At 37.9% G+C, this 72,089-nt stretch overlaps 1 long non-coding RNA gene across 1 annotated transcript; it reads left to right on the top strand.

Annotated features, from left to right (window-relative positions):
* The first annotated feature begins 21,748 nt into the window (after positions 1-21,748).
* Positions 21,749-52,906, top strand: LOC141512405 (uncharacterized). The gene is made up of 3 exons (XR_012475475.1): positions 21,749-22,800; positions 32,227-32,355; positions 51,862-52,906. It is a non-coding gene; the product is annotated as an uncharacterized LOC141512405 (long non-coding RNA).
* The last annotated feature ends 19,183 nt before the right edge of the window (positions 52,907-72,089 follow it).

Below are 72,089 nucleotides of genomic sequence, written 5' to 3'. Positions count from 1 at the left end.
TAATTGAATTTTTTATTTCTTATTTTATTTATTTTCAATTACATGTAATTTTTAAGACATTCTTATTTTAAACTTATGAGTTACAAATTCTCTCTCTTTCACCCTCCTTCCCTTTCCCTGTCCTTGAAGAGGCAAATGAATCGATATGTGAAGCAAGTTACCTAACCCTGTGGATAGAGTGCTTGAACTGAAATCAAAAAGATTCATCTTCCTGAGTTCAAATCCGACCTCGGACACTTGCTAGCTGTTTGACCCCGGGAAAATCACTTATCCATGTTTCTCAACTGTAAAATGATCTGGAGAAGAAAATGGCAAACTAGTCCAGTATTTCTGGCAAAAAAGCCAAATGTGGTCATGAAAAGTCAGATATGACTAAAATGATGTAAGAATAGCAGTAATACATGTGAAGTCACATAAAACATATTTCTATATTAGCCATATTGCAAAAGAAAACACAGTCCAAAAAACAAGCCTCATGAAAAATAAAAAGTTAAAAAAAGGTATACTTTGATACGCATTCAGACTCCATCAGTTCTTTCTCTAGAAGTGTGAAGCATTTTCAATCGTAAATCCTTTGGAATAATCTTGGATCATTGAACTGTTCAGAATAGCCAAGTCATTCATAGTTGATATTTTTCAGTATTGCTATGGTTATGCACTTTGTTCTCCTGGTTCTGCTTATTTAACTTTGCATCATTTTATATACATCTTCTTGGGTTTTTCCAGAAATCATCCTCCTTGTTATTTCTCATAGCACAAAAATATTCCATCACAATTATATGTAACTTGTTCAGCAATTCCCCAATTGATGGTTATTCCCTCAACATCCAAGTCTTTGTCACCCCCACAAGACTTGCTATAAAAAATTTTTGTGCAGATAGGTTTTTTCTTTTTCTCTGATTTCTTTGGGATACAGACTTGGGTATTATTTCTGGATTAAAGGACTTTTTTGTTCTTTGGGCATTATTCCAAATTGCTCTACAGAATGATTAGATCAGTTCGATATTCCACCAACAATGCATTAGTGTTTGAATTTTTCCACATCTCTTCTATTTGTCATTTTCCTTTTCTTCCATATTATCAATCTATAAAGTATAAGGTGAGATGTTAGAGTTGCTTTAATTTGCATTTCTCTAATCAATACTGATTACATTCTTTCCATGTTACTATAGATAACTTTGCTTTCTTCCTCTGAAAACTGCCTGTTTATATCCTTTGGATATTTATCATTTGGGGAAAGACTTCTATTCACATAAATCTGAGTCATTTCTTTCTATATTTGAGGAAACCTTTATATGAAACATGACTTTAAAATAATTTCCCCCATTTTCTGCTCTTCTTTTAATCTTATCTACATTAATTTTGCTTGTACAAGTTTCCTTGCGCAGGCAATTTTCAACAACAGTTGAGTCTTTGATAATGTTCTACCTCCAGGAAAACATATTGTCCAAATTCTCTAGGACATTTTTAAATATGATTTTGTTCCTTGGGGATTTGTTCTATTTCATTTATGAAAGATGGCAAACTTTGGGCATATCATTCTCGTCAAAAGACCATATCTTGCTTGATAATTTCTGACTGCATTACCTCCCCCCCACCACAAATAAATGCACCTGAATCAACCATTTGTTTGTCTCTTGGCATGTTGTAGTCTGAGTTCATGTGAATAATGCTAACTCAGTGCCTTTGATTCTTTCTGTTTTATAGACTCTACCTGAAGGCAAATGACTTAAAAAAAAATTAGACAAACCCCATTGGTGCATGTCATTAATTAGCTTAGAATGTTGCTCAGTGAAGTCATCAACTTGTTCCCAAAATATTTTTGTAAGGTTTTAAGCTTTCTACTATGAACTCTATGTCTATTATTCTTCTTACTTTTGTCAAGAGAATATTCATTTTTCAATTACTGCCTTTTGATGAAGGACCCAGTCTTTTGTTAAAAAACAAATAATCAAAGTAGTGATGAATGCTGATGTTATGGTTATTATTATTGCATTGCTTTGCCTGGCTTGGAATTCTTCAGTGGGAGACAGAAGGGAATGGAGGGAGGGTTACAATACATTCAGTGGAGGTTAAATAATGCCATTTACTAAGTGTTTAGGGAATAACTATAAAGTATAAAGTATATCGCTACAAAGCTCTGTGAATTATCTCGCATAAACTAAATGATCTTATAGTAGAATGTCTGCAAATGTGGTAATTCAGCATCAACAGGCATTTTGGAAGTTTTTTTCACTAGAACCTGGAGTTAGAGAATGCCACTCCCTTTCTCCCTCCATTCATTTGTTTATTTGGTTGATGCTCAAATATTGCAGATATTTATCTCCATCTTAGCATTCACTTGGTGATTATAGATACAACCTAAGTCAAGATCAAATGACCTCAAATAAGAATGACTTATGGCCAACCATGCCCCATTATTATTTAGGTGCTCTGTTTTTCCTTCAGAGCCTGGGAAATGTGACGTTCTGCCTACTTTAAATTGGCCCATCAATTATTTTCCCTCTTAGTAAGCCAAGCTCATTAGGACCCTATTTAAGAAATGAATGCACCTGGGCAGAGAGAAAAGTAAACCCGTTCCTCCACAGTGGGACCACAGGCTCAGATCAGCTCTACACTAACCCTCCCAGTTATGTTTCTCCCCAATTAAACAGCCAGTCATAAATCCTGACTTGTGCCAAATCACCAGTTTTTGTTGGAATAGTATTTCATATAGGGAATTAATGTACTTGGTGTTTTTCAGGGCAAAGAAAGAGTACCCACAATTACTGTGCTTGGTTTTGAAAGAGTGTGGTTCATACTGGTGATGACTTCTCTCTCAGTGAAGGTAGATGGCCACTAGTCAGTTGGTTGGTAATGAGGATTCATCTTATTTATAGATGTATCTAGATTTCCACTAATCTACCTCTATCTATGATTCTGCAGTCATTGCATTGGGAATCTAGGCTACCCAGATTCTAATCCTGTGACTAGCATGCCCTATAACTTTGGATAAGTCTCTCTCAATTTTAGACCTTACCTGTTTCAGTTTTCTCATCTACAAAAATATTGATGAAAATACCCAGAAGACCTATTTCTCAAAGTTGTTGTGAAATCTAAATGGAAAAAAATATTTAAAACACTTTACAAATCTTAAAACCTACGTAAAAGTCAGTTAGTATTCCTAAAGATATCTTAAATGATAATCTGTAGGTAATGGTCTTCAGCTAAAAATAGTTTTTGTATATAAAGAATGATAGTTATAAAATTTTTTCACATCCATTATTTTACTTGATTCTTATAACCCAGTGAAAGCATAGGCTTATCAGTATAAAAATAGAAGGGACTTCAGAGTTCATCAATCCAAAGTAGGCATAGTTTATTATTATACATATAATAATATATAGTTGGGTAACAGGAAAATTAGGGGACTGATATGACTTGCCCAAGGTCATGCAAGTTAGTAAGTGGAAAATCCATAGTTTTAACCCACAGTTTTTGATACCAAAACCATTGTTCTTTCTCAACTATGCAAAAGTTTAATTATTCTCTCTTTTTATTTAAAAAAGGAAGTCACAGAAGCTGAGAAAAAGTAAGAATCTGACCCAGAACTTGAATCTAATTCTCCTGGCTTCAATACAGTTTCTTTTCACTGTAATCTGCTAATTATTTTTTATCCATTTTTTCCATCCATCTATTCACCCATCCATATCTATCAAAATATCCATCTATCCTTCCAGCTCTATTTAGCAATATAGCCATCACTTTATATCTATCCATTCATTCATATATACATCTATTTAACCACCAATTTGTATCTATCAACCCATGTATTCATCTATCTAACCATCCATCCATCCATCCATCCACCCATCCATCCATCCATCCATCCATCCATCTTTATCTCTCTCTTATTTATACATCTCTTTTTTGCATTTTTTCATCATATAGGGAGTGATGTTACTGGAAAAGGTGGTGAATGACTTCCTTTCACCAGGGACCTTTTATTTAATAAGAAATAGAGAACTCTAGGACAATTGAATGAGTGAGTGCTGGCTATGAAATCAAGAGATGTGGGTTTAAATGCTGATCTGTGTGAACCCAGGCAAAGGCATAACCTCTATGAACTTTTGATGTTCCTATATGCAAAATGCTGATAAATACTTCTGCTCCTTCCCAGGGTAACTTTCAGGGCTTTTATGATCATTAATACACTATATAAAATTAAAATACTATGGAAGCATGAGTCATATTGCAGCTATTGGGGGAAAGTTACTTTGTTTACTGAAATCAAACCTATATTCACAAACCAGCATGATTGAAGAAATTCTGTTTCAGCATAGTTGAATTCCCAACATCCTTTGGGGGCGACCACAAGGACACTGATGATGCTAATAGAAGCTCACATGTTTGGTCTTTATTTCAGTTTGGCAACCACTTAGTCATGCTCCAATGGGACTTTACAGCAGTTCTGTATCTGGGTAGAATATGTCTGTACTTTTCATCCATTTGTATTGTAGTAATGTAGGCCCAGTTTGGTTGTCAAAAGAACACAGTACAAACAAATGTCTTGGACATCTTTATTCGGCTGAGCTTTCACCTCATTTTCCCCTCAGTTAATGACTGGAATACAGCAAGTGGGAAAATAGCTTTTTTTTCTTGGTTCTATAATATCGTTCTTTATTTATTGAATTGAGGTATTGAGTATTGTCTCTTCTGAGAAATTTTCTTCATCCTTTTAAAAAAGATAAAGGTTAAAACAGTTCCCTAAAGGAAAAAAAAAGTCTACCTCATTCCCTTTCTCTGTACCACACTCCTTTTCACTCCATTCATTTTAGGAAAAACATTCTATGGTTCCTTATACTGTATCAATTCAACTGCATCTATAGAATGTTAATTTAAAATTAATTTAAATGTTAATTCATGTTAATTCATTAATGTTAATTAATTAAATGTTAATTTAAAATTCTAGCTTCTCATAAAGATGCAGAAACAGTATTGGTCTTTTCTGGAGAAGACTTTATTGAAACTAGTATTACATTTTGTTTTGTCTTCATATATATAAAAAGGCTTTAATGAGGAATTTTTTCAAATGACATAATTTTCAAATAACAACCCTTCCCCCTACTCTATTCCAGAACCCTTCCTTCTAACAAAGCAAAACTAATGAATTTATTCATCATACTTGACAGAGTATATTTTAATTCACACCCAGTGGCCATTGTTTCTCTTTTAACAAGAGAGAGATATCATGTGTTATTTCTCTGAATTAAATGAATACTTGAATTATTGTGTATCATAATGTTTGTCCTTCATTCTCAAAGAAGACCATGACACCAGGGAGTTGAGGCCATGATAAGTAAGTGAACTGGATTTGATTTGGGGGGGAGCAGCTGTGTTAAGTCAACAGCCTACCTGTCTTCTCCAGAGCTATCTGGGTCCAGTGGCCAGATATGAATCAGGATGGAGATGGTCCTGGATGGGAGGCAATCCCAACCCAAGGGCACACAGCTAGTGAGTGTCAAATTGTCTGAGGCTGGATCTGAACTCCCATCTTCCTGACTCCAAGGCTAGTGCTCTACCACTGCACCACATAACTGTCCCTAAAATATATCATAATGCCTTTCAGTGTTCTCCTTTTATGTTACATGACATTTGTGTATTCTGTTCTCTTGACTATTTGTATTCTCTGCATTTGTTTGGAGCAGCCTTCCCAGACTTCTCTGAATTTCTCATATGTGCTACCCTCCCATATTCATACACCATGATTTGCTTAGCATTTATCCAATTATGGCCACATTTTTTGTTTCATTTTGTTTCGTCTTCAATTCTTGCTCCCTACAAAAAAAGTAATGTTATGATAATTCGGTCTGTTTGCCATCTCCTCCTTTCTTTGACTTCCTTGGGATGTTTGGTCAGCATTGGTAATTTGGGACAATAGAGCATGAACATTTTGGTCAGTTTATGTACATAATTCAAAATCATTATTCAGAACATTTCCATCAGGCCTCAGCTCCATTAATAATGGATTGGTGTACCTAAATGTCTGACTTTTTGTTTTGTCTTCATATTTTAAAGTGTTTTATGGAGGAATTTTTTTCAAATTACACTCATTTTCAAATAACTTTGCCAATTTCTATTTTACAAAATAGAAAATGGAAATTCAGAGAATAGCAGTGATTTATCCAAGCTTTAGGAAGAGTTGGAGTGTTCAGACTTGGACCCAGGTGAAATGTTCTTTCCATTGTATATCACATAAGAGAGTTTTTTAAAAAGTGTTATGAGGTTGAAATAGGAACCTTATTTCTCTGAAATAGTAAGTTCCCACACTAATAGGTATGAGGGGTGTTGGCTGATAGGCTCACTTAAAAAAAAAAGAAAGAAAAACTACGCCTAACATGCTGTAGCAGCCGGGGGCATCCCCCAGCTGAGATGGAGGACAATAGCAGCTCTGTTGAAGTGTAAGTATGACATACGGTGTCACTGCAGGTTCAGGCTTGCTGGCTTCTAGCCAGGGGTCATGTTGGCTTTCAAATTCTCCTACTGACATTGAAAACCCCTTAGAAGTGCTTGGATGGGGTGGTGATGGGCACGAGAGAAGTGTGTGGATATGGCAAATGTGGCTTCAATTTCATCCTGCTCCTTTAGTTTCAGTAGCCTACAATGACTCCCCATTCGGGAGGAGTGGGTGCACTGGTCTCAGATGTCCCCCGAGACAGGGGATCCCCAGGGACTGAAATAAATACAGATATGTCAACTAAGGAGATTCTTGCCTGCCCTCTCACCCTGAATCTAACTCACTTCTGCCTTCTTGGAATCCACTAAAGGGGGGCAAGGAGCCCCCATGTTGCATCTGAAACAACTCAGACCATGCCAGAAAATTCTTTAATTGGTATTAGGAATCAGGAGGGGGTTCCTTTTGGAACCTTCCAATGTCATAAACCTCCTGGAGGCAGTCTTCTATGGGGCATGTATAAATTCCAGTAAGCCACTTAAAGCTTGTTCGGCCTCATTTTCTACATATATACATTCAACATGCTCTTCCCTTGTCCCTGCTGTGCAGCCCTCAGAATCCTTCACTTCTCTCACATTTAGGAATTCCTTCTCTTCCAGAAAACCCTCCCTTATCTACCCAGATGTTAGTGCTTTCACCATCTCTAGTGTTCCTGGGATTATACCCATCTGTGTATAAGTTGATCTTCCTCTCCCATGGCATCACCAAGTAGAATGTAAGCCTCTTGAGGGAAGGGTCTGGCCTCTGTGTTAGTCAATTTATTTTCTTTTTATCTCTAATGCTTTATTCATTTACTTAGACAGAACTTCTTTCTTAACCATCTTCTACATTTACAATACATGCCAGACACTGTAGAGTCTTGCTTGAACTAAATTGAATTGATCTGATTCCTCCTGTTCATCAATCTCTATAATCCAAATGAATCAAAACTCAGTAATTCATCTCCTTTTTGTGGCCTTTGACAGCCTGTGCCAAATGATTGGAACACATCCCTTCTTATTTCCAATTCTTAACGTTTTTTTCCATCACAATTGAGATATTACATTTTTTTATGGAAAATTCTACTAATCTATACTAGATTCAGAGGATAGAAGATGAGTCAGAAAGCAAAACCCACCCTCAAGTTCTCATTTAACTGATTGGTCAATAGATGCATGATAGTTGGAGAAGGAGGGAGAAAGCGTTATTAATGAGGAGTCGAATTTTAGAATTAAATTTTTAGATGAGAACAATTCCAGCTCTCAATTTCTTCCCCAGGCTAGTGGGGAAGTCAACATATTCTACATGTTGTTTTTACATGATGAGATCCATACAGACTACATAGAGAGTAGATAGAAGGCGACCTTAAAAGGGAAGATTTTAGACTCAGGAGGTAACAGGAAAGATTTCCTGAAGAAGGTGATTTTGGAGATGAACCTTGAGGAAAACCAGGACTGTAAGATGTTCCTGTAAAGAGGGAGGTATGGGAGACATCTAATGCCAAGGCCAAGAGATGAAAGAAGGGGTAGCAGGCTCAAGACTTGAGCTTAAATATTTCCATTGTCAAAAACTCTGGAATTCCTTATCTTGTGATAACCTTTGATCCTTCTATCCCTCCTTCTGCCTTACCAGTTCTTCGTCTTCTCTAATCGTGTGTCCATCAATCTTTGGTACTTTGCTAGACTATTCCCTCGTCCTGTCAATACTTTCCTTTTCTCCAAAGCACACCCCTTGGTAAACCAGTTAAACTAGACATCATCCTCTACTCTCAAATGCCTTGCTCCCTTGACCCATCACTATTCATGCCTTGCCAAAACCCAACCCTGGATTACTTCTACTACCTACCTTCTCCCCTCTTCCATACATAATGTGAACAGTATTAAGAGAATTTTGTAATTGTAAAGACTAAGTCCTCTAAAAATAATATTGTTTAATCTTAATTGAACCTTCACTACACTCCTCCTCAGTATTTGGATCTCTTTTCTACCAACCATTGTGATCATTGCCAACAATTTCTTCACTCTTCAAGCTTTCTAAAACTACTTCATCTTCCTACCCATTTAGCTGAGGACCCCACCTCATATTTCAAGGGGAAAACTCTTTCTCTTCACATCTCAAATATTCCATCATCTCTCACTATCTCCTCCTTTGCTATGACTTCTGACAAAGAGATCATTCAATCTTAGTTGCTGGGTCTGAATTCAGGAAGTCTTGGGTCATATCTGGCTCCAGACACTAACTGGTCGAGTCACTTAACCTCAGTTTCCTCAGTTTTCTTATCTATAAAATGTAGACAACCCCTCTCAGGGTTATTGTGAAAGTCAAATGATATGCTAATTGTAAAGTGCTTCATTCTGTACAGAGTAAGCACCATATAAATGTTAAGTTTTGTTATGTTTCTGTTTATAATCATTCTGTTTATCAAGGTCAACAACAGCACCTTTGTCTTTGGTCCTCTTCCCTTCTTTTTCTTCAGGAGATTGCTCCTACTATGATCATTAACTGCCTCTCTGTCTGCCTCCCTTTCAATTTGTCACCTCTCTTTCTCTCTCTCTACCTCTTTTTTCAATCTGTCTCTGTCTCTCTCTGTCTCTTTCTCTGTCTCACTATCTCTGTCTTCATCTTTCTGCCTTTTTCTTCAGTCTGTCTCTGTCTCTGTGGATCTCTCTCTAACACATATTTTAATCTCATTTTATTTTTCAGTCTATTATCCCATTCCCCCCTGTCTTCAAATACATCCAAATTTCCCCATCCTTAAAAAAAATCCCTCACCAGATCTTACTATACCTTCTAACTTTTAAAGGAATTTTTCCCTTCCCCTTCTTAACTAAATCCCTTAAAAAATTATACAAGCATATGTGTATAGATTATATACTTTTATTGGTTTACTTTCTTCTAAACACTCTACAATCTGACTTCCAATTCTAACTTCCAACTGAAATCTCCCTCATTAAAGTTACCAATAATGTTAAAATTGCCAAATCTAATGACTTTTGATTCATTCTCAGACAACTTTTGGAAGTATCAACCACCTTTTGTTTTCCTGGCTACCCTCTCCTCTCTGAGTTTTGGTGGTGCTTCCTCAATCTTGCTTCTCCTTCTATATGTCCCAGAGTCCCTTCGGATCTTCAGCCATATTATGGCCATTAACTATAGGCTAATGGCTCTGTCCTGGGTCTTCCTCTCTTCCCTTTTTTCACTGTCTTACTTAGTGAATTCATTTGAGCTCTCATATTTAGCAACTCTATGTAAATGACTTACAGATCTATATATCTACCCCTAATCTCTCTCTTTAAATCTAGGCCCAAATCAACAGTTACTTAATGATCATTTCAAAACAAATATCCCTAAAGGAATTTAAAACTCCTTATAAGCAAAGGAGAATTCATCATCTTATCTCTTCCCATAGAACAAACCCAAAACAAATCCATCCCACTTCCCTACTAAGTCCAAGACTCCATCATTTTCCTAGTCACCCAGATTCACCACTTTATGTCACCCTCCAGTCTTTACTCCACCTCACTCATTTAGCCAATATACTGCTATATCTTGTTGCTTTTCTCTTTACAATATTTCTCATATGTACCTCCCTCTGCATTCAAAATAGCTATTTCTGTAGTTCTGGCCCTCATCCATTCACACCCTGACCATTACAATAGCTTCCTCATTGACTGCCATATCTAAAATCTCTGCCTATTCCGTACATTCTCCCTATATTTGTCAGGGATTTTCTGAAAATGAAATTCCACTGTTCTATTCAACTAATTCTAGTGGTTCCTTATTAATAAAATCCTTGGGTCTTTGAGGATTTATACCAATAGATTTTTCTGTATCATTGACTTCTTTTATGGTCCTCTACATTTTCTTTTAATCACTGAAAAGTACAGTTCTGGGAAGGGTTCTCTAGGCTACATTACACTGCCAAAGGGGTCCATTAAATACACACACACACACACACACACAAATATATATATATATATATATATATATATGTATATATATATATGTGTATATATATATATATATATATATGTATATATTCCTATGACATTTCCCCTTGTGAAAAGAATAAGGTGCTAGGTTCTAGGAGAAAAGTCATAAGATATAATGGTTGTGCCAGGAATGTGGAACATCCACAGCCATTTTATTAATGGATCTGACCTGCTAACTATATGGCAAATGATATCCTTTTGTAGGACTGTGTATCCTGAATTGAGGGTGCCTTCAAAAAACAATAGACTAATAGCACATCAGGGAGTCTCTTCAATCTTCTTAGTGTGACATCCTTATTGATAGTGTTTAATGTAAGAGCATTATGACAAATTAAAAATTCCAAGTGACATAGTTTCTGGGTAATTAATAATTAATTTATTAAATTATTATTTAGCTATAATAATCAAAGAATTCATGATCAGTGATGTCTCTCTTTTTTTGGAGGGAGGGGTTTGCAAGGCAATGGGGTTAAGTGACTTGCCACAGCTAGGTAGTTATTAAGTGTCTGAGGCTGGATTTGAACTTGTACTCCTGACTCCAGGGCCAGTGCTCTATCCACTGTGCCACCTAGCTGCCCCCACTGATATCTCTTGGAAAATGAGACAAAATTAGGGAGAGTCTGAAAGTTTTAATATACTTTTGAAAGAGAGAATGTCCCCGACAAGTGGAAATCAACTCTTATTTTAATGAGGTAGATTAGAAGTCTTCATCTCCTACTGCTGAGAATGTGGTTGGAGCATGAGACTCAGGCATCCCCAGTCATCTGGACAGGGGAACATATCTTCATCTAGACCTTTCTGGGGACTTTTCTCCATGAGTTGGATCAGCCTGAATGTTAACAGAGGGATACAAGGACAGAATGTCATTTCCTCAGGGCAAGAACTCACCTAGATTGAATTCTATTTAGACTTGAAACAGAAATAATGTCTCCTAATTGAATTGGGTCCAGTCCAAGATGGAGGTGAATGTTTACTGAGGCAATCTCATCAGTCATATATTTCAGACAGACTGATGTTCTATAATTGGGGCTAAACCCTAAATGAAAGAAAAAGAAAAGTCTGAAATCCAAATTGATAATTAATTATTAACACAATAGTGAAATGATAATTTCTCTAACTATATAGGAAATGAATCGTCTTCCCTTCTAGGTTGACATTCATCCTCATGTACTCAGTGGTACATTGCCTTAGATATCTATCATTTTGTTTTGAGTGAATGTGATTTATTTAGAGGTTCCAAACTTGTGAACTCCAAAGGATCAGAAGAACAGGTCTCAAGAATTATGAGAATTAGAAGGTCCAAGAATAAAAAGACATGCTTAGTTTTATAAACAGATCAGCCAAGTCAGAAGTAAAGAGCAAAGACTGGCCTTTTGTGATCCAACTGAGAGACAGATAAGACAAGGATTCACTGAAACATCATGACTTGAATTTAGTGGGACTAATACTTTGTGGAAATGGTGCTATTTTATTCCTTTTTTCCCCCCAGACACCAAGATGATATATTGGAGTGTCTCAAGGTGTTGGGGTGAGGAGGGATGTTAATGCTTGTATTTTGGTTATTCCCACAAACATCACTTTGTAAAAGTTAATCAATATTAAGTGGCTTAAGTAGACCTGGAATACTGTTTCTTGGTATCTAAAAGCTGAGATCTGATGGTAATAGAAAACAAAATAAACACCCAACCCTTCTTAGAACCCTGATGATCTAGGTTCTTGGCTCTGGGAAAGTTGATGAAAGGCTACTACTTCCTACACCTTGCTCCTCTTTCTATCCTCTACAATCCAACCATACAGACCCACTAGATATTCTTTATACATGATTCTCCATGTACAATCTCCTTGCCTCTGTCTGTACTGGTCATCCTTCATAGCTCAAATTCTCTTCCTGTCTTATCTCTGCCTCTTAAAACCTCTGGTTTCCTTCAGGTGAAGCTCAAGACTTTCTATTGAGAGTGTCTTGTGGTTTAAATATCCTGTATTTTCTCTGTATCTCGTAAATACCCCCCAATCGTTCAATAAATCATACCATCTGCTAGGCACTGGGCCAAATGCTGTCGATACAGAAAGAGTCAAAAGACAGCCCCTGTCCTCAAGGAGTTCCCAATCTAATGGGTGAGACAACATGGAAACCAACATCTGCACACAAGCTATATGCTGGATAAATAGAATAATAGAGGGAGGGCACTGGAAATAAGAGGGTTTGGGGAAGGCTTCCTGTAGGAGATGGGAATTTAAAGGAAGATAGGGAAGTTAGGAGTGGAAGAGGGAGAACCTTTCAAACATGGCAGTCAGCCAGAGAAAATTCCCAGAGCTGGAGGATCTTGTTCATGGAACATTACTGTCACTGGATTAATGAATAGGTAAAACAGAGTAGGGTATAAGAAGCTTGGAAATGGAGGAGGGGTTTGGGGGTGATTGAAGTCTTTAAATGACAGGATTTTAGAATGTAACTTCCTTTTCTTTGGATCCACAATCCTTAGCACAGTGTCTAACACAGAATAAATACTTACAAATTCTTATGAATTGATTGATCTGGAAAATAAGGAGTTTGGACTTGAAAGTCTCTTTGTTGTCTTGTGTTCTGATTCCAAGGGTCTAAGAACTTGTTTTCTTAAAACATCTTAATAACCCTCTTTCTGTACCGTTGACTTCTTTTCTGGTTCTCTACATTTTCTTTTAATCACTGAAAAGTACAATTCTGGAAAGGGTTCTCTAGGCTACACTACACTGCCAAAGGGGTCCATTAAGTGCACACACACACACACACACACACACACACACACACACACACACATGTTAACAACCTCTGGGCTAAATCTATGACCCTGTGATTGTATTTGCTATGTAGAGAAGATTGAAGTGGAGGCATCTAGGTGACACTTAACATCCCCTTCTCTCTAAATTCTGTGTTTTATGAGTATCTGAACAGACAAATTGACCATCCAGTTTTCTTTTAGGTCAAAAGAAAGAATGGAATGAAAGTGTGGGGCGGGGGGCAAAGTGCCATATGAGCAGAGCCCTTTCACACTCATTTGACTAGCGTAATAACCACCTCTCCTGAGGGACACATATGATCTATGTCAAGAACTATAAAATTCTCATGAGGGCGTTATAAGCTGAAAAAATTATTAGAACAAAAGAGACAGAAACTGTGGGAGATGGGAAAAAGGAGCAGCTGGCTGGAACAGTCCGATTGACAAGGCTCTGGCTGAGCACCAAGCTCATCCTTCCCACCCAGAAACCACTTGGATGGGGAGAGAACATTCTCCCAAACATCCACTGCTGACCTTCCTTGCAGCCATACAGATGCTCAGATGTTCACATCTGCCTCAGACTGAAGCACCAGGCAGGGGCAAAGAAAGAGTCCTTCTCCTTGAGGGCAGACCAGAGGAGGTGCAACTGCTGAAATGCCCTTACCATCTCCAGCATAGACAACTTCATGGGAAAAGGATTTTCTTTCAGTGCTTATGAAGAGATTTTTTTTCTCTTCCCACTTAAAATAATAAATGAAAGAAGAATAAAAATCATTTCTTTCTTTATTGAAGAGACACAGAGACAGAGACAAGAGAGAGCCAGAAGCCCACTGAGACTAAGACAGAGACAGACAGATATACAAAGACATAGAGAAAGATGATATACACAGAATAGACAAAGTTAGAGAGAGCAGAGATGAGACAAAGAGAGAGAAAAAAGAAGAGACAGAGAGAGAAAGGGAAAGAGAGAGAAGAGAAAAACAGACAGAAAGAGAGGAAAGGGAGGGGGAAGGAGAGATAGGAAGATAGGAGAGAGAGACAGAGAGAGGAGAGAGAGAGAGAGAGAGAGAGAGAGAGAGAGAGAGAGAGAGAGAGAGAGAGAGAAGCATTTTCAATACTTTTCTCATCCCCACAAAATAAATCATTAGTGTATATAGAGAATGATGGAATGTGAGACCTCTCCCACTGCCCAGGACCAGTATCATACAAAAAACTAGTTCTCTCACTTCACTCTCTGCTTCCTTCTTCTTCCATCCTCTTCTTAGTACCTGCTGAATGACCAGTGATGCCCAGTCCAGTTTTGCTCAACTGAGGTCCCAACCATGTGCTCAAGGCTACCAATTGCATTCTCAACATTCACTTTTTCATGTGTTCATTCTCCCAGCAGACAATCTATAAATGTGGCAGTAAAACTGATATAAACTCCATATAAGAAGTATTTTTCCTAAGAACTAGGACTTTCCAAAAGTGGAATAGACTCTTCCACAAGAGCATATGAATAGATGATGACAATGATGATAATGACAACTACAATGATAATGGTGATGGTGATGAAGTTCATGATGTTTAGAACCTGATAAGATCTTGAATAAAGTTATGTGGTCCAGTGGGTAGTGTTGTATTTGGAATGGGGGACCCATGCTCAAAACCTGGAACTGCCATTCACTACTTCAGTGAAATTGGACAAGTGACTTAACCTTGTTGGGGCTCAGTTTCATCAAATATAAAATGAGGGAGTTGAACTCAATAGCCTTGAAAGCTCCTTTTGTCTCTAAAGCTAAGTTGCAATGACCTCTCAGTGAGATTCATAAAATTCAGTCATTTGTCGGAGAGTACTCAGACTTTAGGTAACACTGAAGAACCTTCCCTCTGATTGTAGCATTCTTTCCACAAAACCTTGTGCTTTTTTGATTATGAATGGTTGAATTCATTTGAATTCATTCATTCTCTGGGAGTGGAGGTGGGAGAAGCATCTTTGTGGACAATGGGGAGAGGATTCCTTCATGTTACTCCTCTTCAGGAGGATCATGATCCAGAGACACTGGCTTCCAGATTGTTTCTCAGTGGAGACCCTCCATCTCTAGGCTCCAACCATTCTCTCTAACTGTCCCCATTCTTGAAATGGTATCTCTCTTCATCTCTTCCTGTGCTTCTTTGGATTCCTTTAAGTCCCAACCAAAATCTCACCTTCCACATGGAGTCTTTCTCAGTCCTTAATGCTAGTGATTATTTTTTATTATTATTTGGAATAATTCCTTCATAGGAAGGAATTATTTATTTTTATTATTAGTAATAAAATTATTAATGCTAGTAAATAATCTTAATTATTTCCTATTTATTCTTTCATGGAATTTGTACTTGTTTGTCTGTTTGTTTATTGGTTGTCTCCCCCATTAGAGCGTGACCTCCTTGAAGACCTGGAATGTGTTTTGCCTCATTTTGTAAGCCTGGAGCTTAGCAGGGGACACATACTTCACAAAATATATTTTGACTGATTGTAGACCAGGTGAGACTGTACAATTCTTGAAGTTTCTTGTGCTTCAAGGATTCTTGGATCTCATATAACTATTGGCTGAAGGGCAACAAGGTTGCACCATTTTCCACAAAGCTATAAATCATTGCTGGTTGGACTGGATGTGTTGGCTATCTCACCTGTATTTGGTCAGGCTGGATAGATGGATCTCTCATGGTAGGATCCCAGTTATTTGTGGACAAATGTAGCCTTCTTGAAGCCTGTCACAGGGTGGCAGGTGCAAACCACCCCCACCCACTGTGTCTATAAAAACATCTTGGCTTTTAAAAATGGGGAAATTTCATCCCTGGTTTTTGATTGAGAGACATTCCTTGACTGGAAGCAATGGTATCTCTCAGGCAGAGAATGTTTTGAATGAAATATGGGGCTCTATTGCTGCTATCACCTTACCCATGCCCAGCCTCTGCCAGAGAGACCATACTAACCATCAAAATGAAAGGCTGGGCATCTCAAAAGCTGGTTTGCATTTGAAAGTTTAAAAAAATTACTGATTTGTTTTTTTTTTTTTAAAGGGAGAGAATGCCTTCTTTCTTTTCTTTCAAACAAGGCCAGGCAGCATATTTGTTTGGCAAGCTAGGAGCTGCTCAGGTCCCTGACTCTCTCACTGGTCAGGCTGAGCCAGGAGGGAGAGAGAACCCGGGTAAACATGTTTCGCAAGAACAGGGCTGGTCAGAGCTAAAGGAATTCTAAATAAGGGCAGCAGAACCTCAGAGTAGCCTTGCCTGGGCCAACTGCTTTGAGCCGTGAACCCCTGCTGGGAAAAATCAAAAATATAGCTAGCTCAAGGATGGAGACAGAGCAGGGAGAAGAGGTGACTGAGGTGGGACCAGCCTAAGTGAAGAGGACAAGACATATAGTCATCTGAGATATTTCCAGGCATCAGAATCTATAGAGTACCACTAGGCATGGTACCAAAGTGAGCCCTAATCTGAGGAGCTAAGATCGTAATTTAAGTCTAAGATTGTAATTTAACTCTCACAGGTCCCATGCAGTGTATGTTCAATTTAAGATTAATTTAATTCTGGTTTCAGATTTTAGGCATCTGAATCTATTCATTTCAATTAAATTTGACAAAAATCAAGTGTTCATTCTAAATCAACAATCACTCAAAAACAAAGGTTTTTGGATAGTTCGAGGATAGAGTTGACCTTGGGATTAGAAAGATCTGGGTTCAAGGTTGACCTCTGACAAATATTCATTGTAGACCCTTGAGTAGACAACTTAACCTATCAGTGTCCCAGGCAATTTGGAAATTTAAGTTGCAGAAAAATACTGAACTGAAGTGGTAGTTGGAGTTTCTATATCTGGAAGTTCCCTATATAGATGAAATCTCAAATCCAGGCCCTGTCTTATTCAACCCATCTTTAAAGCATATTTAAAAGTTTAATTTGCTATAAAAGAGAAATAGTGTCTGTTTCTGTATATTTGTTTGTTATATATTTCCATATTCATGTATGAAGTCTTCTGAGGGGTTGAGAGTATCTTTTTCTAATGCCATTGACTCAGGTCCCCACCAGTGTGCTTCTTTTTCATTCCCCTCCATATTATCTCTTGAGAATCATTTAGTTGTCCATTCTTAAGTAGTTTCAGAAGGGATATTTATTAAGATGGTATAGTAAGAACGGTTGATTCAAAACATCCTTGCAAAAGTCTACGATAGACTTTTGCAGGAGTATATAGTCAAAGGAAAGTGATAAAAGGGAATCTCAGAACCCTTGATTGCTAGAAATCCTCTTCTCTTATTTGAGGGGGGTACTCAAGAAGTTTCCCTTGTTGGATTTCTTGGCAAGGCTCCTCATGGAGCTGTGAATCTCTGCCCAGTCTGGCCTTGGCTCCCCATTCAGACACTGCCATCACCTGGTCTGGGGATGTCAATAGGATACTGATTGAGATTCTGACATCTTAGCTGAGGTTTCTCATTCCCCTCCAGGCATTTTGTCTTCTGGGGTTTGTTGGAACACTCTCTCTCCTGGCTCACCATTCACTGGAACTCCCAAATTCCTGCTAACTCGAAGCTTATACTTAAGAATGCCTCAGCCAATTGGAATAGATTTCTATCTTCTACATTGTACTTCATCAAACAGCCTTCAGAAACTTTTTATTTTTAATCTGAAGCCTACAATTGAGATGGAACATCTTATAACTTTCTTTAAGTGAGATGGGGTAACAACTGATTTACAGAATCGCCCCACACTGACATATGCAATAATTTGGGGAGAGAGAGTAGCTGGAGACATTAGGAAAAGCTTCATGTGGTTTCATGTGACTTGGAGAAGATTAGGAAATGAGATCTATTAATCAACCAAAAAATGTTTTCTGTTCCTCTTGTGTTCCACTTTTTATGGAAAAACAAAACCAGAAGTGAAATAGTCTCTGTAAGTCATCTTAAGGTGCTCACATTCAAATAGGGGATAAAGTATGTAGACATCTCAAAAATATATAGTAATTTCTGGAAGAAGATGCTGCCAGGGAAGAGAGGGACTTCTGGAAAGCTTTCTGTGGGAGGTCAGACCAGATTCAAGTTTTGAAGAAATCTAGGGATCCAGAAAGATGGAGGCAAAAAGGGAATTCATTCTAGAAGGACTTGTTATGCAAACTATGGAAACTAGAGATGGATTGTTATGGCAAGAAGGCCCAAGTGGCTGCAACATAAAAAAAGGGAACACAAGGTTAGGCTGGATAAGGAGGAATAAGAATAACATTTATGGAGTGTCTATTATGTGCTAAGTACTTTTACAAATAATAATTTTACCTCATAATAAATGCCATAATTACCCTCCAATTTAGAATTGAGCAAACTGAGGCAGACAGATTAAATAAACTAAATTTGAACCCAGGTCTTTCTGACCCTAGGTTCATGACAACATGGCCACCCACCATGGAGAACTTTAAATGCCAGGCAGAAGCATTTGTATGTTATTCTATTATCATTGGGAATCATTAAAGATTTTTGATTTGGATTCTGGTCTGTGCTTAGGAGTATTCATTTACCACCTATGGCAAGATGGACTGGAGATAGAGGAAGTTGGATATATAAAACCAAGGAGGAAGCCACCGCAATAATCCAGGCAACGCATGGGGAGGTCCTCATAGGGTAGGGGTCACTAGAGTAAAGAGGAGGGAACAGTTGTGAGAGTTGTTGGGAAGACAGAAGCAACAAAACCTTACTGACCCTGCTGAGTCAGGAGAGGCCCTCACTGGAACAACTGGTTTCCACATTGCCATTTCAGCACAGGGCTGAGTTGGGGAATATCTTCAGGTACCATGAAAGGGTCAAGTTTTTTCAAGACAATTTGAGATCGACCAACAATGAACTCCCTAATACGTACTGGATCATGACTCCTGATCTGGTCCTCATTCCAACCTACCATCCTTTAATATATGCTACTTTCATCTCAACCCTTTGTCCTTTGGCACGCCAACAAAAACTGGAAATCAATGCGACCTAACCTAATTCATACTCTCTTAGATCTTTCTTGTGTTTTTCTTTCTTGATTACTGGTATTTTATTCTATTGTTATATTTTGTTTAAAGATAAATGAGGATATAGAGGGTCCTTTAATTTCACTCACTTGGGGAACTCCCTGGTCAGGACCCTCCTTCCTTAGTCTTAGGTAATTAACTTATATAACCAAAAAGTTATATGACTTATTCAGGGTCACAAAGCCAGTATTTCAGAGGCAGGACTTAGACTCAGTTCATTTTCACTACAGTGCTTCTTCTGATTAGTTTTTTTTAACAAGTTAGGTGGCATAAGAAATAGAATGTTAGATATGAAGTTAGGTAGACCAATCTTCATGAGTTCAAATCTGCTCTCAGATACTTCCTAGTTGTTTGACTTTGGGAAAGTCACTTGCTTCAATTTCCCCATTTGTAAAATGAGCAGGAGAAAGAAATGACAAACTACTGAATAACCACTCAAAAGGGGTTATAGAGTTGTTGAAATGACTGAACAAACACCTATCCTTCTCCCTTATGCTGCCTGTAGTCTCCCTTTTCTGCAAAGATGAGAGAGATGTGTACTCTCCTATATCTATGGCCAAACCTGGTCATTATCTTTCCCCATGATTCATTTTTATTTTTTGGTGGTTGTTTTTTGGTGGCTGCTTACTCCTCTTAGCATGATTTCACATGCTTTCCCTTGCCTCTCTATATTCTTCAGGTCTTTCATTTCTTATGGAACAGTGTACATCAATGCACCATAATTTCTTTCCCCATCCCCTTGCAAGCTGAGTCACATCACCCTATCTTTGCCAGCTTGACACCTAATCACTAATACATTTTGGCTCGGATCCTACAGGAAAGGTCTTACTGTCTACAGGATCATAAATTGAGATCAAGAAGGGATCTAGAATCCTACAAGTGATCTCCTGTGGAATCATCTAGGCCAATATTCATTTTGCAGAGGAAGAAACTGAGACCCAGAGGAGGAGGATGATCGGCCCAAGGTCATGCAGCAAAGCTGAGCTGGTATTAGAATGCAATTTTCCTGCTTCTCTTGTCCCTGTTGCTTCCATCACACCATTTATGTCTGTCTTCAGCTAGTGACCATTTATAGTTTTCAGTTGCTCAATCAAAAAATTCTTTATGGAGCATCTAAGATGTCTCCAACATGTGCTAGGCACTGCAGGGAAGACTGGAGGAGAGATCTCACATACACAAGTCACAATAAGAGAACAATACAAAACACTTTGTGATGAAGGGCTGGATTGTACTCCAAAGACAATACATGCTCCTAGACTTCAATGTCAGCTCTAGAGAGGTGAGGGGTCAAGTATTGTCTTTGGAGTCTCTAAGAGGCAAGGGGAATTCATGGTACTCTAGTCCTTTGTGGTGCTGAGGCTACGATAAGGTAAAGAGATGTGTATATGTGTCTTCCCTAATGTTCATATAGTATAACCCTCAGATGTCCATTGGGCAGAATGGGTGCCAATAACATTGTCCTTTTCTGGTGAATTAACTTGAAGTTCAGAGACAAACTAATAAAACTAAGACTAAATCAGTAGACAATGCCTGGAACTTCCAGTGCCTGGAACTCATGTCCTAATTTTTAAAAATCTGATCTTTATTTTTTTAAAATCCTAAACTTGACAAACACCAAGTGAGATGAACATCTACATATGCAAAGTAGAATATAACAAAGGATCAGTCGAGTGGCCACAAATCAGCCCTGAGAACAGCTTCTCCCATTAAGTGGGGTATTTTCAAATGCTCATCCATGCACTCCTATTTGCCTTCCTTTTGTTCCCTTCTGTGATGAAAACATATATCTATGGCTCTTTTCCGACTTCTCTCTTTTTTTTATTTGAATAACCTCATCATTTCATCTCTATCCCTCTTAAAAGAACTAAAAATCAAAACCTTGTATTAAATATGTAGAGTCTCAAGCCAGATGAATTTCCATATGTCTGAAAATACAAGCCTCATTCTGCACTCTTGAGTTCCATATGCCTCTGGTAAGGAGGAAGGCAGACCGTTGCTGTTCCCTCAGCATGAGAGCTGAAAATTGCATTGTCTCATAGTCTCTATGTCTTTCTTGTTATTTTTCTTCATTGCATGGTTCTTAACTTAGATCCATTAATTTTTTCTTTCTTTTTTTTTTTTTGGTGGGACAATGGGGTTAAATGACTTGCGGAAGGTCACACAGTATCAAGTGTCTGAGACCAGATTTGAGTTCAGGTGCTCCTGACTCTAGAGCCAGTGCCTTATTGACTGCACCACCTAGCTGCCTCCATGAATTTTTCTTTTTTAAATATTTCAATTTCAAATTTTAAATCATTTTAATACTTCAATGCATTTTATCATAACTGTTTTTTTTTTGGAATTCTGTTTTTTTTTTATTGTACATTTAAAAGTCTTCTGAGAATTTCCCAAAGTTCTTAAGCCTTTCTTAATTTTTTTCTTTATCACAGGGATCTTAGATAAGGATTCATTATTTATTTATTAATGTTTGGATAATCATTTCAATATAATTGATTTCTTTTGTTATTTTATGTGATTTATTTTGTGAATTTAAAACCTTCTGAGAAGAGGTTCATAAGCTTCTCTGGATTATCAAAGAAGGTTAAGATGAACCTCTATCATGTAAATATGTTCATTATTCTCTGTGTTTTGCTCACTTCATTCTAATTGGTCTTCTGAGTTTGTCCTCTTTCTTACAATAATGTTATACCATTAAATTTATATGCCGGAACTTGCTAGCTAATTCCCCATTTGCTAGCTGTCCCCCAAATTTCCAGTTCTTTGCCTCCATTAAAAGAGCTGCTGAAATAGTTTGCTCATGGGAGTCCTTCTTCTTTGCCTTTCACTCATGGGGTCTAGCCCTGCTCCTATAAACCCAGATCTTTTGGAATTAAATTTAGTGTTCATCCTACACCACTCTATTGGACATTATCTTTACCTATTTATTTGTTGGAAGTTAGAAAAAGGCACATGCAAGGTCAATTTAAGAAAGAAAGGGGGAAAAAGATGCATCTTTTAAACCATGAGAACTCTCTCAAAGCAGAATAGACTGCCTTGTGAGACGGAGTTCTCCAACTTTAGGGAGATGCCCATTTCGCAGGGATGCTATAGAGGTAATTCTTGTTTAGGTGCATGTTGGCAGAGGCAATGGATTCTGGGATTTTTCCTCTCTGAGATGTTGTGATTTTGATTATGTTTATATGTAACACACATGTGTATGTTCTCCTACATGTATATGTGCAAATTTGGGGGCTCTGGATTTTTGATGGATGGGACAGTTTGGATCCATGATTCTATTGTTGTTGGGGGGAATGTTCTCTACTCAGAGTTCTATAGAGTCCTACAGTTGGTTAATGTCAGAGGTGGGATTTGAATCCAGTTAGGCCTTCTTGGCACCAGGGTGCCATGTTGCTCCTTCCCACATATATACACTTGTACAATGCTTATATATTATATTCCTTGGATAATATTGTAATATTGCCTTGTATTTATATATGTATCTCAGGACAGCTAGGTGGCAACTAGATGGATGGAGTACCAACCCTGGAGTCAAGAGGACCTAAGTTCAAATCCCAACTCAGACAGGTAATACTTATTTAGTTGTGTGATCTTGGACAAGTCACTTAACCCCATTGCCTTGTAAAAACCAAAAAACAATCAAATCAAATATATACATATACATCTATATGTGTATATCTCCTGATAGAAATAAAAGTCCTTGAGGCCAGAGACCAGTTCATTTTTTTCATAACTAGTATTTAGGAAAGTGAGTGATATGCTGACTCATTGATATCTAGACCAGTGACTCTCAAAAATATGGGCCCTTTGACTGAGACCCTTCCAGGGGACTCATGAGGTCACAACCATTTCCATGATAATACTAAGATTTTAAATTGGTAAATATCAATGCATATAACCTATATAACCAAAAACTCTTTTGAGAGGGGTCATCTTCAGTAATTTTACAGAGTGTAAAGAAATCTTGAAACCAAAAAGTTTGAGACTCTCTGATGTAATACGTCATCTTCCTTTTGCAAATGAGGAAAATGAGGAATAGAAAAGTTAAAAAAAAACTAACAAAAAATGCTATTCATGTCACAACCTAGATATAGGCCGAGGTAGAAAGATGGTAAATTTCTCTGGACTCAGTGTCCCAGGTTCTGCATGTTCTTGAACATTATCTTTCTGGTACAAACTTGGGGAAAAAAATGAACTCCATCTGCAAAATGGAGATGCGGAGGCCTGCTCTGTTCATACTCAAAAAGAGGAGGTCATTGAGATCAAGGCTGGGATTTCTTTGAAGAAAAAGGCTACGTAAATGCAAGATATGCCCTCTGTATTTCCCTAACCTCCTGTGACCAGGGCAAACATCTTTCTTCTCTGCTTTCGTAGTTCATGTTGACAGTTTTATAGAAGGAGATTAGTCAAAAGTTCTGTCTTATCTTGCAGCCATGAGTTGGGATCTCTTCCATTGGGATGAGTCAGTTACCATCTGAGGGAATGGGGGTGGGGAGGAGGTTCTCCACAACAAGGATGATATGAGCATGCCAATGGATTTGTGCCCATCAGCACAATCCAACTCAGCCATGTCTTTGCTTCTAATTCTATACATTTTCAGAGTTTGGTGTGACAGAGTTCATAGTCATAAGTCTCAGAGATATCTGAAATAGGGATATAGATTTAGAGCAAAAAGGAACCGTATTTATAGACCATTGAGTCCAAATCCCCCTTTTATGGATAATGAAACTGAGGGAAGATCAAACTTAAATAAATTGTCCTGGGTCACATGATTGATAAATATATGAGGCAAGATTTGAACCCAAATCTTCCTACCTTGGCAAGTCAGTGCCTGATGCCTTCCTTCCTCTAAACTCAGCAAACTTTTAAATATGGAACAAAATGCTAGAACTTGGGGAAGGAGAGATAAATGAATCATATAATTTAAAAGTGGGAGGGGACTTAACCTCAACTCCTACCATGAAAAATTCTTACTATCAATCAAGTAATTAGTAGGTATTTAATAAAGTGACCATGCAAATGTGCCCTACATTGTGCCATGCCCTTTGGATTCAAAACCAGAAACTGTAACAGTCAACATCTTGTCATACATTAGGAGAGGAAATGTGTGTGTGCAAAACAGATGAGGAGGCAGCAAAGTGATTTGCCCAGGGTTGCAGAGCTAGGAAATGTCTGAGACTGAATCTGAACTCAGGTCCTCCTGACTCCAGGCCTGGTATGTTATCCACTGTACCACCTAGCTGCCCCAATGAAAAATAAAGCTTTTTGGAATAAGGAGGTAGCTTAATTTAGTGAAAAGCCTGTTGGGTTGGAGGATGGGAGACCTGGGTTCTGATTCAATCCCTAGCACTAACTCATTGTGTGACCCTCATGCTTCCCTTCATTGTCTCAATTTCTTTTTCTGAAAAAATCAGACTTGGAGGCTAGTCCAAGGATTCTTAGCCTTTTGGTGCATTGTGGACCACTTGAGAATTGGGCAAAGCTATGTATGGGTCCTTTTTTTTCAGAATAATGCTTTTGAGTAGCTAAAATAAAATGTATAGAATTTCAAATAAAGCTAATTATATTAAGATGCTGTTATCATATACATATATAATATATTACATGTTATATAAACATTGAAAATAAAAATAAAACAAAATATAATATCTATTTTGAAAGTTCATGAACACCATTTTAAGAACCACTGATATAGGATATAGATCACCAAACTTGGAGTAAGAGAATTAGATTCGATTGTGAGCTCCTTGAGGGTAGGAGTCATCTTTTGCCTCTTCTTGTAACCCCAGCAGAATGTCTTGCATACAGTAGACACTTAATAAGTGTTTATTGGTTGACTGAAATTCAGCTTTAGGCACCTACTAGTCAGGTACCAATTGCACCTGAACAGAATTTCAACCTTTTCCCAGTCTCAATTTTTTCATCTATAAAATGGGGATAATATTCCCTATCTTACAGGGTCATTATCAGGATCCAATGAATTTATAATACAAATAAAATCCATGGTAAACCTTAGTTTGCTATGGAAATAAATATTTGTTCTCATTATTATGCATTTTATTAAAGTATGTTAAATGACTTTGTTTTAAGTTGGGTTCCATGGATTTGGGATTGTCTAATCTCAGACAGGATGACTACTTGGTTGGGAGATGGTGGAGGAAACTTGACCTTAGGAAGATGCTTGTCTAGATGACCTTTAAGGTCTCTTTCTAAACCAACATTTTGAACTTGGCATCCAAAGAAATGGATACCCTCTCCTCCAAGCTCAGATTTGGGGAGCAATTTAGCCCTATAAAGCATTTCCCAAAGCATCCGTGACCCCAGAGGCTCTACACGAATCCTGAAATCATGATTGACTTTGGGCCTGCTTGAGAACTTAACATCTGTCTCCCTGCTTGGATGACCTCATCTTCAATGCCAGAGAATGCAAACATAAATCCTGCAGACTTACAGCCAGGGCTGGCTGGCGAGGGCTGCTGGGGAAATGCATCTAATGATGCCACTCCAAGGGCAGAGGTTTGTCGAGCCCCCAAGGAGGATTTTGCTTTTGGGTCATTCCAGCCTATAACTCATCTCGTCTGGAGCTGTGGCCTTGACAGGGACCTGTATTTCAATGTCCTGAGGCCCTCTGCCCCTGAGCCAGGATTGCCTGGAAAGAGAAAGCTTCGAGGCTCCAGCCCAACTTCCAGCCAAGGGGCATGGCCAACTTAGTCCTACGGGGCCTCATGGCCCCGGATGATCAAGGAACATTGACAACAGAGATGGAGATAACTGTGTTGGAGAGGTGAAAGAAGAGCTGAGGACCTTGTTAGAATAGAATACACCATCGGACTTAGACCAAATAGGTTATTTTGACTATTATAAATATCAAATTAACTATTAAGGATATAAGAAGAAAGACACTATTCACATACAGAGAAAGAACAGATAAATTGTAGCATTTATAGAACGATTTTCTCATATTTGTAGCTATTTGCATCTCTAGGATGGGGGGGCGGGGAGATGTCAAAGAAATTCACATGATCACTTTGTTGTATAAAGAGAACAGCAAGTTTTCCTGGGAGATTTTCAGTTTCATGCACATTTATCTTTTTCTATACTATTATAGAAATGCTTATTTTCTTCTATAAATTAAAAATAAAATAAAATTTAAAAAGAATAGACCACAATAGAACAGAAGGGTAGAGAATATTGTAGTACAGAAGAATACTTTAGCTGGGGCTCAGAAAATTGTATTTTGAAATACTATATTTATTTTGAAAACTCCAATATAGATTGATTTCCTTTGTCCTTCTATGTATTTTATTTTCTAATTAAAAACAGTGTTCTAAGGACTCTGTAGGCTTCATTGAAGTGTCCATAATAAACACACACACACACACACACACACACACACACACATATTCACCCAAAGTTTCTGTGACCCTCCTGGTACAGGGGACTGAGCAATGTACTTAAATGTCAGGAGGACATGGATTCAGATCCTGCCTCAGTCATTTTTTTTGTAGTATGAGCTAGATAAGTCATTTTATCCCTTTTGCCTCAGTTTCCTTCTCTGTCAGATCAGAAGTGTGTATGTGTGTGTGTGTGTCTGTGTCTGTGAGGGTGTGTGAAAAAATGGAGTTCATTCCTTCAATTGTAGAATGAGGGCTTTGGACTTGATAGTCTCCCATTCACTGTATTTGGAAGATCTGAGACAAAAGGGACTGCACTGTCTCGTCTAACTGGAGGACTAAAAGCTTTGGATTTCACAGAATCCTCTTTCTGGAGCATTTTTTAAGCTTTTTGTTTAACAGATGTGGAATATGGGTGTGAGGAAGGGAAACCAGAGAAATGAAGTGATTTGCCCAATGTTACAAGAATGGTAAACCTCAGAAGTGGGCTTTGAACTTGTGTCCTCTGTAGACCCATCACTCTTTTTATTGGAGTGTCAACCCTATAGGTAACCAATCAAGTTTTAAACACATATATACACATATATGTATTTAAACAAGTATGTTATATGTTTTCTATACACATATATAATGTGTAATATATATAATCTATTGTAATTGTAATAAAATAGATTTATGTTAAATAAAGGTATAGTGTAATAAATAACATCTGTATAAAATAGGTGTCTATAAATATATAAGCACCTATATTTTGCAATTATATACATTATATAAATAATTGTACAAATATGCATTCATATATATAAATCCATGTATCTTGCTTTCTCTAGCTCTATAATCTCTCTTCTTTCTCTCCAATCATCCATATCTATCTATAGCTATCTATTTATCTGCCTCTCTCTATTTTAACCATCTTCTGCTTTCCTCTCTGGCTCTCTCTTTGTCTCTCTGTCTCTCTGTCTCTCTGTTTCTCTCTCTGTCTCTCTCTCTGTCTCTGTCTCTCTGTCTCTCTGTCTCTCTGTCTCTCTCTCTCTCTCTCTCTCTCTCTCTCTCTCTCTCTCTCTCTCTCTCTCTCTCTCTCTCTCTCTCTCTCTCATCCATTGCAGAGTTTGAACAGCTCCAGGGCTGCTTCTCAACAGTTATCTGGACAATAGGTGCAATAGTTCTCCGACTCTGCACCAGGTGCAGGTTTTTCAAACCAAGGAGTCCTGCTACATGAGCACAGGCAAATGCCAAGTTACTACCCTATTATTTGGCACTTTCAGCCCAGCAGCATAAGGCGTGGGCATTTTACAAGCAGTGACTCATTTGAACAGGATAAGGGAATCAGGGGAAAAACATTCTGGTCTCAGCTACACCTCAACCAGAGAGTGGCACAAGTGAAAGGCAGCCAAAAACACAATTCAGGAGGAGAAGACGTCTGCAGACCTTTATGATTTACAAAGTCTAATGAGCACATAGAGTACTAATTCCCTTTTACAATTAAGGAAACTGAGGCACAGAGACCCTGTACAAACGGAATATTCAAATAGAATCAAAGTTAGTAGTTATATAGAGAGTTATATGCAGGCTTCCGCATTCTTGGCTTAGTGCCTAGAGTTCTAGGACTAAAAGTAAAAAAAAACAAAAAAAACAAGAAAACAAAAAACAGTTCAAATCACGAGTCAGACATTTAGCAGGTAGAAGAGAGAACTGAGATATTACCGTGAGTAAGTCATTTAACTTCTGACTGCATCAGTTTTGTCATCTATAAAATGAGGATATTATCATCTTCCTCTCAGAATATGGTGAAGACCAAATGATATATTATTTGTAAAATGTTTTGCACAGTGCCTTTCTCCCTTCACCTTTCTTTGTACATTCTAGTCCACTCTGATTAGTATTGGGGGCTCTGCCTTAGGGAGCTGTCATTGGGGGCATGCAATCTCTCTTTCCAATGATGCTGTAGACCTCTGTGCTTATGCCACACCCTCAGGTTTTGCCCCACTCCCAAGGACATACTAGTTACCAGACTAGTTACTTTTTTTTTCCTGAATGTTCCGTGAGCCACCTCCTTCCTAAAATGCAGAGAATTATTTTACTGGAAAGGGCAGATCAGAGTAGGAGTTGGTGAAAGCTAGGCCTTTTTAAAATCCATTGAAAATCTCATTGACTTTTGTAGCTGCTATATCAAACAGTGGATTCCTACTGACTTGTGGTATGAGAATCTTATAGATATGACACATAGATTCAAGCAAAACATTTTTGAAAATGAGTGAACACGATGGAGAGATGAGGTTTCATTTAGATAAATTTACTCTAACTCTTGGAATGACTGGATCCAAAGAGGAGTCACTAAGTGATTTGTTTCAACTTGGAAGGAGCTTTCTAGTAGAATGGCTAAGAAATTGGTCCTTGCCTTGGAATTGTTTTATAAATGACCTTTGTAACTCTGGTTTCAAATGTCTATCTTATAGAAACTTTAGAATCTGACCCATTTTTTAGAGTATAGAAACCAAATGCACTTTTTCTTTTTTGCAAGGCAAATGGGGTTAAGTGACTTGTCCAAGTCCAAACAGCTAGGTCATTATTAAGTGTCTGAGACCGGATTTGAACTCAGGTCCTCCTGACTCCAGGGCCAGTGCTCTATCCACTGCGCCACCTAGCTGCCACAACCAAATGCAATTTAGAAAAAAAAATGAGAAATTTGTGAGGGCCATTTTGAGTGACAGTTTAGAAACAAAGCTACAATAAAGTGCTTTTCTATTTAAGGGATCAGGGGGAAAATGTGTGTGTTATATGTGATCTATGAAAACTTTTGAAGAATCCACTGTAACACACAGAAAGGGAAAAAATCGCATGAAATTTTTTCCTAACAACTATTATAAATGATAACACTATAAAGAAACATTAGGACGAATATTTTGTGAAAATTTGTGAGGAACTGGCAAGAACAATGTATTTTGCCAAGACTGCTTCCTGTGATTACTGGAAAGAGGACAAAGAGAAAGGATTAATTCCTAAGAGACTAAAATTAACCATTATCTAGAGGAATATGAGATCCTTAAGAGACATTAATCAGTATTTGGAACTGAGTGGTGTGAGACTGGATTTCCAGACAAGGACTAATATACTCTTGGAGGATTTGGTGACACTATGGTTGTGAAGGTTTGCATAACTGAAATACTGCAAGGATTGTATACTTTTTTTCTTATTGCTTCCTATCAGCGATTATTGATGGGGCATGAGGTATTTCCAGTTTGTTATATAATTAATTTTTAATGAACTGGTATGGAGATTTGAGCTAATTAATTAACTAATGAAAACTAAATTATCCAAAACATATCCTTGGATTATGTTAGAACCAATACAGATAAAAGCAAATAAAAGAATGAGTCTAGTGGCAGGTTGAGTCTGTGATCTGCTCTAACTCCATTAATGTCTTCACCCATACTTGTGTGGGTCCTTGCCTTTGAATTGTTTTATAAATGACCTTTGTAACCCCTCTGTGAGGGGTTCCTGCCAATACTTAAAAAAAGGCATAGATGTGGTTGCAAAATCAGAATTGGGAGGAGTATCAGAGTTTCATTAAACCAAACTCGGGCCAAGATAGAAATCACCTCTATACTGCATCCCCCATAATTTGCTGTCTCACTTGTGATTGAATCCCTCTGGGGAAGGGGAACTCATTATCTCCCAAGGTAACTCATTCCAGCACTAGTTATTAGGAGAATTTTCCTGATATATAGTATCAGTTTACCTCCATGCAACTTCTGATCAGGTTCCTAGTTTTGGCCTCTAGGCCAAGTTAGATGTGTCCATCTCTCTTCCACATGATAGATCTCAAAATATTTGAATATAGTGCTCACCCCTCCCCAGACTCTTTCTTCTCCATCCTAAACAGCCTCATTTTCTTCAACTGATCCTCAGCACACACACTCTATAAGGTCTTTTGTCATTCCATTTACCCTCCTTTGATAAATGTGGCAATGTGTGTAAAAGTTATTTTTTGCATTTTAATGGAGTTTACAAAAATAAGACATTATTAGAAAAAAACTTTATTGGATGAGTTCTAAAGTTTGAAGATAGAATCCTTTTTCTGGTGCTGTGGATTACTGTTTGTTCTCTCTCTCTCTCTCTCTCTCTCTCTCTCTCTCTCTCTCTCTCTCTGTTTCTCTCTTCACAAACTATTTATGATCTAGAAGACAAATCCCAAGATGGATGCTGCTTACGGACCAGGCAGATTAAATGACCTGCGCAATACTGTCCAGGCATTGGGTCAGGCCTCGGATTTGAACGAATTCTCCCTGATTTAAGCCCATAGTAGGGTTTTATTGATGGGTAGACAAGTTTGCCCCCAGTGTTGCAGAAGAGGCAATTAGGAAACTCCCAAAGTGCCTTTGTTGGCATTTAGTGGGGGCTGATTTATCCCCCTGCCCTTCATCAACACTCTGCCTCAATATCTCCCAGTGTGTAAAGTCTTGTAAATCTTCTTTGGTAGTTACTACATCACTGCTGGCAGAATTTGTGAAAACACATGGAAACTGTTGTTAAAGAAACAAACCCATAAGAGGCCTCCATGGAGTCCCTTTCAACAGGGATTGAATTACTTAAAATCAATATTTGAACAAGAACCAATCCACAGCTTTTCCAAACTAAATTAGTGGGGACTGGGCTGGGGGCTGGAAATGTGGTTATATCAAGATGAATGTTCTCCATAGGGTCCTTTGCAGGAGCACAAAGAAAATGATGAGGAGGATTCCCAGATCCCAGATCCAATTCTACCACTTCCACTGCCTCAGTGGCAACAATTAACAGCAATATAGAAATTTTGTTTTTATACATAACATACACCATCTCTTGTGCTTCTTATGATAAATCCATAAATTACAGGCTATTTTTTGTTTGGATTTACTGGTAGATTTGGAATCAGAAGACCTAGATTTGAATCATGGTTCTATCATTTACTATCTGTAACTCAGTTTCCTCATCTGTAAATGAGATGATTAGATTAGCTGGCCTCTGGTATCCCTTCCAGTTGCAGATATAAATTTCTTCCTGTGTTGTTTTGGGTAAGTTATTTATTTCATTGACCCTCAGTTTCCTCCTATATAACACAAGGGAGATAAACTAGAATCCAAAACTTCTAAACTTCTGAATTGATTCTATATTCTCCATCCATTTGATAATCTGGTGAACCCTAAGGGCTTCTTTTCAAAGTAATGTTTTTAAATGAATAAAGCAAAATACACATAACTACAAAGGAAATCAATTCTATTATCAGAGGGCAACTAGATGGTACAGTGGGTGTAAGTCCCAAAGTCAGGAAGACACATCATCTTGAATTCAAATCTTGTCTCACACTCTTACTGGGCAAGTCACTTAGTCCTGTTTGCCTCAGTTTCCTTATCTGTAAAATAAACTGGAGAAGAAAATGGCAATCTCCAGTTTTGGGGGAGTATCTTTGGCTCCGTATCTTAGTCAAGAAAACCCTAAATAGGGCCATGAAGACTTGGACAACACAACAAAAATAATTATCAGATTTTTTTTAAAGAAACCTAATATTATAAATTCCAAGTCAATAGATGGACAACCACCTTCATCTTTTTTTCTTTCACAGGCCACTCACTCCTAACCCATTTGATGCATATGTCTCTCCCTTCTTCTGGATCCAGCTGAACCCTTGCAGAAATGGATAGTTTGCCTTCAGCCCCCAATCTCCTAATTTTGAGGTTTTTAAGATGACTAGGTAACTATTTTAACACATTCTGTGATTCTGTTACTCAGTGACTCTTTTTACCCAGAGAAGATTCTGCTACTTTCTGTGGTGCTAGAATATTAGGAGGAATTGTCATGGGTGAGAACTTCCAAGAATTGGTGACATTCTAAATGACATCCCTGGGAAACCACAATGGGTCCAAAGACAGGTGACTCTTGCTATTCTTCATCCTTCTGGGAGAAAACGATCTAACGTACAGGTTACTATGAGGGTGCTCCACTACTCTCTGGGGTTGATCTGTCCTTTAGGAGTCTTGATGGTATAATAAGGAAATAATTCCTTATTGGATTTTCCACATGGGTTTATTAAATTTATATAAATGTTAAAAATTGTCAGAACTGAATCCGTCTTTTGGTCTAGCCAATCTGATCTTATGCAAAATAATGGCTCTTTGGTGGACTTTTACTTCACTCAAGCTTCTCAATTGTTAGTGTCCTGCCTTTTCAATTAACTTGTTTCAACTATTTTGCATTTATGTTCTTTATATTTATTCTGTATATATTTATGGATATTTAATATACTTGCTCTCTCCCCAATGTAAGGCAAACTTGTTACAAATCCAATTTTTTTTTGGTTTTCATCTGTATGTCTTAGTACACTAACTAGCACATAGTAGGCACTTCCTACCTGTTTGGTGATTAATTAATTTGTTGACTGATCAACTCTGAAATTTGATGAAATCCCTCTCCCTCTCCACTCACTTCACTGGTTTCCCTTCATAAACCATGAAGAGACCTGCCAGCTGTGGAATGCTCATAACTCGTGGATTAGACTGAGGTGGAGACTTAGAATCTTGCCAACTATAGCATAAGGCCCTCTATGAATTTGGGGGAGTTCTTTACTCTATTTGAGCTCCCTTTTTCTGTAAATTATGGAAATTGGACAAGATTACCTTTCATTTCTTCCCATAATGATTTTTCAAGACATTTTTCATGATCCAATCGATAGGGTTTCTCATTAGAACTAGACATCTTCATCCTCTGCTTGGTCCAGTAGGAAGAGAACTTGATTCACATCCTGGGCCTTCAGTCTGGGCCTTCACGGTACATTCTTTGCTCCTCTCTGGTCTGAGATTCTTCAACTACAAATTAATTTGACTAGATGCTCTTTCAGGTCATAATGCCAGCAACCCCAGCTTGGCTGTGTCTAGGACTTTTCCTGAGCAAAGAGCTAAAGAGAACTTCATTTAGCAAGAACAAATCCCGAACTATGTTAGAAAGTTAGAAAGAATGTTAGAAAGAAATATGACATGCCAGGGGGACTCCCTGGGCAGAAGGGAGATTGGGGAATAGCAGAATATGCTTTCACTGATATCAGCATTCCAAAACCAGAATGTTGAGTAACACCATCCTCCTCCCTCCCTCCTTCCCTTCTACCTCCCTTCCACACCCAGCAGTTCTTCCTATGGATAAACCCACTGGAACATCGGCTAACTTCCTGGAAGAGATCATCAGATTAGCGTCATTGATGTCATTGATGAACATCCATCCATCTGCATACCTCACACCCAAGCTCTTATTAGCACAAGAATCTCCTTAACTTGCCCAATTTGTCCTTTATATGCCCATTTTTTAGACCCAGAGACTTATCCCTTCAGGAGACTTCCATGTTCAAAAGTATGTGCCAATCAACTTTTATTGCTCAGAGGTGACTTCCACTAGAAGAACTATCCTAAGAAGGGCTACCTCGGGAGACAGTGATTAACCCCTTCCCCTTCCCATCCCCCTGACACCATTGCATGCATTTTTTTTAAAAGGCCAAGCACTCACTTGTTGAGTATATTGTCGAGAGATTTTTTTTTAACTCTTCCAAATAGGAGTTTGAATAGATGGCTTTTTGGCATGTCTTCCTACTCTGAGATTTAGTGATTTGATATTATTAGAAATCAGTCAACCAATTAGCACACATTTCTTCTATATAAGGAATAGTGGTAGAAGGAAGAGATACAATGATAAGAAAAGAGTGTGATTTCCTCTATGTCCAGGAATCTGTGAGGAAAGGAGAGTAATCTCACACCTGGATTGCTTGATCTCCACTTCCACAGAAATTAGATTCCAACACTGGAGGTCCCCATGCCTGAAATGCTCTCCTGACTTTTTTGGATTCTTTCTTTACTCGGTTCAGATCCAATACTATCAAATACACTGCAATTTCCTTAAGGGGAAAGACTTTTAATTCTTTCATTTTTTTTGGTTCTATGTTTTCAAAATCTAGCACAGTGACTGGCACCCAGTAGTTACTCACTCAATGTTTATTGAATTAAATTGATCTTCAGACAGAAAAGACAGAAGATAGATGAATCACAAGGTAAATAGAATACAGCCAGGTGCTGTGCTGAGACCTGGGAATATAAATATAAATATGAGCAAATAGGGAGAATTACTCACCTTGCTTAAGTTTTACTGGGGGGGGGGCATTGCCTAAAAGGGAGCTGGAGGGACAGAAAGAGTGAGGGGAGCTATAAAGAAGCAAGACTGATGGGGCAAAAATGGAAAAGCTCAGAGATTTGGGCCTGGAGTAAGGAATGGAGCATGGATGATGAGGACATCTAAAGAAATAATGGTTTGAATCAATGATTCACCAATCAGAGGATCATAGAGTAGGAGCCATCTCTAGTATGAGAAGACTATTTTTGAGGAGATAGAAAAGTTCAAAGAGTCAGCAGTAGACAGTGGGAAGTTGAGGCAAGATGGAGAGAATACATTGTCCTTAAGTAGGCTGGATAGTACAATGTGGCAAGAGTCCTAATCTTGGAATTAGAAAACCTGTTTTCAAGTCCAAGTTCAAATTTTTACTAACTGGAGCAGGCCTGATGAATTTGTTTAGCTTCTTCAAACCTCATGAGATCATGGAATTTCAAGCTAAAAGGCAGTTAGCCCAAGAATCCCTTCTTATACAAAGAAACACCCAGAAAGAGAAGATCCCATTCAAGATTGAAGAGTTAAGTTACAGACCCCAAGATGAGGGGAGAAACCACATTTTGTATGGTCCATAAATATTCATCTCTTAAAGTGGGTTGATGTTAATTAAATGATACTGGGCTACTAATCATTGAATCAATGGTAAAAAAACTACTAACTGTAACTTGTAATTGATATTGGGAAGGCTAAATTGGATTAAAGGCTAGAATTAAACAACATGAAGAGAAATTAATCTAAGTTCTCAGAGGGACCCCCTACCAAGGAAGACATAGCCATATCTCTAGGGATCTAACTGGTTAGTGAGTATGGGAATTGGAATCAGGACTAATGGAGTTCATAAATACTTCTCATCTGAAGGGTTTTATCAACCTCAAAGCATCATCTATGAATGAGCTTCTATTACCATGTACCTTCTGGGTTTCTCTGAATCCTGTTCCTGACTGACTCAGTAGGCAGATTTAGGACTCTCATTTCTTCAAGCACACACACACTTAATTTCTGGCTTAAGAGGAGCCCTTGCTTATAAACTATGCATTGTTGCTCTGAATATGTGCATTATTTAATGTTAAGTCTATAAAATATTTACCCAGGTTTTTTTCCCTTGTCTTTGTTCAGTGTTGTCTGCCTCCCAGTTTCTCCATGCTGGTAAAAGAGGTGGTTGGCATTTTTCCAAACATGGCAAGAGGCAGCAGCTGGAAGGGGACTATATTTTATTCATTTTTGAAAGCATGTATAATTTGCTAGTGTTGAAAGCTTTCTTGGGGCATAAGGGTTCTAAGGCTCTCTTCTTTACAGCCCCACATCCCCCCCCCCCCCACCATCTGGGAACTGAGTGTGTTTGACCCAATTTATTTCCAAGTTCACTTTGGTCATCTCAATTTAGGCAGTGTAGAAAGATGATTGGGATGGAAGTCAGGAAATACAATTCAAGCCTTTGTTCTACCACCAGTTACTTATTTGTGTGATCCTGGGACATTTCCCTTCTAGGGACCTCAGTTTCTCCAGCTATAAAAAGAGTGGTTGGACAAGATAATCTCCAAGTCATCTAACAGTTGTAGTCAAATGAGCTTTTCAGCTCCCATATAAAATAAGGCCTTCTATAGTTGCAATATTTTATATTCTAACACTGAGTGATAAAATTAGAGCTAAATAGGACCTTAATGCTCTTCTAATCCAATCCCCTCATTTTACAGATATGGAAACTGAGGATCATCTAGGTTTAGTGACATGTGGCAAAAACTCTTAAGCAGTAAATAGCACAGATGAGAATTTTCACTTAGTAGACTGCTTCAATATTTTTACAAGAAGAGAATGGAGGCAGCAGTTCCCCTTTTGTCTCTTCTTTGGAAATTCTTAAGTGTCTTTAGCTTTTTTCCTGAGTTTTCAGGAACTGAAATAAAAAAATCACCAAGACTTAGCAGATTGCAAAAGCCAGTTCCAAGAGCAACATAGAAGAAATTTCACCTGACTCCATTGAAATTTGGATACATAATCTTTAACCTTTTGGGTTGTCACTTAAATTCTCATTTGTGTCTATCCTGTGATTATCGATAACTGGCAAAATTTTAGTCAATATTAGAGAATGTACCTTCTACCAATCCACTCAGAGGCAGGAGAATAAGAGCTGGACAACATCACAGACACCTTCTAGTACAGTATCTTCAGTTTCCAGATGAGGAAATGGAGACTTATAAAGTTGAAGGGACTTGCTCAGAGACACACAAATTGTAAGTAAGAGAGCTGAGATTTGAAGTTATGTCTCTGACTCCATTATATCATTTGACTAGGACAGATCCTTTTTTTTTGTTTTTGCAAGGCAGGGGGATTAAGTGACTTCCCAAAGTCACACAGCTAGGTAATTATTAAGTGTCTGAGGGCAGATTTGAACTCAGGTTCTCCTGACTCCAGGGCCAGTGCTCTATCCACTGTGCCACTTAGCTGCCCCCCAGATCCTTTTTATTTTCAAAACAGGGAAATATCTATGGAGCATATGCTGGTTGCTGCCTTTGTAACATTAATCTTTAGCAATCTTTTCCCTCATGTTCAAACCTTGATCTTATCCTTTATATCGCCTCCTTCCTCACCTCTCACATCCAGTGTTCTGTGCTTGGTATCTCTATGTTATCTCTGCGGACTAGCCTTTGCAAAATCCTAGTACAAGCTCAGGCTTTCTAACCACAGTCTTTTTCCCTGAAGACACACGGCTCTCTATCAGACCCTCTGGATGAAGGTCATATATGTGGGTGTGGCAATCCCAAGCAGACTCTCAGACCATCCAGAAGCCTCCTGGGAATTGGCAAAATTTCCTTGAAATATGTATGCGATCTTCCAACTTAGCCATTATCTGATGAATGGGTATGATCCCACCCATGAGATCGGACTGTATGGTTCAAGACACTCTATTATAGAAGGACATAGTACATCGTATCACATATCACGGTGAAAAATGTAAGGAATGTGGAGTTAGCAGACTTGAGATCAGATCCTAATTCTTCCCTTTACTGCCTATGTGACCCTGGGATATTTCTTTAATCTTTCTGGCCTTCTGTTGCTTCATCTATAAAATAAGGAATTTGGAATAGATGATTTGATGTAATCTCCTTTCCACCAGAAAGTTAGATTTCACCCTGGGTTCTTTTCTAGCTCTTGCTAGCGCCCAGGTTGCTGTTCTAATTCCTAGCTATCTCCTCACCATGACCCCAACTTGTACTTTCCCTCTGCCTTTCCTAACATCCTTCAATGGTTTGTCTTTCTCCCTTGTAATTTAAGTTTTTTGAGAGCAAGGGGGCTTTTATTTGTATCCCCAGTGCTAATTCCCTCTCTTCCTCTCCTCTCCTCATCTCTGCTTCTCCTCTCTTCTCCTCTTCCCTCCTTTCCTCTCCTCTCATGTGGGTTTTGAAAATAATGTGCTATATCTGTGTAGAAAATGAGATAGCCTCAAGTCATTCTCTTCTCCTCCTCTCCTGTCATTCTCCTCTCTCTCTAGTTCTTGCCCCACCCCACCCCCATCTTTCTATCTGTCTATCAAAGATCACTTTCCCTCTTCAGGAAATTTTATCTCTGCACTTTTAAACATGATGCAGGAACTATCAAACTTGGAACCATATTCCCAAAGCATCCCTCTAAGCTGACACTAGTTAAAAAAAAATCTTTTTTCCAGTTATTAAGATCATGTAATTCAGACAATTCAAAATCTCTCCTGCTCTATGATGTGCTAGTGTGCTATAAGAAATGATGAGGGGGATGATTTCAGCAAAACAGAGCAATGACTATAGGAATTGATGCATAGTGAAGTGAGAAGAATTGGGAGATCATTGTGCACAATAAAAGCCATGTTGTAATGATGATCAGCTCTAAAAGACTTGGCTACTCTGATCAACACAATGATCAAGACAATTCCAAAAAACTCATGATGAAAAAATGCTATCCAGCTTCAGAGAGAGAGAATTGTTGAATTCTGAGTGCAAACTGAAATGTAATTTTCTTACTTTATTTTTCCAGCTTTTGAAAAGTAATATGGCGGATGTGGAAATGATTTGCATAATTTCACATGAAAAATGTATATGAAATACTTTGCAAAACTTTGAGTGTTAAGTAAATGCAATTTACATTATAAAATGTAATTAAAATATATTTTTTATATATATATATATATATATATATATAATTAAAAAATCCTGCTTTTCTAGACTGATGTTGTGGTTTGTACATATGGCCCAAGGATCACCCCCCCACCCCAGGCATGATGGATATGCCTGTGTCTGCCTCTGCCTTTCACCTCTACAGAAATGCCAGGTGCTGAGGGTCTGGACGCTGTCCCAGGTGCTGCCATTTCTGAACCCAAGAACTCTCATCCTAGCCCTTCTGTACAGCATTTGCATTGAGTCAATGCCTATTAATCTTGGAATGGATGAGAAATCTTGCTTTTTCCTGAAGAAAATCTAAGGAAAAATAAAAAAGAGTAAGAGGGAAAATTTTGAAGATAGAGTGAACTGATTTGTTCACTCACCTTTACCTTTTGTCTATCTTGCATGTGTATAGTTCTTTACACATTGTCTCCTTCATTAGAATGTGAGTTCCTAGAGGGCAGGAATTTATATACATACATACATACATATATGTATATATACATACATATATATGTATACACACACACACACACATATATATATATGTATGTATATATATATTGCTTTTTGCTTTTTCCTTGAATTCTCAGTAGACTTTTAATAAGCATTTGTTGACTGACAGAGAACAGCAGGTCCACTAACTAGTGTATGTCTTCCTGAGACTCAGCCAGCAAATCATCTTGGAATTTTCTACAAACTCTTAGCAAGGTGCTGCTGAGTATGCCCACATGCCATTGGAATGTGCCCTTCACATGCCTCCAAGTGAAAGGTTCATATGCACTATTTTCATTGCATTATCTAAGGGAGCTATCACATTGATAAAAATCTCCAAGGAGGTAGCTAGAAGGCACAGAAGATAGGGTACCAGACTTGGAGTTAGGAAGATATCAGTTCAAATCCAGTCTCATACTGACTTTATGACCCTGGTTAAATCATTAACCCTCTGCCTGCTTTAGTTTCCTTCTCTGTAAAATGGGGGAATAATGACACCTATCTCCCAATGTTGTTTTAAGGATAAAATGAGATAATAATTGTAAAGTCTCTACATAGAGTAAATAATAAATGTTTATTCCCTTCCTCCAATAAATAATCCCCTCTGCCCCTCCACCCCCCACATTTCAATATTCTTCAGAAATTGAAGGAACTATAGATGCTAAACCTGGCAAATGGAAGCTTAAGGAAGGCATGCTAATTATTTTCAAGAAGGTAAAGTAGTAGCAAGTAGAAGTGGGCTCTGCCTTCAATCCAGAGGTACAATCCAAACCAACCATGATATTGGTCTTTACCCCTTTCTCATCTCCTAATTTATCGTGTATTTTAATTCCCAATGAATTATTGTAGCTCATCCTTCTAAGCCTGAAAATCACTGGCCATGGAAGATAAAACAGAAGCAAAATAAAAATTCAGCTGTCCATCTTCATTCCCCTTTGCCATCATCCAGCTGGAGGCGATCTGTCTTCTAGGCTACCTTTTTCTTCAGTGTGTCTAAAAATGATCTTTGGGGTATGTTCATAGAAGCTGGAAGATAACTTTAGAAGGGAGAGCTCTGGAACACAAGTTGACTGGTCCCGTAGCTGCCATTGAGGTGGGACATTCGAGGGTACAGCAGCCCCCAAAGAAAGAGCCCCTTATTGACAGGGTAGCCCATTTCCCTCCAGGCGGGTCTGACCTTAAGTAGAAGTTAGGTCCCACCCAGCTGGTTATAATGGATACATGTCTAGTGACCTCAGGTTGTTGAGGTCATCCAATGTGAGTCCCTCGGGTATGGATCAATACTGTAGTATGTTCATCTGGCCAGGCCCCAGGCCCTAATGGACACAGCCCTGCAGCTGTAGGGCCCTGCCCTCTTCATCCTTATGCCCTGCCCAGGCTCAAGGGTGGGGGAACTGGCTTGGGACAGGGTTGCCTCTGCCAAACTTGCTTAGGTCTTTGCAACTCCATGGGAACATAAGGGGTCAAGGACGCCCAGGGGCTGGGCTCATGTTAGCAGAGTCACTGACCATGTGCAGGCTGAGCTCCCAGAGGTCTAATGGATCACAAGTAATGAAAGCCCCTGCCTCAGTCAGAAGTAGAAAAGTCAGTGAATGAAGGAAATGAGAGGAAAGAAGCAAGAGGGGTGGACTGAACTGGGCATGGGTGAACTCTGAGCTCAGATGCCTTGGTAAAGGGCATTTTTAGCTTTGTATTTGTATCTATACCTTGAAGAGTAAAAGGCATATAGGCGATGCCTAATAAATGCTCACTGAAAGCATGAGACTAAGGAAGAGAGATAAGAAGCTACCTCCCCACATTCCTATATAGAGGTAGAGGAGCAGTCCAATGAGATCATCAGCTTTTTGTCAATAGATTGATTAATTTTGACGATTTCTTAAGCCTTCCATTTTCCTTTAAAAGCCATATTTGGGATAGGTCTTTGGAAAGGAGGAGGGGAAAGGGATATGGGAGAAATTTAGAGAATGTAAAAATTAAACTTTTTTCTAAACATAAATGCTACTTCATTGAAGTAGGTCAGTACAGGAAGTCAGGAAGATTTGATTTCAAATTCCTTCTGAGACATTACTAAAGACGGGATCATAGACAAGTCACCTAAACCTGGAACTTCAATTTGCATATCTATGAAACAGGGATGAGAGACTTTCCATTTAGTGAATATGGAGGCTTAGGAAGGTCTGGGCTCCATTTCTTATTTTGGCCCACATTGTGTACAATACTAGGAGCAAATTAGGCAGTGTCTCACCATTCTCAGACAGTTCTCTAAGACAACATATTGCAGTTGCTGATTCAACTGATAGAGGAAGCTTTCCCTTGCAGGTATCTGATACCAATGAAACACAGACCTGGACAAAAGAGGGAAGACAGGAGGGGAATAGTATAATAATGGCCAATAATAGCTAGAATTTATATAGTGCATTGAGGTTTGCAAATATCTCATTTGATCCTTAATCCTTTGGCTATAGCTTTTTTTTTTATCATTAATCTCCATTATTTTAGTTGAGAAAACTGAGACAAAGAGAGATTAAGTGACTTGTTCAGGGTCACAGGCTAGGAAGAACCTGGAGTCAGATTTGAACTTCAGTCCTTCTAAGGCCAAAGTTCAGAGTTCTATACACTACCTCCTAAATTCATCATGTCAAATATGATGAAATTTGTAAAACATTTTGCAAATCTTAAAGTGCTCTATAAATGTCAGTTAACCAGGCTATATAGCCTGCATTCTGGTTAAACACATCCCTGGTTCTTATATTACATGAACAAACTACCTCACCTCCCACAATATAGTCTCCTCATCCGAAAACTACATGTAGACCAGCCCATTGTGGTTGACTCCTTCTACCAGTGCCAAATAGCATCTTTTCAACAATTTACAGTTTTGGAGAATCACTTGGGACACCAAGAGTTTGAGAACCTCAGTCAGCATCAGACATTAACATAATAAAAGCAAAACTTGAAACAAAGTCTTGATGAATCTCTGACCAGTACATTATTTACTTCACCACCAATAACATGCCTCATTAAGTTGTTGTTTGGAAATTATTTTGTAAACATTATAGCAATGTGCATTACCACTGTTATTAGACTGGGGGAATTAAGAACAAGGCTTATGGTCAAGAAATAATATTATAAATTATAATTATGAATATAATTATATATTATATTATTTAGAGCTGTAAGGGATCTCAGAGCTCATCTCATTCAATTCTCTCATTTTGCAGAGGAAGAAATTAAAACTAGGTGAGGGTATGTGACTTATTCCTTGTCACACAGATTGCATTCCAAAGGCTAGATTTGAACCTGTCACTCTGACCCCAAGTCAAGCCTGCTGGACACAACCTCTCTCTCCTGCTTCTCCCATCATGGGTTGGGCACAAAGAAAGCATTTAATAGTAGTCAGAGAAATAGGCTTCTCTGCCTTAGAAAGAGAACTGCGTCTAATATTATTGGAAGTCAGTCAAGATGGCGCCATGTTGGAAAGCAGTCAAGATGGTGTCATGCTGGAAAGTAATCAGATGGCAGGCTTCCATGATGGCAGGCCTTTCAGGTCCTCTAGGGAGGACTGTCTTGGATTCGGACAGTGGAGGGGTCTTTAAAGCTTGCCCTGTCTAGTCTCATCTCTGGTAAGAAAATAAATTGCCCAGGCAGCAGGATATTGATGATGGTGGCAAGGTCACCAGGCACTCGGATACTGGGAAAAGAAAGCATTGCAGTGCTAGTCTTAATTTAAGTGAGACCTCATTCAGCAAAGAGCAGCCTTTTAGAGTTCACAATGTAATAAAAATTGAATATAGGAGATTAAAAAGGAAAGTTATTGGAAAGAAAGAAACATCAATGACTCTAGCCCTTACGGAGATGCCCCATGATGTCTAAGCAGTAGGGCAGCTTCCCAGAGGACCATTGAGATATAAAATGAATGGGAAGGAGTTTTTTAAAAAGCAGACACTTAAACACATACACAGTCACAGAAACACACCCCTGCTTGCAGAAAGGGAAAAGACAGTGCGTAAGTGTCTGGACTATTACATAAAAACTGTCTGTCAGACTGGGGAAAGTAATTAAAATCCATCTCTGACTTGGCCAGCAGGTGAAACAGATTTCATTTCTATTCTTCCTTTAGGATATGCCACATTTGGAGACAAAGAAGGACGGTCTGTAGGAGTCAAGTTCAAAAGAAAGAAAGAAAGAAAGAAAGAAAGAAAGAAAGAAAGAAAGAAATAGAGGATTTTCATAAAACTGAAAAATAGCGTCAGGCTGGGACAGTGATATATTACCAGGCTGGTTGAAACCTAATTGATGACTAATGTTGTAATGCATTTGATGCTACACTGATCTATGATCTGTCTGAAGGGACACAGCAAGGAGAAAAATACTGCTTTAACCTTTTGGAACCTTAAATAGACGCACCCCTCCCCAACTTTGAAAGACAGATGACCAGATGTTGATCTCCTAATGTTTATCAGGGGCTTACAATGATAAATCAAAGTATAATGAAATAGAACCTAGGAGAGGAAAGAAGGGTATGAGGGTGTGTATTCCAGACATCAGAAGGCTAGAGAAAAGGGGGGATTTTTTGCCACCCCTAATTGCCAGAGAGAGAGAGAGAGAGAGAGACAGAGAGACAGAGACAGAGACAGAGACACAGAGACACAGAGACACAGAGAGAGAGACATAGGGAGAAAGACAGACAGAGACACAGACAGACAGAGACAGACAGAGACAGTCAGAGAGAGACAGAGAGATAGAGACAGACAGTCTAAGGAGGTAGAAAGAGGTTGACTCTGGAGTCAGAGATTCTGAGTTTAAAGTCTGCCACTGACACTCAATATTGTTGTGATGATAGGAATATGACTTGGCTTCCCCAGGCTACAGTTAACTTTTCTGTAAAATGAGAGCCTTGTACAGAGTGACTCTGAGGTCATCTTCCTGCTCTAAATCTATGATCCTTAGTCTCTTAATATCTCTGGAACTCAGTTTCCTTATCTGCAAAATGAAAGGGTTTGACTCACCTCTGAGGTTCTTTCAAGCTCTAGGTTTATTATTTGGTTCTAAATTTGCCAGTAGGAAGAGTGCTCTGAGGCCCAGCTGAACTAGAAAAACTCTAAGGATTGACACAGTGACAGCCCAGTATGCATTAAGAGCCTACAGATGTGGGGGTGTACGGGTGTAAAGAGTGTGCCCAAATGCTCTTTGCAAGGTCCTTACATTCTAATGGGGAAATAAGGATACATATAAGAACAATGCATAACTAGAGGGAGAAAGAGAAAAATGAAGGAAAGAAGGAAGGAAGCAAGGAACAAAGGAAGGAAAGAAGAAGGAGGGAAGAAAGAAATGAAGGAAGAAGAGAGGGAGAGAAAGGGAGGAAGAGAGGGAGGAAAATTAAAGAAAGGAGGAGTAAAAAGAAGGAAGGGAGGGAGGAAAGAAGGAAGGCAGGTAGATGGGAAGGAAGGAAAGGAGGGAGGGAGGGAGGAAGGAGGGAAGAAGAAAGATACAAGAGAATTTGGAAATGAAGGCACTAGTAGTTAGGGGGATCTGTACATTTTCCTGGAAATTCTTCTTAAAGGAAGTAAGTGTCTCTGTGAGATGGAGGTGAAGAGGGAATACATTCCAGGCTTTTAACCTAGTTAAGTTTGGAAAGAATCATCTTTAGAGTGATCTCGGGGGATTTGTTTTTTAAAGAACTACAGGTATCCAAGGTTGTCCACCATGTTGTAAAAATATTAACAACTGAGTCAATAAAAGGTATCACCTCCATCCTAAACTGTGGAATCAGAAATCCCAAAAGTGTTATTGGAGATTGCTAGTGACTGTTTCTGGGAAAATGTTTTTTTCTGCAACTCATGGTCTTATAAAATTATCTGGGACACTAAACATTTCAGTGACTTCAGAGGGAGTTCCAAAGAGGTTCAGTGTCACACAATATACAAGGTCATCCAACTAGCAATCGTCGTAAAAGGGACTTGAACCCAAGATTCTTTGACTCAACTACATATGACTCATATGCGTGCGCATGCACACACATATATACATACATACATACATATATATATATAGCTTTTTGACCTAAATTGAACTGGATCCCTCCAGGGGAGGGAATTGTCTAAGAGATTCAGTGATACTGTTCCCTTCAGCATGCTTGTACTGGGGTGTATCTAGACCAAATAGGTAACTCACCTTCCAGTGACTCCATTTCAACTAGTAATTATTCGGCTACCTTGAAAAACCCAACATGAGATTTGCTCATTTAGCCACATGAGAAGCATTGTAAAGTTATTACTATCTGTTGAACAAAGTCTTCACTATTGCAGGAGATAGAAGCAAGAGACAATGCCATCTTCTTTGAGGGAGCTGTCCAACAGAGGAAATGTCACATACCCAAATAAACAATTGACTCTGTTCATTTCTTGCCCATAAACCATTGCTTAGAGGACTTAACCCTCTCAGGAGTGTATTATGCATAGTCTGACTCCTATATATACTATGTTCAGATTGGTTCTGACATGCATTATTTTACAACTTAGACCTCTATCACCAGCTGCCCAACTCTCTTCCTTCCCTTCCTTTCCATTTCTGGATAGGGATAGGGATAAAAACTGGATTTGTGCTTTTACTGGTAGGAAACTCCCTTTAATCAGTGCACATAAGGGAACTTCTCTATAACTCAAAGACTTAGACAAACTTTGGTTTTGATGTAACCAATGTGAAGATTTATTTTGCTTTATAAACATTGTACCAAGGGCTTCTTTTCCTTACCCTCCCCCCCCCACCATGGCAGAGTAAGTTTAAAAAAAAAGAGGAAACAGTTCTTTCTTGATTGAATTAATGAAAGATAATAAAAAAGAGAATGATTTGTAGTCTTAGAGATTAGCATGTGGTACTGAGTGGCGAATGAAATTTCTTATGTTCACCCAACCAAGAGAGTCAGGGGTGATACAAGAACTCAGATTTTCCTGGCTTGAAGGCCAGCTCTCCTACCTCCCATTTAACTTCTAGAAGCATCATCTATTCCTAACACTCCTGAAGAAGAAAGTGTCAGTCTATTACTTTATGAATTCATTTACCATAACTTTAACTTTCTAAACTAAAATAACTCTCTTTGCCCATTACTCCCATTTTTATTGGCTCCATTTGTTAGAATATAAATGTCTGGAGGTCAGAGATTCTCATTGTATTTGCAGATATATTTCCATGTTTAGTTCAGCTCTTAATCAATAGTAATTACCTAATAAATCATTTAAAATAATTTATTGTTCACTTAGCACTCAACAAATCCAATGAGAAACCTGGACTAAGTGTTTTCCAAACATTCCATACATGATAGCTATTAATAAATGTTTGTTTATCCATCCATTGCTCACTTTTAAATAGTCCTTTAAGGTTTTCCAATTCAATTCAACAAATATTGTGCAACAGTCTTGTAAGGAGCCAAGACTGTCATCAATATGTCCATTTTCTCATTTATTAGTTGAAGAAAATTTCATTCAAAGATCTTAAATGACTTGTCCAAAGTTAAGGGTTGCCAACACTACATTGGTTTCATTTGGAGGTATCCTAGGTGGAATGGTGAAAGTGTGGTCTTGGACCTTCTATTTCTCAATTTCCTGTTTATAAAATGGTGGATTTGAATTAGATGAGTCCCAAGATTTTTTTTCTCACAGCAAAACTCTTTACTTTCAACATTTCCCCCTCTGTAAGAGTCCCTCCAATGATTCCTTTTTGTTATTTTTGATGGTTTCTTTTGCAATTTGTATAGGATCATCATCTGAATCATTCTTAAATAGGAAAATAAAGACAAATTGATTTTCTTGGAAACTATCAACATTTTTGAACAAATTCAAAAACTGCTTAGGCAGGCCTCCAGACTGATCCCAGGCATTTGAACTTCTTGCTCATAGGCCGAAAAGGTCAGTCATATTTTGTGAACTTCAGACTGTCCAGTGAAAACCTCTCATTGAAAAAAAACAAAAACAGCAAAACCCTCAAGTACTTTGTAAATAAACTTCCAGGGTTTTCTTGAAAGGTTTATGAAAGGAGTGTGATGAAACATGCACTTGTGTGCTGTGTTACAAGAGTCCCTGATTACCTCCTTATCCTGGGAGGGGGAGCTTCTCTTGGAAGGGTTTTCATTCTTACCCCTGCTTCTTTCCTCAAGTAGAATGAGAGACTGGGAAAACTTCATAGATGATCAGGACCCTAGAACCTGGAATGACAGAGTGTACAGCATAAGTGATGGTCCTGAAAGGTCCTTTAAAAATAAATTGGTGGAAAATGAAACAACGTCAGAGCAGGAAGTGACTTGAAAGTACACCTCGGCAGCAGCAGCAACAATTATAAAACACCTTAGGATTTGTCATATATTTTACACATATTATTTCATTTGATCCTCTGAATAACTATGTAGAGTGGGCACTATTATTATCCCCATTTGACAGATGGAGACTGAGAGAGATTAAGTGACTGGCCCAGGGTCACACAGCTAGTTCATCTCTGAGGATGGATTTGATCTTGGGTCCTTCCAGTTTCAGGTCCAAGATTCCATTCACTGTGCCACCCCCTCAAACTATTTAATAGTAAACACCTAATTAGGACTGTGGATGTGGGGAGTATAGGAATCCATTTCAAACCTGGAAGATGATATTTATAATAGGCAAAAGGACAGGAGAGGACAAGATTATTCCATTTTAACAGTTCCTAGGATATGTGAAAGGTATGAGATATCTGAAAAAATTAGCAGCTCTATAAGAAGGGAAGGGCAGGTAGGTGGCACCATAAAGGCTGGACTTGGAGTTAGAAAGACTCATTTTCCTGAGTTCATATCTGACCTCAGACACTTACTGAGTGACCTTAAACAAGTCATTTTACCATGCTTACCTCAGTTTTCTCATCTGTAAAATGAGTTGCAGGAGGAAATGGTAAACCAATTCCTTATCGTTGCCAAGAAGATACCAAAAGGGGTCCACAATAATGGAACACAGGTCAAAAAAATCCCTAAACAGCAATTAGAGGACCTTAAATTCTAGCCTAAGGACTTCACACTAATAAATGTTGAGGGAGTTCTTAAAAGCTGTGAAAGGATTATATGAGAAAGATTACTTTGTCAGTGGCAATAAAAATGGAATAGAATATAAAGATGGAGACAATGAAGAAACAGACAGTATTTCACAGAATCATGGAGTTTGACAATTGAAGGGGACCTCAATGACTAGTCAAACCAACTCATATGTGAAAGAATTCCCATTTTCACATACATAACCATGACTATCTAGTCTAATCTATTCATGAAGGAATCTTCATTTAAATAAGGCTAGTCTTTCCTTGAAGTCATTCAATGAGGGGAACTCCATCACCTAGGCAAACAGTTCCACTTGGGACAGTTGTGGATTTTAGAAAGTCTTTTTGGATTTCTAGAATCTCACCTCCGCCTTTTCTATGGCTCCTCTTGGTTCTTCTGTCATTGGAAAAATAGAGTAATCTAATTCCTACTCCATAAGACAGTCATTTCACTACCTGAAGGCAGATTCCATAATACTCTTTTACTCCTCTAAGAGTTCAAGGAAGAGATTAGCAATAAAGCATATAGATAAGATGGGGTTGTTTATCTGGGCAAGTCAAATCCTCTCAGTATCCTGGAAAACCCTTGAAGGCAGTGGATTTCTGAGAAGATGGTGACCTGCTTTAGTAGAAGGAATTTCCCCACCTGGAAGTTCTTTATTATAAATGATGAGAGACAGAATGACACAGAAAACAGAAAGCTGGACAAGAAGCCAGGAGGGCTTCTACTTAAATTCCATTTCTGACATATATTATTCATGTGACCTTGGGCAAATCATTTTACCCCTCAGTGCTGATAGATTTTTGATGTCTGGATAGTGAAGGATATTTTGGGGGGAGGTGGAGAGGATAGTCACAAACAGTAATAATAATTGAACAATCTTATAAACAGACAGCAATTAGACAAAAAGCCCAGCTTTGAGTCGCTCTTCAAGTAATCACTCCCATTCCCTCCAGTATTGCCAATAAGATAGCACATTTTTGACCAAGTAAGTCAATTTTAGATTATTCTATGAGACTTTGATGAGAGAAAAAGCTGCAGGATTCTATCAATCTCTGCTACCAGAGCTCCCCAATGATTCTTTTTTGATATTATGAGCCAGACACAATTACCTATTAGTAACAAATATTTACTAGTAAAAACAGTTTTACAGTTTTTATACACATTATGCCCTCCTTCCATCTCTGAGATATACTCTCCTGTAAATAAATAGAATTCAAAGGGAAATGAGTTCAAGTTTAAAAAGCTCATATGGGGGTGGCTAGGTGGCACAGTGGACAGAGCACCAGCCCAGGGGTCAGGAGTACCTGAGCTCAAATCCGGCCTCAGACACTTAACAATGACCTAGCTGTGTGGTCTTGAGCAAGTCATTTAACCCCATTGCCTTGTAAAAACCTAAAAAAAAAGCTCATATGAGCAAAAATGATTTCACAGTTTCTGAATTTTAGAAGTATTTTTTTCTTTTTTTATGGAATTTTCATGAATTTTCCCATAGGCCTAGTTATGTAACGTCCCGATGGGCAACTTGTAGAGTCCTGAAGTGTCCCTTTCTAATTGCGACTAGTTTGTCTTTCGCTTCAAGTGTAGACATTGGCAGCAATCATTGCAATTCTTGGGAAATCGTTGGGGCATCAATGAGAAGCTGACTCTTCTAACTTCAGTCAAAATCGAAAGAGGGAAGAGACAGAGGCTTTTCTTTTTCTTCCTTATGTTCTTTCTCCCATGAACTTGTTTCAATTGCGCTCTCCAACTGAGTGGTCTCCTAATGGGATGCTTGCATTCTGAACTGGCATGATCGCTTAACCCTAAGCCACAGAAAGCATCTGAATCGCTTCAGCCAGCTCCAATGTACTATGTAACATTTTCCACTATAACAAAGATTTTTTTTTTAAAAAAGTAAGGAAACAAGACAGTTTAGCTAGGTCATCCAAAACATAAACCATATCTGGCACTATGTACAATTTTCTCTAGCCAAAATCTCCTACTTCTTAAATAAAAGAGAACAGTTTCATTTTCTCGATTATTCTTCAAGACCAGGTCTGTATAAATTATTTTGCCTTCAGTTTGTCTTCTTATTCTTGTCCTTTTTGGGTCTTTGTTTTTTCATTTATGTGTTGGTCGTTAGGATTTATATAGCTTTCCTGGTTCTGATTGTTCTTTTCTTTCTTTCTTTTTTCTTTTTGCAAGGTCACTAAATATCTGTTATTTTATGTTTTGTTTTTTTGTTTTTGCAAGGCAGTGGGTTTAAGTGACTTGGCCAAGGTCACACAGCTAGGTAATTATTAAATGTCCGAGGTTGGCATTGAACTCAAGACCTCCTGACTCCAGGGCTGGTGCGCTATCCACTGCACCACCTTACCTGCCCCATGGTTCTGTTTATTCTCTCTGTATCAGTGTATTTAAATCTTCACACACTTTTCTGAATTCATCATATTCATCATTTCTTATGACAAAGCACTATCCCCTTATAACCTGCCAAAGAAGGTATTATTATTATTATTATTATTATTGTTATTATCATACCCATTTTATAGTTGAGAAAACTGAGGCAAATAGCTACTCAATGACTTACCTATTTGTATTACTCTGGACAAGTCATTCAACCTCTATTTGTTTCAGTTTCCTTAACTATAAAATGGGATTATAGCAGCACCTACCTTTCAAGGTTGTTGTAAGGATCAAATGAGATATTTGTAGAGTACTTAGTACAGTGTCTGGTGAATAGTACTGCTATATAAATGCTTATTCCCTTATGCTAATGTACTATAATATATTTAGTCACACCCTTTTCAATGGGTGCATGCATTGCTTCCCAGTTCTTTGCTATTACAAAAAAAATTCTGTTAAAAATATTTTGGTGTGGATATGGGAATTTTCTTTCTATCTTTGATTTCCTTGGTCTATACACTGGCAGTTAGGTGTCTGGGTCAAGGGCATTTTGGTCACTTTTTTTTAGCATAGTTCCAATTTACTTTCCCCAAATGATCAGAGCAACCCACAGATCCACCAGTAATGTATTATTTATTCCTATATTGCCTGTCACTTACCCAACTTTTTCTATTTCCATTTTTTATCATTTTTGCCAATTTAGGGAGTGTAAATGGAATCTCAAAATTTCAAATTGTATTATTCCTTTTAGAAATAATTAGGGGTTTATCCATCAAGCTTATGTAGTCTTTTGTAAGTAGTTTTACATAAGCATGGGATCTAACTGCTATACTTAAACATTTTTTTATTTATTTAGTATGAATTAGGTCTGATGATTACTACTTTATATCTTGACATCTGGAAGGTCTTTTTACTTAATTTCTAACTTTTTCTGGTATTTTTTCTTAAGATTCTACATCTTTTATTCTTTTTAATGAATTCTGTATTTTTTTAGGTCAAATTCTGAAGCAGGAAGAACTTTTGTGGTTGTACAGACATTTTCAGCTGTGTCCAACTCTTGGGTCACCTTGTGGTTTTCATGGCAAAAATACTGGAGTGATTTGCCATTTTCTTCTGGAGCTCATTTTACACATGAGGAAACTAAGGTAAATGGCAAACAGGGTTACACTGCTAGTGTTGGATTTAAAGATAAATTTTTCGGACTCCAGGTTGGGTGCTCTTTCTACTGCACCACTAGCTTCTTCTGAAAGATCTATGTAGTCCAATTTATACCACAGTATGAATCTCTGCAATATCCTTGAACCGTGATCATTAGCTTCTGCTTAAGAGCCTTTTATCTCTTAAGATAAGCCTTGAAAACTTTTGTAGATCTCTAATTGTTAAGGATTTTCTCCTTACTTTGATCCTAAAGCTACAATCTTATTTCTCTTATCCTTTTCTTCAATGAGTAACATAACTAAAAAAAAACCATATAAGGATATATAACACTATATGCATATACTTAGCCAAGGAAATTTTGTCTAGTTGCCTAAAATGATCCCTTTAGTAATTTGATTTGTATAGCACTATATCTATAATTATTATGGGCAGTATTACCATTTTTGTTATATTGGTTAGTTCAGTCAAGATAAATGAGTATGCCTTCAAATTTCTGTTATTTTTCTTTTAATAATGTTTTGTGATTTTAATTATTTGTTTGCATTGTGTCTTGCTTGTTTCTCAAAGGCAGATAAGTGGCACAGTGAATAGATCCCTGGGCCTAGAATCAGGAAGATTCCTCCTGCTAAATCAAGTCCATCCTTAGACATTTACTGTCTGTCTGACCCTAGGCAAGTCATTCACCCTATTTGCATGAGCTTCTTTATCTGTAAAATGAGTTGGAGAAAAAAGTGGCAAAACCCTTCAAGTATCTTTGCCAAGAAATTCCTAAATGGGTTCACAAAGAGTCAGAGATGAATGAAATGACTGAAAAATAGCAACTATTTTGTGCATTTTGTATTATTTTGAAGAGAACTTTCCTATTATTTCTTTCCTTATTGTCTTACTGTTATATTTATGCATTATAATTGAATATTCCCTTCTTGATAACATTGTAATAAAATACTATTATTTTGAAAGGAATTTATTATTTCTTCTTTACTATTACTATAGACATATAAATATCAACACACATATTCACACTGTAATATATATATTTATATTCTGTATAATGTGAGTGTATATATGCACATAATATAAATATGAGTCTTTATAAAATTTCATAATTATATTAAGCAATTCATTATCTCATTTAGTTTCATTGCTGATATTCTGGGTTTTCCCAGGTGAAAATTCATGTAATTTACTGAGGGATAATTTAATCTCCTCCTTGCCAATATTTATTTCTTTAAATTGTTTCTCTTGTATTATTCCTACCCCTAGCATTTCTAGAAACAGTAAAATTGTCATAGAGAAGAAATTGCCCTTGCTTTACTCCTGAATTTATACACAAAGTTTCTAATATTTGTCCATTGTTAACACTTATTCTTAAATTTCTCCTTGGGAATAAAATTTGTTTCAGGTACAAAAAAGAACAAGACTCTCCCTTAGAAACAGAGAATCTTTCACAGTTAACCCCACAAATGCCTTTTATTTCTGAACTTCTGAATTACCTTCCCACTGAATCCAATCAAATTCAATTTTTTACAGGTTAACTCCACAAATAAGCCTTTTGATTTCGTACTTCTTCCTTAAAAGCACACTGAATCCAAACAAACCCTATCACTTTGCTAGTTCTATGAATGTAACGAAAAAATGAGAAATAGTCACTGTCTTCCAGAAGCTTATGTTCTAATAGGGACGGGCTATGCATGCACACGGTTAAGTATATACTCAGTAATTTAAGGAGAAAGTTCTGAAAACTAGGAAGATATGGAAATGTTTTCAGAGGTTGTACAGGAGTAGAACATTTCTCTTAAACCTAATCTGACATTGTTAACCTATATTTTGGATATTCTTTTTATTTTTTCTCACTCAGGATCCAGACCTATCCTTTATCCCCCCTAAGCTGAGATTGTCTTCTATACATGAAATGTTCTCCTTACCACTTATGTCTCTTCTAATGCTTCCATAAATTCTCGCTAAATGATGTCATGATCTTCTTCACAAATGAAGGACAAACAGCAACAACCTAGATGAAGTCTTTGAAGTCTCTCTAGGTACCTCTCAATTTTTTGTATTACATCCTTAGATGAAATTTTCTTGGTTATGTGCCAAGATATATTTTCTTGACTCATCTATATTTATGCTATATTTGACCCTCCCAACAGGGCAATGTAAGTTCTTTGATTTCAGGAATTATTTCATTTCTGCATTTATCATCCTGCTACTTGACACCTTCCTTTGTATATTATAGCCTCCTTGTGTATTATAGCCTTTAATGTAAATTAAATATTCATTATAATTCTTGCTTCATTTATGGATTTCCTTAAAGATTAAAACATAATTTTCATTGCTTATAAGGATGCATCTTTTCAGATGAATATCTCTGAAGATATTTAGTGGTTTTTAGTTTTTAAAAAATGCCTGAAAACATTAGATTCAGCACCAGTTTCCAATTTGGGACATTTAGTCATTGTATTATTTAGTTTTCCTAAGGACTTTGTGCCAATTTGCTAAGGATCAGGAAGTAAGTTATAAAAGGATAGCCTTCCAAATTTGATAAGAAGGTAATTCAATCATATTTGGGTATTGTTCTTCTTATAGGACTCCAAGAAAAGAACATTCAAACTAGATTTTTTAAAAGGCATTTCCTTGTTATATTTTGATGAAAGTTTGGAAGGTTTTACAAGGAAACCTCTTAATTGTCCCTTAAAAGTGGAATTGCGTCAGTGTGGATAAGACATAGTGTTCAAATTGCTCCCCAGGGACTGGACTTTTAGAAACTGTCCAATGTTTAATTGTTAAGCAGAAAATTGGTTTTGAACTGTATACCAGCCAGCGAAATGGAATGATTAACTGTAGTACCTGACAATGTTTAAGCAGATCAGATTCTTACATCTTTGGGTTTATAAATTATTCTGCCCAGGTACTTGAATTAAAGAAATCAAATTCACAGAAGAGGTAAACGTGATCAGATAGTCATTTGTCTAGGGAGAAAAGAATATGGAAAAGAGCTGAGGTTTTGATAGACTACAAGTTTCAAAGGAACAACAGTCAACAAAGATTAAAGCATTCTCGGACTACACTGAGATTTCCAGCTCTCAGAAATCAGAATGAATTCTGTTCTTTGTTGCTTTAGTTTGACAACACCCCATGTCCAAGATAGAGGATTCAGTTCTGAATGTCATATTATACCAGGGACATGCATAAGTCATGGAGAATCCAAAGGAAGACCAATAGAAGGCTAATAGAGGTCAAGAGGCCTCAATTCCATAACCAAATGAGAATATTACAAGGAGAATTTTATGACCTTGATGTCAGAAAGACCTGAATTCTAAAATTTCTCTTCAGATACTTACTATCTGCATAACCCTGGGGAAGTCATTAAACTTTTGTTTCCATCAATTGCCTTATATGTAAAATGGATATAACAGTGGCACCGTCTTCACAGAGTTGTGAAGATAAAATGCTACTATCTTTGTGAATCTCTCTACAGACCTTAAAATGCATTAAATGAGCTGTTATTTTTGAATTGTTTTTGCTGTTGACTATTATTGTACCTCATAATTCTATATTGCATAGAAATTGATCTTGCTGTTTTTTTCTCAAGATGTTATATTTCCCCATCTTCCTGCCTCTACACAGGCTGACCTGTAGACCTGGAAAATACTCTTTTCTCACTTTTATTGCTTAGAATCTTGATTTCCCCTTCATTATTTAGATCCTTTCATCTCTGTGGGGACCCCTCAGATTCCCCCTCTGCTTCAATTCTTTATCTCCAGTAAACCTATTTGGTTTGTCCTTTGAATATAATTTGCTTTTATAAATCTTCATATTGTTTTACATACCCATTAGAATGTAAGATCCCTGAGGGCAGGAACTATTTTTTTTTGCAAGGCAGTGGGGTTAAGTGGCTTGCCCAAGGCCACACAGCTAGGTCATTATTAAGTGTCTGAGGCCAGATCTGAACTCAGTTACTCCTGACTCCAAGGCCAGTGCTCTATCCACTGAACCACCTAGCTGCCTCAGGAACTATTTTTTTTTTTGTATGTATTCATATTCTTTGAGCATAGTACAGTCCTCGGATTATCATAGGTTTCCAGAAGAAATGATTTTTGGAATGAATGGATTGAGAATGGAACCTGGAAGACTCAAATACGCTGTCTTCAAATACGTAAGAGAGTCGGGAGAAATAGAAATTCTCACTTTCTCTGTTTGATCCCAGATGCCATCCTAGTGCTACCCCAGGCCCAATGGAAGGAAGTTGCAGAGAAATAACTATAGCCCAAGGCTATGTAGATAAGACCAAAATGTGACAAGTCCTCAAAGATCTGGGAATACCACATCATCTTACTTGTCTTCTGAGGACATATAGGCAAATGGGAACCGAGAAGTCACAATTAGAATTGAATGTGGAAAAATGATCGGGGGGGTGGCTAGGTGGCACGGCTGTGTGGCCTTGGGCAAGCCACTTAACCCCGTTGCCCTCCAAAAATCTAAAAAAAAAGAAAAGAAAAATGATTGGAAAAGGTTTTTTTTAACAAAGTTGCATATGGTCACCTTATTTCTTTAATTTAAATGTAGAGTACACATCATGTGAAATACCAGACTGGATGCTAGAATTAAGATTGCTGAGATAAATATCAATAATCTTAGGTAGTAACACTGATGACAGAAAGTGAAAAGAGTTGAGTCTCTTGATGAAGGTGAAAGAAGAGAGTGTAAATGCTAACTTGAATCTTAAGATCAAAAAACTAAGATCTTGGCAACTGGTTCCATCATTTCTTGGTAAAGAAGAAATGGGGGGCAGCTAGGTGGCACAGTGGATAAAGCACCGACCTTGGAGTCAGGAGTACCTGGGTTCAAATCCAGGCTCAGACACTTAATAATTACCTAGCTGTGTGGTCTTGGGCAAGCCACTTAACCCCATTTGCCTTGCAAAAACTCAAAAAAAAAGAAGAAATGGAAGGAAACCCAGATTTTATATTCTTGAGCCTCAGAGACAGTACCCACGAAATTAAAAGATCAATCTGGACTACCTACTAAAAAGCAGAAACATAATCTTAATGATCATTTCTGTATAGTCAAAGCTATGGTTTTTCCAATAGCAACGTATGGGTATGAGAGTTGGAGTTGAAGGAAAGCTAAGTGCTGCAAAATCAGTGCTTTCAAAAATGTCATGCCATGGGAGACTTTTGAGAATCCCCTGGACAGCAATGAGATCAAATCATACAGTACCTAAAGAAATTAATTCAGACCATTCAGGTCAAATACTGAAACTGGAGCTTAAATACTTTGGTCACATAATGAGAAAATGGAACTCATTGGAAGAGACCTGGTGCTGGTGGGGAAAAAAAAACATTGAAGGCAGAAGGAACAGCAGGAGATGAGAAGGACAGATAGTGTCTTGGAAGTAAGAAAGATGAATTTGGACAGACCTTAGGAGGTAATGGAAGATAGAAGATTCTGGTTTGCTGTGGTCCATGGGGCCACAAAGAGTTGGACATGACTGAATGATCACCCAACAACACCATCAAAGGGCAAACTATCTCAATGTTGGAAGCTATCCAATAGCGGGACAGAAAGTAATAGGAGCCCGTATCTGAAGGGCTTCAAGAAAAAGCTAGTCAAGTGTTGTACGGAGGAGATTCTTGATCATGAGTGGTTTGTACTAGTTCACTGTGGTTTGGTTTGGTTCTTGTCCTTCATTATTGAAGAAGACCACAATGACGTCAGTATGAGACAAATTAGTGTGTTCCACTGTGGCAGATCAGACTTGAGTGCTAAGGTCCTTGCAATGCTGAAATACTGTGAGCCCATATTTCAAGGAACATCTGAGAGCCTTCTGGTTTTTTTCATAATGAATATATTTGAGGATATGTGAATCAAAATATCATGTAATAATTCTCTAACTTGTTTTCAATTAGAATTATTTTCAATTTTGCTGTAGTGGAAAGAGTTGTGGGTTAGAATTCTAACTCTGCCACCTTGGAGAATTCAATTAGCCTATATGAACCTCAGTTTCCTCATCTCTCAAATTGGTATTATATCTACCAGAAGCTATGTGACATAATGGAAAGCAAGATAAGCAAGAGTTGAGTTGAAATTCTCCCTCTGATTCGTCTTGACTGGGAGACCTTGGGCAAGAATGTCTTGTCATCTCTCAGTCCTCCAGGAAACTCCTTAATGATGGAAGTTGCAAAGCAGATGCAGATTGGCTTCAATAGTCTTTCCTATACCAAGGAAATCAGAGATTTGATCCAAAAAATAAACGTCTTCCTTTCCAATTCATAAGGTCCTTGAGATGAAATGATCTTATATTACTTTATAGAACTAAAGAGACCTCAAAGAGCATCTAGCCCAGACATTCCTCAGACTTTTTTGCATAATGGACCTCCCTTTTGCGTCTAGTGAAGCCTAAGTACTCCTCAGAATAATGCTTTTAAAAGCATAAAATATATAGGATCACAAGAAAACCAATTAAATTGAATGGTAGCCATACAAATGTTGAAACAAACACATTCTTGGGTCTTCTGAAATCTATCTGTGAAACACATGTTAAGCAGTCCAACTTCCTCATTTTATAAATTGTGGAAACTAAGGCAGATTAAGTAATATGTCTAGGTTCACCTAACTGTTAGCATATGAAATAAAATGTAAATGTCATCCTGACTCCAATTTAGTTGCTCTATTATTATATCACATAATCTCTTAAATTTTTGGTAAACCATTAGCACTGTTTCTATTGTCAGCCATCATCATCATCATCAACAACATCATCATTATTCCTTTTACACCTCCTTCTCTCCTTGGACACTCCACTACCCTGATGCAGGTCCTCTACTTAATCCTAGATTATTGCATTTGCCATTTGACTGGTTTTCCTTCCTCATCTCTTCCCACTGTTGCCATTCTCCACTCAGAAATCAATTCCATCCCTTTACAGATGAGGAAATAGAGCCACGGACAGAAAGATCTTGATCCCATCCTTGAATCAGAGAACAGATAATTGCTTTCATTTAACTCATCATTTAACTTCTCTATGCCTTAATTTCCTCATCTGTAAAATGGACATAATACCACACACACATATATGTTTACGTGCATGTACATATAGATATATGTGTGTATGTGTGTGTTTCTATACATATATTTAACCAACTTCTCATTGATCCACTTCAGTAGATAGTGGGCTCCTCAAGGAAAGGAACTGATTTCTCCCCCCCCCCCTTTTGTATCCCCAGGTCTTAATATAATACTTGGCTTCTCAAAGGTTCTTAATAAACATGTGCTGACTGACTTACTGACTCGATCTTCCAGATGTCTTCCAGAAGCATCGTCCAGATTCTCTTCCCTAGGCCACTATTGGGGCTCTCCCAGGTCCTTTTAGGACAATTCAAACAGCTGGTTATTTTCACCCGGATAGCTAAATAGGCCATATGTTTATCTACAGCCTGAGATATATTTGGCAATGATTCAAAGGGCGAATAAAGATTCCCCACTGTTCTCCATCTCATTTGGAAACAACTTGTTTAGTAACTTGTCACAGCTCATTGTGTGTGTGACAAAGAGGATGCGAGACAGATTGAGAGAAGGATGGAAAAGGGGAAGAGTAAGGGAGAGAGAGAAAAAAGAGAAAGGGAGGGAGGAAAAAAGGAGAAATTGGGAGGACAAGGGAAGAGAGAGATACAAAGAAAGAAAAAAATGACAAAGGAAGAGACACAGTATAGAGACAAAAGAGACGCACAGAGAGAAAAGAGGGAAAGGAAAGAAGGAAGAGAGTGGGCAGATGAGGTAAGAGGAAAGATGAAGAGTAAGAGGGAGAGAAAAAAGAGAAAAGAAGGGAGAAAAATGGAGAAAGAAAGAGGACAAGGAATGAGAGATACAAAGAGAAAAAATGACAAAGATAGAGACACAGGACAGAGATAAAAGAGATAGACACACAGGGAGACAAGGGAAAAAAGAGGGAAAGGGAAGAAGGAAGAGAGTAGGCAGATAAGGTAAGAGAAAGACAAGCAGACAGAGGTAGGGCAAGGTAGAGCAACAGAGACAAAGTGACAGACAAACCTTTGACCACTGCCGGGGAAGATGGATCAGGAGCAAAAGAGAGAGGGGGGAAAACCTCCTACATAGGGTTTTTCTGACCCTCCCAACAGTTAGTGCCTCCCCTCCCCTCCACTCTAAAAATTAGTTTGTATTTATTTTGCATGTTTTTTTTTGGCATGTACCAAAATGTTTGGAAGGTTCTGATTATTTATTTTTGCTTCCATCTCTGAGCTTTATTAAAATTTCAGTTCAGATTCTACCTTCTGCAAGAAATCCTAACCCCTTGTGTCCCACTGCCAGAGCTTTCTCTCTGAAATTATTCTACATCCATTCAGTTGTGAAAATCAAATGAAACATATACAGGGCTTTATAAATTTTTAAGTGCTAAATAAATATTAGTTACTATAAAGAACAATCATAATAATTATGATAATAATAATAATTTGTAGGGATCGAGTTATAACAGCTTTAGGGGGCTACTGATACAGTGGCTTCAGGGGCCGGCTCACATAGTATAAATGTTACCAACTAAGGGACCTAGAAACTCTTACAGAGGCTGAAAATATCCGCCTGTGAGGATCACTGCTCTGGAAACAAAATGGAAGCTAGTGACCTAAGACCCTGGCTTAAGTTTACTTAGAGATCATAAATACTTGATACCATCATAAATATCCAATCTGAAAGAGGCTACCTCCTCCCATTTCTCATACAAAGACCCGGAAAAAAAGAGTTCTTTGTGTTCATAATGCCAAAGAAGAGAGCACAGATAGGCAGAGTCACTTCTTTTATGAACTCCTTGGTAGAAGGCCATCTCTACTTCACTGAACAATTCTTTTCAATTCACAGTCCTCCTACTGACTTCAGGAGGAAGGGGTCTATGGATTGTTGCATCTTTCCAAACTGCCAAGTTTTTCATGTGTCAGCATGTTGCCCCTTATGATAGGGTAACACAAAGACAAATTGGAGGGCGCACAGCTCCAAAGACAGAACTTGTCACATTGAAAGGGGCACTCATTGATAACAGCTGCATGATCTTGGTCAAGTCACTTAATCCCATTACCTTGTTAAAAAAAAAGAAAGGGGACCTCCAATCCTGCTCCGTTATATGTGATGCAACCAGAACCTAAATATACCCCTTATATATGTTAGAGTAGAGATTGATCGAGTTAATAAATCATCCCCCAGCCCAATAGATGGTCTAGCACTGATATATTTATCACTGCTATATTTACCATCAGAGATGGTACAAACTATCTCTATGTCAAAAAGCATTTCAAGTCAGAGCAGTAGGATGAACATTGAGATTGTCCAGGGACGTTCAGTCGTGCTACATAAAATAGCAAGTTAATTTGGATCCTAGGATAATTTGAACATCTTCTGGGATAGAGAGAACCCTTCTATCTAAGTATCCAAAAATGAATTACTTTGGGAAGGGGTTGGTGAGGAGTCTGAGCCTGCTTATCTACCAACAATTCCTAGAAGAAAGCTTTGTAATTTGAAAGATGAGAAGATTTGGACTTCTCATTGGCATGAGAGTAGCATATTTGGGATACCAGGAACTGCTAGTGTCTGTATCAGTTACCTAGAATAAACTAAAGATACTGAAGAAGACTAGCTTTAGGACTTTACAAAGAAGCCAACAATAGTCTTTACTATATATGCTATACTATACTATACTAAGGAGAATTTTATGAGGGTCCCACAAAGAGGAAAAAAGGATTTTCAGCAAAAAAGAAATTGTAGGAGCTCTCTGTTATCCCTTTTTGCTCCCTTGAGTATATTTTCCCCTTGTATTCCATGCTTACTTGCAAGAGAATTAGTTTAAGATCTCTGAGGGGAAATATGTAACTTCTTCTCCTGATATACCACTTTGGAAAATGCCTACATCTAAAAATCTGTTTTTCAAATGCATTAAAATCAAGGTATAATCCTGGAAGGAAAGTTAATATTGGGGGCACATGAGTAATTAAGTACATTAGAAAATCAGCTTTGGGGGAACAGACTGAGGAACTCCTCCTCTTCCCTACAGTTAGAGCCCCCAGCCATGCTGTCCCCAAAATGTTCTTGCTCCCTGTAGAACTACACTTACAAGCATGTGCTAGGTCCTCTTCATCCATGGGAATAAGTCAGCATCACATCTGGTCAGCACCACTAAGTGTTAACTATCAAAACAGGTACTGGCTAAGAAATACAAAGATAGATGAATGGAACAGAGCAGACGTACAATTTAAGGCAACAAATAAATATAGTAACTTTGTATTTGACAAGTGCAAATACTTAAGATTTTGAGGGTAATAATTTTATTTGGCAAAACTTTCTGGGAAAATCGGAAAGCAATATAGCAGAAATTGGGCATAAATCATTATGCTATATAGTTACCAAGGTCAGATCAAAATGGATACATGATCTAGATATAAAGAAATATTACAAGAAAATTTGAAGAACAGTGGAGCCTATTATTTAAGACTGATGGATAGAAAATTTATTAATAAATAAGAGAGCAGAATGAGATATAAAATGGATAATTTTACTTATATTAAATTAAATTTTTTTGTATAAATAAAGGAAATGTAGCCAAGCTTAGAAGGAAAGCAGAAAATTGGGGATAATTTAGTTTAGAAATTTTCAGATAAATGTTTCATATCTCAAATACATAAAGAACTTTGTTAAATCTCTAAGAATATGAGTCATGACTCAAATGAAAAATACTCAAAGGATATGAACGGGCAGTTTTTGTTTTTGGGTTTTTTTTTGCAAGGCAATGGGGGGTTAAGTGGCTTGCCCAAGGCCACACAGCTGGGTAATTATTAAGTGTTTGAGGTTGGATTTGAACCCAGGTTCTCCTGACTCCAGGGCCAGTTCTCTATCCACTGCACCACCTAGCCACCCCTTGCAGGCAGTGTTTAAATAAAAAAAATACAATCATATGAAAAAATGCTCAAAATGATTATTGATTAGAGAATTACAAATTAAAATCATATTGCAATATAATTTTACATTTATCAGATTGACTAAAATGATTGAAGGAGAAAGTAACAAATGTTGGAGGGAATGGGGAAAAACTGGGACCCTAATCCAGTGTTGAGAAAATTGTGAACTTATCCAAGCATTTTGGAGAGCAATTTAGAACTATGCCCAAGAGGTATTAAATTGCCTTTACCCTTTGACCCAACAATACCACTACTTGATCTATTTCCAGAGATGATTAGGGAAAAAGAAAAAAAAAATCCTAGACATTCTAAAATATTTATAGCATCTCTCTTTGTGGTGGCAAAGAAATGGAAATTGCAGGGATGCTTATTAACCTGGCAATGATGGAGGCAATTGTAGTCTATGATTGTGACAGAATATTGCCATGCTATACAAAATCATGATGATTTTAGAAAACCATGTATAGACTTGTACAAGATAATGAAGAATCAAATGAGCAGAACCAAGAGACTTTTGCTTAAAGTAACAGCTATGTTGTTTTAATAAAAACTTTGAGGGATTAAGTCATTTTGACTTAATAAATATCCAAATTAATTACAAAGAACATAAGAAGGAAGATGCTATTTGCATCCAGAGAAAGAACTGATAAATAGAAGGATGTGCAGATTGATTTTACATTTATATGCATATTTTTGTCTAATCACAGTCATCTCTAGGGTTTGGGGGAGAATAAACAGGAAAACAGGAAAAAATAAATTTATATAACTTTATAGATTTGAATTTTCATGTGTAATCATACTTTTATTTTAGTATATTGTGGAAATGTTTGTTTTATTCTATAAACTAAAAAAAAAGAAAATAATTTTTTGATTCTTAGGGCCTCGAAATACCATTCCCTAGTAGCCTGACTTTTGTATATGTACAGTCTGTTTTCTTCTATAAAATGCAAACTCCTTAAAGGTAGGGATTGGGTTTTTTTAAACCATTAATCCACAACATGTAGCATAGTACCTTACCTATAGTGTGCTCATAGATTTATTGTCTGTTTGACAAGGAGAGGAATGAAGAGAGAGAATAAAAGGGGACAGAGTCAAAAAGACAGATGGAGAGATACACAGAGAGACATATAATGAAACAGAGGAACAGACTGAGAGATGTACAGAGAGAAAATGAGAAACAGAGAGACACAAAGACATAAATTGAGAGAAATACAGAGAAAGAAAAAAGACAGAAAGAGACAAAGACAAAAAGAGAACAACAAAGCAGATTAACAAGATAAAGATCACTAGCGCTAAGAAGGGGCTGAAAACCCAAGAAGATTGCATTTCCAAATATCTTCAGCTTTGTTCCTGTGTTTGCCCCTCCTTTTGCTCATTTACCCTAGAATCTTGGAATCTTAGAAGTTATCTAATCCAACTTCCATTTACTGAAGTGATACCTTCTACAATAACCACAGATGGCAACCTCCCCAGTCTCTGCTTCATCACTTCCAGTCATGGCAAATACATCTTCTTTATCTTCCTTTATTTTTAAATTCTTTCCCCCAGCACCACTTAACAACCTATTTTCTTTACTGAGATATCTCTAATTATAAGGAATGTTTCTTTCTAGTTGAAAACAAATCTTCTCTGGAACACCTAGTTCCATTCTCCATTGACAAGCAAAACATGTCTCATCATCACTCTTCCACAGTGATACTTGAAGACAATAATTACATTCTCGCTAAGTCTTTTCTTCTCAAGTCCAAACATCCATGATACCTTAAGTCAGTCCTCTTATGGCAATGCTTCATCTCTTCTAGTTCCTGATTGTCCTTTGGACATGATTCAGCTTGTTAATTTTCCTCCAGAAGCATAATGTCCAATAGCCGAGCATAGCAGAGGACCACGAACCAGGGCCCAGTTCTCTACACTTGGACAGGATACTTCTGATAATGCAGCCTACCATCTCACTAGCTATTTTAGAGGACGGAGGAGAACCATATCAACCTCACTCATGATAAACTTTCAAGCTGACTTAAAATCCCCAGGTCATTTTTCAGGAAAACTATTGTCTAAGGCTTCATTTTGTAATCTGTATAGGAAAAGGATATGGGTTTGAAGTTAGAGAGGCTAGGTTCAAATTCCTCACTTTTACTTACTATGCTATGGGGCTTTATACCTCATGTGAAAGGAAGAAAGAGCACTAGATGACTTTGTTCTAGAGAAGAAAGTTACCATACAAAGATCTTTGCCAAGGAAACCCCCTCCCCTCCCAATAGGGTCATGAAGAATCAGGCATGACTGAAATGACTGAATAATGACAAGGTCTCCTGAGCTCTAAATCTATGATCCTCTATTACCCATAGTATATCAATCAGGTGACTCATCATAATGTCTATAGAAGTCACTAAATCTTGGATGACTTGCAATAATGGATATGTCTAGGGAAGTACCTATACTTGTAGAATCATGGATATTTGGTAACACGTACACACATCAAAGTCAGAACATAAGCAATGGTCTATTTGCTAGATTCATGAACCATCTAATGCAATATTCTTTCTCTGACTAAGGCACACCAACTGAATATGCTATTCCTTGAATTCAGTAATTCATTTTCCACACCTGCTCCTTTTAACAGATTGTTCCCCCCCATCTACAATGCATTTCCCCTTCCTTTTCACTAATAGAATCCTTAACTTCCTTTGGGATTCAATCCTTGTCTTGATTGTTATGGGAAATCATTCCTACTCGCTCTTATCATTAGTGTTCTCTCCATCATCTTCAAATGATCATGCATGTACTTATTCAGATTTTCACTCTCCTCCCAGCATCATAGAATCTCCACAAAGGTCAGGAATGTTGTTTTTTTTTAAATTTTGCCTTTGCATTCCCAGCACTTAGGTCAGTATCTGATACATCATCCTTAAAGATGCTTATTTAATTAGATGGGATGGGATTGGTTTTGACTTGATTGTGTTGAGTTTGATTGAATTGGTTTGTAATAGATGGAATGATATCTCTCAATGATAGCTTCCTAAGACTAGGGATGAAACTCATCTTGGAACTATCATGATTGATTGATGGTCCCTATCTGGGAAGTGGGAAAGGGAAATGAATGTTCTCTGATGTTCCTTCCAAAGCTGAGATACTATGAAATATTTTTTGAATTGATTAGTAGAACTAAGTTCTTCACAAGTAATCATCTGCTCTAATTTAATTAGCCAAATATTGCTAGACTTCCAGTAATGGGCTGTTCACTATATATCATGAGAGTTTTCATCCCATTTTTAAAGTTCTAGGAAGCATTTTTGGTTCGTTTGCTTCTCCTACTCTGTTCCCTTTCAGGAGAGATGGTATGGACTAGTGGAATGAGAACTGAATTTTAAGTCAGAGGACCTAAGTTCAAATTTCAGGTCTTCTACTTACCTGCTAGGAAATCTAAAGTAAGGCGACTCTATTATTTATACTCTCTGAGCCTCAGTTAATTCATGTGTCAAATGAGTGGGTTGGGCAAGAGGATTTATAAGGTCCCCTTCAGCACCAGAATTGATGAGACTACCAAGTTATAAAGGCTTCAATAATGGACCTGATAATGGCCTGTATCCACTGTCAAGCCCAACCAAAGTGTTGAGCAGGGAGTGGATAAAGATACTGAATGTTTTTAGCTCTAGAAAATCCAAAGACCATCTGTCACAGCTGCAGGAATGGGTTTTGAAGGGGGATGAAATGCTGGAATAGTATTCACAACAGCTAGGGTGGGGCTAGTTACTAAGGCTCTCAGAAGCCTGGCTGAAGACTGTTGATTTGATGCAGGAATAGACTATTGATCGGGAAGTGATGTGATGAAAGCTACTTTTCCAGGAGATTAATCTACCTTTGGTTTGTAGGATGGAGCATGGAGAGAAATGAGGCAGGAAGGTCAGTTAAAAAATCCATCCATTGAGGCCTCATACCTTTGATAAATGTATTTATCTAAACTAGAAAGGACAAGCTAATTTCTTAAAGCATCAATTGTAAGGACCTTAGAGAATATCCTAATGGGGCCCTCTTCCTGCAATTCTATGGGTGGTAAATTTTCCTTTTTGCCATAAATATTTTGCTTCACATCGCGCCTAGAACATAGGCCCTTAATAAATTCTTGTTTATTGATTAATTGGCAACAGTTACCTATGCCGGCTATTATAAAGATCCTAGAGCTGAGAGCTGGAAGGTACCCTAGAGGTCACTGATTCCAACATGCTCATTTTACAGATGAGTAGCCTGAAGCCCCAAGAGGTTGTGCTAGCCCAAGAGTATATGGGCAATAAACTACGGAATTAGGATTTTTTTTTCCCCTCACTTTTGGTTTCAAGTCTTTCATCCTTTCCAACGTACCCCTGCTTTTGAAATCGGTATCTGTTCAAGCACAATTACAGTTAATAAGTCAAGATCTAGGATTTATGTATAATTATAAGATGACCTAATTAAAGAGTTTCAGGGTTGGAAGGAACCTCATAGGCCATTGATTCTGACATGACCTAAACAGGAATCTTCTCTCCAGCATCTCTGACAAGTGACCATGCAGTCTTTTCTTGTGTCCCTCCAAGGCTGAGGTGCTCACAACTTGCAGATGCTGCTCATTCTACCTGGAGGTACCTGTCTCTTGTGATATTCTGCTTATTGTGTCCATCTAGGGACAAGAAGGACAATTTATTCCCCTTTATATTTGAAAGTCTTCCAATTAATTATAGATTTCTTTCATTTCCCAAAATCAGAGTCATCAGGGACAGAGTCAAGGTGGTGGAATAAAGGCAGGGACCTGCCTGAGCTCTCCAGTAAACCCTTCCAAATACTTCTAAATAATGACTCTAATCAAATTCTAGAGTGGCAGAACCTACAAAAACAGAGTGAAACCATCTTCCAACCCAAGACAACTTGGAAGAAGAACAGGAGGGGTCTATCGCACCGGGATGGAAAAGGAACACAGAGCAGTGTGGACAACCCACCCCAGCCATCTAGGGGCAGAAAGCCAGGTGCTTGGGCGAGCGGCAGGGGTGGTTTCTAGAGCTCTCAGTCAAGGACAGCTTGGAAGGTCAGCAGGAAAACATGGCTGCAAAGGGTGAGCTTGGAATCCAGTATAGGCTTCAACAGTGCAGACCCAACCTACAGATCAGGAGCAGACCTTGGGAGCTATTGAAACAGCAGTGGCAGCTACTTCCAGAGCTCAGGAATGGTAAGAGAGAAGGAAGGAGATTACAGCGGTCTCTTTGCTATCCCTGAGGCAGGACTCTGTTGCTTTGCCCATATTCAGATCTGGGTGGCAATCTAGGACCCCAGCCCCAGGAAGAGGAGCTGAAGTACAATTTACTGCTGCAGCAGAGCAGAGACCCTCCTCACAGTTCCAGACCAGAGGGCAGTGCTACTGATCACCCACAGACCAGAGTACAGACCAGGAGAGTGGTCATAACCTCTCAGAAGACCTTAGAAGAATTAAAAATTTGTAGGGCCCTAGAAATATCTGTGAAACAGTTGAAAAAATGCTCAAAAGTTTGGGATAGTGCATCCTCTACCCTGGAAGCAGAACCCCACCCAAGAAAAAGTTAAAATTAAGTCAAGGGCTGAGAAATGAGCAAACAACAGAAGAAAAAAATCACCATAGACAGTTACTATGGGCATAAGGAATATCAAAATACAAACTTAGAAGAAAATAGCAAAGGCAAAGATTCTACATCCAAAGCCTCCAAGAATATTATGAATGTTTCTCAGGCCATGGAAGAGCTCAAAAAGAATTTGAAAATCAAATAAGGGAAGTTGAGGAAAAATTGGGAAGAGAAATGAGAATGATGGGAGTAAATCAGGATAACTGAGTCAACAGCTTAGTGAAAGAGACACAAAAAATTACTGAAGAAAATAATATCTTAAAAACCAGACTGGGCCAAATAGAAAAGGAAATCCAAAAAAGCCAATGAGGAGAAAAGTACTTTTAAAAAAGTAGAATTGGCTTAATCAAAAAGGAGATGTAAAAGCTGACTGAAGAAAATAATTTCTTAAAATACATAATTGAGCAAAAGGAAACTGATGACTCTGTGAGAAATCAAGAAACAATAAAACAATCAAAAAAAGGAAAAGCTAGAAGAAAATGTGAAAAATCTCATTGGAAAAACATTTGACTTGGAAAATAGATACACAAATGAAAAGTTAAAAATTATTGGACCATTTGAAAATAAATCAGAAGTTTAGTTAGAATTTTAGGGGCGCTCAGATTCAAACTGCGCTTGAAAAGAGATTTCCCCAACAGGTAATCACGTAATATTTGCTTGAAAATCTCTAAAGAGTCATCTTTTGTCCTTCAATGGCTATACATATAACAAGATCTTTGAAAGGCCACTTTAATTGATAAATTCCTGTGGCTATTGATGAGCAAATTAGTATTCTGTTCTCCTTAGGTCCTCATGATTCCATATTTCTATTAGCCTCAGTCAAGTCTTCCCCCAAATCTGCTCTTCTTCCAAAATTTTATTATATTTAGTAATGAAATCAACATTCATTCATTTAATCACTCAATAGTTATTTTTTTAAGTTTCAAAATATGTCAGACATTGTTCTAGGTGTTGCAAAAGTAAAGGAAAGAGAAGACATTTCCTACCCTCAAGAAAATCACACATGGCTTAGTGGAAGGAGTGTGACAACAGGCTATGCACTCATGACAAGATAAATTGTTCATAAACCACAGAGGGAAACCATTAGCACTAAGGGTATAAGGGAAGGCTTCTTTAAAAAGGCAAGAGTTTAGCTGGAGTTTGAAAGTAGCCATGGAAGCCAGAAGAAAGAGATGCAAGCATTGTAGATATGGGGGTCAATCAGAAAAATTCTTAGGGTTGGGAGATCAAGGTCACTGCTCACAGAGTATTATTACATACCTATTATGTACAAGACGTCTCCTCAGTTGTCTTGATTCATATCTGGACACTGGATCTGGAGGATTTTGGAAGATAAAGTGAGATTGGTCACTTAGCACAGTAACCCCTCACTCAAATCCAATTCACATGCATGTCATGGCATCATTTCCCTAATATCTTTGTCTTCTTTGCGGACGATAGATAAACAACCACTGCAGCAGCTCAAAAACCCATTTTGTCATGTTTGATTCCACCATTTTTCCGTACTTCCTACAGCCATTAGTTGATAAGTCCTGCAGATTCACAACATATTTTGAATTAGCCCCCTTTTTTCTACTCACACAGGGACTTGGGTTGCATCATATTTCATTTGGACTATTGCAATAGCCTTCTAACCATTCCCCTCCGGCATCTTCTCTCTCCAACTCAGCTCTCACAAGGTTGCCAACATAAACTTCCTAATGCACAGGTATCCTCATATCCCTCCCCAGTTCAAAAAAACCTTCAAGGGATGCTGATGACCTATGACATAGAACACCATCTCCTCAGTTTGGCATTTAGAGTTCCCCACAGTCTGGCTCTCATCTACCTTCCCAGTCATATTTCATATCACTCTACTTCAGGCACTTTATGTTCCGGCCAAACTGGACGACTAAGTGTTCCCTGAACTTGATACACCATCACCTGCTTTCCTCCATCGTTGGAATGTATTCCCTTTTCTTCTGTGGCTGAAATTCTTCTTTTCCTTCTAGATTCAGCTCAGAAGACATCTCTACCACAAGGTCTTTTCTAATCCTGGTATTGACTAGTTCTCTCTCTCTCTTTTACATTTTCCTAGGGAACTTTTCTCCCTTAATTTTTCCTTATTCCTTCATAACCTAGCTAGTATCATACTTTCCTACAGATATACTATTTCTTCCCAATAGACCCATGCATGATTTTCCAAATTTATTTTTCCTTTCCTAGTTCAGAGTCTTGACCAAAGCAGATTTTTGTTAAATTCTTATTTCATTCATTGGTTTTACCCATTTTTAGAGAAATGATAAATTACAAATATAAACTCATGGCAATAAAAATGATTTGTTCAAGCATGTGAAAACTGAGCCGTATAAGGAGAATTTCCAAAGTCCCTTCCAGCTCTGACATTTGATGTCTTATATTTAAAAGTCTCTGCTACTTCTTGCATTCATGTCTGAGATGCCTTCCAACTCTAACATTCTATAAGATCAAGTTAAAGCAACAAGAATTTATTGAGTGCTGACTATGTATGAAGCTCTGGGCTAAGTGCTAGAGATATAAAGAAAGGCCAGAATTGTCCCTGCCCTCTAGAAACTCCCATTAAGGAGAGAGATAACACACAAAAATCTAGGCATCTGAAAGATGTATTAACAATGATGCAATCCAATATGGAGAAATGCAAAATCTTACAGTTGGGGAAAAAATATCTATTTTAGGAGAATGAGCAGAGAGCAGCAATTCTAAAAAGATCAGGACTTTTGGTGGTCTGCAAGATGAACATATCTCTTTAATATGTTGTGGCAACCAAAAGTCTAATGAAATATTAGACTGCATTAAGAAAGACAGTGCTTCCAGGAAGAGGGAATTGTTTCATTGAACTCATCCCATTTTCTTTAGTCCTAGATATACAATGAAGAAGAACATTGATAAGCTAGAGAGGAATAATGAAAGGTCTAGAGAATAGAAAACTCAGGGAAGATCCAAAAACTGTGTTCAAGTGTTTCTATATGGAAGAGACAGTAGACATGTTCTGTTGGGTCCCAGATGGCAGAACCAGAAGTAGCTCATGGAAACTGTAGAGGCCAATTTCAGCTTCATGTTAAGATATACTTCCTAACAATGAGAGCTGAATTCCCCAGACAAAACTGTTTATTGGGTTGCTGAACTCCTTCTCCACAGAGGTCATCCAGGAGAGGTTAGATGGTCCGCTTCCAAGTCTGTTACAATGAGGATTCCTTTGGTGATAGTTTGCAGAAGATATGACACTGAAGGCCTTTCTAAGTTCTTGGATTCTATGATTCTTTGCTGTTTTTAGATTTAACTGCTACTCTCGATTTGTAAATAAATAAAATAAAGTTTGTCATTGTAGTCATAGTTATTTTTAATAGAGACATTATTTTAAAGGATGTAACCTCTAGCTTGTTGACTTGTTTTAATTAACTTGGTTCATTATTCATTTCCCCAAATCTGCAGCCTGAGACCAATCTAGTCTTTAGTGGAAATTA

The sequence above is a fragment of the Macrotis lagotis genome, chromosome 2, assembly GCF_037893015.1.
Source record: "Macrotis lagotis isolate mMagLag1 chromosome 2, bilby.v1.9.chrom.fasta, whole genome shotgun sequence".
NCBI classification, from domain to species: Eukaryota; Metazoa; Chordata; class Mammalia; order Peramelemorphia; family Peramelidae; genus Macrotis; species Macrotis lagotis.
The sequence above is the reverse complement of the archived record's forward strand: the minus strand, read 5'-3'. Positions and strand labels throughout refer to the sequence as shown.